Genomic DNA, 72,089 nt, shown 5'->3' on the forward strand with positions numbered 1-72,089 from the left:
ACACCCTACATATCTGTAGTACTCTACAGGAACCTTCTCTGTGTCATTGTGATTGTGTTTGCTGCTAATGATTGGGAAAGTTTCTCCTTTGTGTTAGGAGAAGGAATTGATTTGATTTGAAAAGACGGACAGATAGACAGACTGACTATTTTTGGTATTTTATTAGCTCGCTGAGATTCCTTGTGAACCTCATGCCTACATATCCCTAGTGGAAGTCAGAGCTTAATGTAGTTCGGGGAACTAACTAGGGAAATTAATGTTTTTGGTGCCTTGCTTGAAGCTCAAGGTTGAAGCTTGGAATTAAATCTCTGTTTACAGTAAAGAGACATGAAATTATCTCTACAGAGAGGTATTAATACTATTCTACCACAAACATTTTTGAAAGAGTGACAGAATAACTGGATTCATTTCATTCAAGAGGGGGACCTTACTTGTGTGTGTGCAAGTATGCCAGTCAGATGCCTCTTAAATGAAAGATAGATGCTCGTCCAAATTAGGGAAAGTGTACAAGTCTGGGGATGTGCCAGAGCATGTCTTTCAGAGTCCTAAATGGGAGACTTTGATTGAATTTGAAATTGAAATGTCTGTTTGTTTGAATGTGGTAGAGTAGTAAAAATATCTCTCTATGGAGATAAGCTATGTCTATCTACTGTATGAAAGATTTGACTTTAGCTGGCTTGTATGAGACCCAAGCTTGAGGCTTTTTGATTGATTAGTTAATATTATTGACTTTGGGAGATGACTCCATTGGGGATTAATTACAGGGTATTTTAGTGTTCTGTACAAAGCCCAGAATTGAGGCTGACTCTACTTAGGGAGACTCTATTTGTGTGCCTTGTACAAAGCCCAAGGTTGTGGCTAACTGTTGAGGATAATTGAATTTTTAAGACTATGAATGACTCTATTTTATGTGCCTTGTACAAAGCCCAAGGTTGTGGCTGACTGTTGCTAGGGAAAACATTATTTTCTGCCTTGCACAAAGCCCAAGGTTGTGGCGGACTCTTAAATGAATTAAGTATGGATGACTATATGGGGAAAGATCCTAAGTGTTAGGAATCTTTGACACATGAAAGATATGGTTTATCTGCCTTGTACAAAGCCCAAGGTTGTGGCTACTAAGTGATGAAAGACTCACTGGGGAGACTCTATTATCTGCCTTGTACAATGCCCAAGGTTGAGGCTGACTCTTGACAGGGGAGTTTTATTGTTTGGTGCCTTGTATGAAGCCCAAGGTTGAGGCTAACTGTTTTTGTTGGTTTTAACTCTACTGGAGATTAAAAAGACTGTTTTTCTTTGGAAGCTAACCCTTTCCAGGGATTTTGACTCAGCTGGTGAATTTGTCTGTTAAAAGACTGACTTTATCATGTTTTTTTTTTGAAGGCTGACCCTTTCCAGGGATTTTGACTCTTTGGGGAAATTATCTCCTAAGAGAATGAAATCTTTATTTTTTGACACTTTTATTAATTGACTTTGGAGGCTAACCCTTTCCAGGGGTTTTTATTAAAATGAAGGAATGTGTGGAAGCTAACCCTTTCCAGGGATTTTGACATTTTAGACAGATGTTGGAGGCTAACCCTTTCCAGGGGTTTTTATTAAAATGAAGGAATGTGTGGAAGCTAACCCTTTCCAGGGATTTTGACATTTTAGACAGATGTTGGAGGCTAACCCTTTCCAGGGGTTTTGAAAGAATGATTTGGGTAGCACTCCATTATTTATTAAAGGATGAAAAGATTGGCAGAAAGATTATCTAGTGAGACTTCTTGTTTAAAGCCCAAGATGAAGGCTGACTCAATGCTGAGGATGACCAAACATGGATCCTAGACTCTGCTAAGGAAGATTGATGAAGATAAGGGTGACAGAGACTGTCCATGTCTCTCATTCCAAAAAGTGTACTCAATGTGAAATTGAGACAAACTTAGCTTGTTTAAAGTCTGGTTTAAATTGGAAGAAACTCACCAGGGTAGGCTAAAAGGTGACTAAAGACCTGTTCCTATGTTTATAAGAAACCTGATGGGTCCTTGTATACAAGCTCAAGAGGAAGCTGGAAATGCTTTTAAGAAGCCTGTGGGTCCTTGTACAAAGCCCAAGAGGAGGCTAATCGAGGGTCCTTGTTATAGCACAAGAGAAAGCTATGTAGTTTTGAACTTATTTTGGCTCTAAGCAAATGGGTAAGAGGTTTCACCGGGAATAATTCCTCTTTGGGTGGATGTGTCCTATTATTTTGGATTCTAAGGTTTTTGCCAAGATGTTTCACCGGGAATAATTCATCTTGGGGGTTTGAACTACAGATCTCTAATTAGGAAAGAGCCTTCACCGGGAAGACATTCTCAATCCTAGGCCATATTCCTATAATATATATATAGTTTAACTGTCCTAAGGTTTATACTCAAATGTAGTTCTAAACTAATATATGCACAGTTTATATTTGACAGTAATTTAAATAAAGACTGTAAATTGAAAGCTTGTAAAGCCTAACCTGGATGGAGTGGAGGCCATTGAAGAAGTATGTACAGAGCCTCAACAGTATTTTTGTTGTTTTGTTGATAACAGTTGAATATATATGATAAACAGTTAATGGTTTTTGAAAACAGAAGAAGTGAAGATGGACAAAGGTCACATAGGTATCTGAAGAGTTTCACCGGGAATAATGCCCTTCAAATACCAGAAGAATGTTTTGAAAACAGAAAGAAGATTTTGAAAATACAGTTTTGAAAACAAGCTAAGAAGAGAAGGTTTTTGGGACTTACACTCTATTAGAGGCCCAGTACTTTACAGTACTGGTTATGAGAGCAATTTGAAAATGATTTTGAATGATACAAGGTTTTGTTGTTTGAAAACCTTAATCATCCGTTTAATCGGAGAATGATAACAGCTTTGAAAATTGACAAAAGTCAACTTAATTAAAGTAAAAATAAAGATTTTTACTTAATTAAGACCTAAACAATTAGGGTTTCATCATAGAATTATTTACAAAGTGATTTAATTTAAAACAAAGTGAAAAATATGTATTCAAGTATTTAAGAAAACACCTAAAACATACTATTTTAAACCTAATAAAAATACATGAAATAAATAATATTTTTATGATTTTTTTAGATTATTCACAAAATAGATATGTTAAATAAAAAGTGGTGGAAAATGAAGTGAAAATGATTTATTTTGATAGGTTAAATAAATATGTGAAGTTGTGAAGAGAAATGAAAGAAATTAGTGTTAAAAAAAATAAGTTTTGGCCCTTGGAGGGTTTGAACCCACGCCCTTGAGGTCACCAGTCCAAAACAACACCACTGAGCCAACGCGCGCTCAGTGTTAGTGACTTGCCTCCATTTGGTCATATTTCAAAACAAGTTGTAAATCCTTAAAAAATAAAAGAATCAAAAAGTCTGGGGCGAGGGGGATTCGAACCCCAGACTTGTGGCATGATGATACTAAGGGCGCATGTGTGGCCACTAGGGCAAGTTGTTTAGTCATTAATAAAACGCATACCACTCAAAATAAAATAAACTCTGCCCTGAGATTTGAATTTTGCGCGCCACCACCATCTTCGTCTTCAACCTCAAGCTCTATGAATTTGAATTTCTGAACTCACTCATTTCTCAATCATTTGCCATGATGTAAACACGAAACTTGCTCTAATTTCACTCACGATTCTAAATATGTAACTAACATAAACTAATATTAACTACATCTAACTAATTTACCAGAAATCGTGAAGAACCCTAAAATTTCAAAATCAAATTAAATGACTATACTGAAAGATAAATGGATGATGATAGAGGGTTTTCAATCCTCTGATGATGCTGAACAAGATAGAATCGAGCTATTTCACAAAGAGTACTTAAATTATAGAGGTGAAGTTCAGAAACTTACCTCTGAAAATGGAGGTCGTGAGGATGATTGAGGGCACCTGGGCTTGAATGAATGATCTCAATAGCTTCCCTGAGACTCAATGATGCTAACTGGATGCTTATTGTAGCCTGAATCCTTCTGAATTGTTCTATGGACCTCCCTCGATTTCAGCTTCAAGTGAACATGGAGGTTGTTGAATTTGGAGTTACAGATGAGCTGCAGCCATCTGGTTAGCTTCACTACGACCTGAGGAGTGTGTCTGGATGATTGGCTTGCCTTGAAACCTTCTGAATCACTCCATGGACCTCCAACTGCAAATGCTCCAAAGTGAGAGCAACAATGGTGTTCCTCCACTTACAGAAGTGATCCAGGAGCTTGGATCACCTCAAATGACCTCCCTTGAGATGTTAGAATGCTCACTTCCCAAAGATAAGCTCTGGTTTGAAGAAATCGATTCTTCTTGCCAAAGAACTTTGAAAAATAATGAACAAGAGAAGAGAAAGAGAAAGCAAGTAATATGGTTGCTTTGGTGTGTTTTTGAATGAGGAATGCATCTGTATTTATAGGCAAATGGATCAGTATAGCTGCAGAGGAGTGAGCTTCCTTAGTGAAGTTGATTTGCTTTCTTAGCCATGAAGGAATTCAAAGAATATTCCAAGTGCAATGATGAGTTCTTTGATACCACTCCCTAGCCATCGGTTTTGCTTGATCTTAGGGGACCAAATGGCTGCAGAAATGAGCTCCAATTGGTTGGGAGAAGATTCCTTTGATGAATCACCAATTTGCCATAAATTCAAAAATGCAATCATTACATAATCACATGCCTTTGTTTTTGGGAATCTTCTCTAATCCTTATGCAATGATGGAAATTGATGTATGGTATGGTTTCAGATGCATTAGAGGTCGTGTAGCATCACTTAGTGAAGCAAAATGCACAAAATTGCAAAGTTCCAAAATGATGCATGACTTATAATTTCACTTCATGAGGCCAACTTTGAACAAGCATAACTCCTAGCTCAAATTGAATTTGGAGAAGGTTGAACACAATTTGGAAAGCCCTAAACATCTACTTTAAATCATTAGTTTATGTCTTCTTCAGAATCAATTGGGAAATTTGCGAAAAATGAGCCCAAAGTTGGATGAAAACTAGGTTAAAACACTTAGAAAAATTTCTAAGTGTTTATGACCTAAACTTCAAAATTTCCAAAACTTCATAAATGGTTGATCTTTTGAAAAAAGTTCCCTTGTAAGATGTTGTTTTATTTGGCAAGATCTACAACTTTCATGTTGGAAGTTTTTTGAGTTGTGTAGGTGAAATTTTGAGATCTCACCATGCCCTCAAAAACCCTAATTCCCGACTTTTCGCTCCTTGATGAATTTCTTTGAATTTCTTTGGCCAAATGACTTTGACATCCATATATTGATGATATTGATCTTTGAAAGTCATTTTTTGACCAAAAACCTTAAAAGTCAATGATGATCCTTCACAGTTGACTTTTTCCTGACAAGGTGAATTTTTGGGCTTTTGTGTAGAAACAAGATCTTTTCCTCAAATGAATGATGTAAATGGATTATATTGAGGTAGTAGAGATTCTTGAATCATGTCTTGAGTTTTGGATTCATGCCCTGATTAAAAGTCAACTATCTTGGTGATTTAGGTCAAAACCCTAATTTGTCGACCATGTGAAAATAATGACTGTAGACTTTGAATTGAAGTGTGATGTCCAGTGGATCTTGTAATATGAGATATTTGAAGATGATTGATGTCTTTGAATGATCCCCTGAGGTTTTTTTAGGGTTGCCAAAAGTGATCCCTGATTTTAGTCCTTGATAGGCTCAAAACCCTAGTCTGGTGACCTGAGTAAACCTGTACTTAGATGACTGGATGTCTAATCAATCATAAATGAGAAAAATGAAGTCCTTGAGCCCCATGATTGTATTAGGGACTAATCCTTGTATTGATTGATCCTTTTCCTAAGCTTTCTTGTCTTTAAGCATCCTCGATTAGGTACCAGATGGAGAAATGACTGCTCTGGGAACTTGTCTTGATCTGATGAAAAATCCTGAAGATATGCCATCTCAGGGGGGTCAAAAATTAGGGTATGACACTAAACGTCTGCAATCATCCATCCTAAAATCAATCAACAAATTCCTAGTTCTTTCGAACTACAATCGCTCTGATTCTTCCATTGAAGATATGTAGGCACAAGACTCAAATGTCTTAGCGAGCACACTAATAAAAAACATAATGTAGTTCTTTCGAACTACAATCGCTCTGGTTCTTCCATTGAAGATATGTAGGCACAAGACACAATGTCTTGGCGAGCACACTAATAAAAAAATATAATTTCGTAGCCTCGAACTACGATTGCTCTGACTTTCCCCATTGGGAATACATAGGCACAGGACTCAAACGTCTTGGCGAGCTAAATAATAAAAAACCCAAATCTCGTTTCTTTCTTGTCCATATAATAATTAGAACGCAAGTAGATAATAAGCTAACACTCGATTACGAAACAACTAAATGGGTCCCATCGAGTACGATGGAGGTAAGGGGTGCTAATACCTTCCCCTTGCTTAACTGACTCCCGAACCCAAATTTGGTTACGAAGACCATCTTTGTCCATTTCATTTCATTTGTGGGTTTTATCAATATTTTCCCATTCCCATTGGAATAAATAAAATTTGGTGGCGACTCTGTTTGTTACAATTTCGTGGCGATCATTTTTTGACCCGCGACAGTTTGCCACCTAAGCAACTCCAAGTATGTTGAGTTGGATGACGAATTCATTGAAACTCCCTGCCAATCTTTTGAGGTGGTCTCTCCAGATGTCTCTACTATTAAACATATTTCTGCTACTCCTGCTACAAAGATAACTCCAGCTATGGCTTCTCTCAAAGATGCCAAAGCTGTGATCGAAGAAGGTGGTTGCACAGTATAGGGACAGCTCCTCGATATACCTTACAAGTCCGATAAGCTAGGCTTGGGCTATGCTAATGGAAATTAAAAGAACAATCAAAGTCCTCATTATGGAGGATTAATGTCACATTTCATCAGCCAAGGAGTAAATGCTATTGAAGACGATGGAGTATTCTTGAACCATATTATTCAGCCATATCGAAATGAAGTTCCACCTGTTTCCATGGAAGTTTGGGATACTTTGGGAGAACCAAGCGGCGGGTATGATTTTCTAGTAAAGTATACTGCACCTCAGAGTTCTTTTATTGCTATGGAAGACATTACCCCAACTGGATGGGGTGATCAGTTTGAAGATAGCAAAAGTTTCACAAGTTCCATCACTGAGCAATACCAAGGCCCACCTAGTCCAAAAGAAGTTTGGGATACACTAGGAGAACCAAGTGGCAAGTATGACTTTATGGTGAAATATTCTGCTCCCCTAAGCTCGCATATTGCCATTGAAGACATCACCCCAACTGGATGGGACAACCATTTCGAAGAACATATGACATTCATAAACCCTGACACTCTTGAAGAAGTTGGGGAGACACCAAATAATGAGAGTGATTTCCTGACACAATACCCTTTTCCCCAGAATGCACAAGTCTCTCTTGAAGACATCATTCCAACTGGATGGGACAATCTTATCGGGTATCTCGCTCAACCAACAGAGATATCTCAGCCTGGGCTCTCGTATCCAGCAGAGTATATTACTTATCCCGAAAGATCATCAGCTCATTTCCCCACCGAAGAAATCAATGTTGTGGAAGATGAAGAAGACAACTGCAACTAGAGCAGCTGGATACTCCCTACTCACAACAATGGATTAAACAACTGGGAAGCTGAGGATGTGATCTCCTTTGATCAGGAGTAAATGCAATTTCCTGTTTTCGTTGTTTATATTGTTCAAAGATAAAAATGGTTCCTGTACTATCGAACCATGAACTTGAAAGCCGTGTGCCTTGCCCGAAGCACACTGGTCCTTTTTATAAGGGTTTGTCATATCATGATCATGTTCATTCAATAAAATCATGGGACGTTTGCATATTCAAATTTCGTGATCCTTTTTCTTTCTTTGCTTTATTCATTTTTCAAATAGCTATGTGTTCTCACACACACCCACATAAATAAATGCAGATTCACATTCACTCTGGATCCTGTTGATAACGATTCTGCTATTATTCGTCATGACTTTGAAAATCCGATCTACCAAACTGAGGACGAAAGTGAGGAAGATTGTGAAGTACCAAGGGAATTTGCAAGACTGTTAGAACAAAAAGAAAAGACTATATAGCCGCATGAAGAACCAATTGAGGTTATCAACTTGGGCAGTGACGAAGAAAAGAAAGAAGTCAAGATAGGGGCTGATCTAGAAGACAGTGTCAAGCAAAGACTGATTCAAATGTTGTAAGACTATGTTGAGATATTCGCCTGGCCCTACGAAGATATGCCTGGCCTTGACACAAACATTGTGGTTCATCGCCTGCCAACCAAAAAAGGTAGCACTCCAGTCAAGCAGAAACTGCAAAGAAGTAGGCCCGATATGTCAAAGAAGATCAAAGACGAGGTTGAGAAACAATTCAATGCTGGCTTTCTGAAAGTTGTGAGTTATCCTCCTTGGAAAGCTAACATAGTGCCTGTGCCTAAAAAAGACGGGAAAGTCAGAATGTATGTAGACTACAGAGATCTGAACCGGGCAAGCCCCAAAGATGATTTCCCTTTACCTCACATCGATGTACTGGTTGACAATACTGCACAATGCAAGGTATTCTCCTTCATGGATGGATTCTCAGGGTACAATCAAATCAAGATGGCACCCGAAGACACGGAAAAAACAACCTTCACAACACCCTGGGAACCTTTTGTTACAAAGTAATGCCCTTTGGTTTAAAAAAATGCAGGAGCAACATATCAGCGCGCAATGGTAGCTCTGTTCCATGATATGATTCATTAGGAGATAGAGGTTTATATCGATGATATGATTGCAAAATCAAACACCGAAGAAGAACATCTGGGTCATCTGCACAAGCTGTTTGACAGACTCAAGAAATACAGGTTGCGACTGAATCCGAACAAGTGTACCTTTGGAGTAAGATCCGGCAAACTCTTAGGTTTCATCGTCAGCAGAAAAGGTATTGAGGTTGATCCTGCCAAGTTCAAAGCCATTCAAGAAATGCCTATACCCCGACCGAGAAACAATTCAGAGGATTCTTGGGACGTCTGAATTACATAGCCAGATTTATTGCCCATATGACTACTACTTGTGTGCCGATCTTCAAACTGTTGAAGAAATATCAAGTGGAAAGATGGAATGACAAATGCCAGTTAGCCTTTGATAAGATCAAAGAGTATCTCCAAAAACCGCCAATCTTGTTACCACCAGTGGAAGGAAGACCTCTGATAATGTACCTAACTGTGTTAGAAGATTCAATGGCGTGTGTACTGGGGCAACATGATGAGTCCGGCCGAAAGGAGCGTGCAATCTACTATCTTAGCAAAAAGTTTACCGATTTTGAAACAAGATACTCACTACTCGAGAAAACTTGTTGTGCCTTAGCATGGGCGGCTCGCCGACTAAGACAGTATATGTTAAATCACACCACTTTCCTGATCTCCAAAATGGATCCTATCAAGTATGTATTCGAAAAACCTACTCTCTCTAGAAGAATAGCAAGATGGCAAATGATCTTAACAGAGTATGACATCCAGTACACTTCACAAAAAGCAATCAAAGGAAGTGTGGTAGCTGATCATCTGGCTCATCAAGCAGTGGATGATTATCAAGCAGTGAACTTTGACTTTCCAGATGAAGATATTATGCTGGTCACTGACTTCGAGCAACCAGGACCGGAGCTGTGATCATTTCTCCTGCAGGGGGTTATACACCTTTCACTGCCAGATTATGCTTCAATTGCACTAACAATATAGCCGAGTACGAAGCATGTATTCTAGGTCTCAAAGCTGTAATCGATCTAAGAATCAAGTTCCTGGAGGTCTACGGAGACTCGACGCTGGTAATTTATCAAGTCAAAGAGGAGTGGGACACGAAGCACTCGAATCTAATTCCATACAAAGAATATGTGGTAAGTTTGATTCCTTACTTTGAAGAGATCACTTTTGAGCATATCCCGCGCGAAGAAAATCAACTAGCTGATGCTCTAGCTACCATGTCATCCATGTTCAAGGTCAGGTGGGACAACGAGGCGCCAATGATCACCATTTACAGACAAGGTGAACCAGCCTATTGTAATGAGATCGATGCCGAAGGAACAGAAGACAAACCATGGTTCCATGAAGTAAAAAGATATCTCGAAGCTCAGGAGTACCCTGAAGGGGCATCCATTAACGATAGAAAGTTTCTAAGAAGATTTGCTGCTAAATTCTTTCTAAGTAATAGAATCTTGTACAAACGTAACCATGACTTGACTTTGCTTCGTTGTGTAAACAAGAAGGAAGCGGAATAGATTATGGAAGGCATACACAATGGTGCTTTTGGTACTCATTCAATGGACATACAATGGCTAAAACGATCTTAAGAGCAGGTTATTATTGGTCTACCATAGAGACAGACTGCCATCATCACTCTAGAACTTGTCACAAATTCCAGATATATATCGACAAAGTACATGTACCTCTAGTCCCGTTAAACGTCCTGACGGCTCCTTGGCCTTTTGCAATGTGGGGTATTGATATGATCGGAGAAATCAAGCCTACTGCCTCCAACAGACATCGTTTTATCCTAGTCGCTATTGATTACTTCACAAAATGGGTAGAAGCAGCGTCATTTGCTTCTGTCACCAAGAATGTTGTGGCCAGATTTATCAAGCACAATGTCATTTGTCGGCACGGCATCCCTGAAAGGATCATCACAGACAATGGCACAAATTTAAACAACAGAATGATTACTGAACTCTGCACACAATTCAAGATCAAACATCATAATTCCTCTCCATATCGACCAAAGATGAATGGCACGGTGGAAGCTGCCAACAATAACATCAAGAAAATCATACAAAAGATGACAGTAACCTACAAAGACTAGCATGAGATGTTACCTTTTGCTCTTCATGGTTATCGCACATCAGCGCGTACTTCAACAGGGGCAACTCCATTCTCCTTAGTCTATGGTATGGAGGCAGTTCTTCCAATTGAAATTCAGATTCCTTCCCTAAGAATTATGAAAGAAGCCGATCTAGGCGAAGACGATTGGATTCAGACTCGGTTGGACCAGATAACCTTGATTGATGAGATGAGACTCGCAGCTATTTGTCATGGTCAGTTGTACCAAAAGCGTATGATCAAAGCCTTCAACAAGAAAGTCAAAAGTCAGGCATACCAAACCGGTAGCTTGGTTGTCAAACGCATCATCCTACCACAAGGTGACCCCAGGGGCAAGTGGACTCCCACTTATGAGGGACCATTTGTAATCAAGAAAATATTCTCCGGCGGTGCCATGTTGCTTACCACTATGGATGGCAAGGATTTCCCACACCCTGTAAATGCAGACATAGTCAAAAAATACTTTGCTTAAAGAAAAGCTCGCTAAGTTGAAAACCTAAAAGGGCAACTTAGGCAAAAATGAGTGTCTCGGTGGATTGAAAACCTGAAAGGGCGATCCAGGCAAAAATTAGAGACAAAATAAATATTATCCCGGTAGGCTAAAAACCTGAAAAGGCAGCCTAGGCAAAAGTTAGGGAATAAAGCATACAACTATGTTCCGTTCAGCTGCCTACTCACCTTCAAGGTTCAACACATCAAAGACACCGATCAGTCCAACTACTATCTTCCAACAAGTGAGGGATGAGATGCTCGAAGACAGATTGGCAATAGCAGAATTGAAACTTGACTGGATTATTTTCACCTAGCTATTTCTCTACTTTTCAAAGCTTTATGACAATTTCCTACTACTAGGATTTTTGTCTCCTTGTACTAATCAGCCTATCATGGCTCTTTTTCAAAAATCAATACAGATCAAGCTCAAAAATTAACATTTTCACTTTTTCTGTTTTGAATACGTAAACGTCCCAACGATAATTTTGAATGAACATGTGCATTTGAATATGATTGATGTTTACAAGAAAAACAGGAATAACATTCAGGTAATGTCCCAATCATTTCAACATCATCCCGAAACCAGCATCAGAAGAAAAATCCCCAACAGAAATGCATTTCTCAGCAAATTCCTCAATGAGATTTTTCTCTCCAACAAAGTGATTCGAGAAATCTTATTCCCCAGCAGGGCTGTTCCAGAATGCTATCCCCAGAAAGTGTGGTCTCCACACCAGGAATTGGTCAAATAGTGCATCGGAGGATTATGCATCTTTCTCATTCCCATTCAAAGGGCATCAAAATCAGAACTTTCAAATTATCTTTCATCCCCGAGCGGTAGTCAAAGATCCTTCAACAGAGCACCCTGCTTCTCGAAGAAGGCCCCCAGCCGAGTATACTCAAGCAAGACGACAAAAATCATCAGCAATCACAATGCCTTCATTTTCAAATGGCTAACCGGGATTTATTTTCCCAACCATAAGCTTGATACGCTGAAGACATCATACATCATATATCATACATCATACATCATACAACATACACATATTCATACACAGCATATAACATGCATATTTCTCCTTTAGTTCAAAAATCGCATACATTACATACATCATAAACATTGCATATCACTAACTTGATTTTTTCAGGTGGACGGATATCTTCAGCAAAGATGTTCTCAATCACATGCAGTGTTCCCCTGAATTCTATTTCAGACAAGCAGTCCTCTCAGATATAATCAAGCCAAAGATTCATTCTGAAGAGATCTCTCTTTCCAAATCACCTATCAACTCAAAAACATACCATCAAAGATCTAAAGCTGATACCTCAGACGGTTCCAGAACGATCTACCATCAAAGATCTAAAGCTGATACCTCAGACGGTTCTAGAACGATCTACCATCAAAGATCTAAAGCTGATACCTCAGACGGTTCCAGAACGATCTACCATCAAAGATCTAAAGCTGATACCTCAGACGGTTCCAGAACGATCTACCATCAAAGATCTAAAGCTGATACCTCAGAAGGTTGTAGAACGATCTACCATCAAAGATCTAAAGCTGATACCTCAGACGATTCCACAACGATCAATTTTCAAAATCTACAGCGGAAAAACTTTGGACAGTTCCGTAATGATCAGCCTCCAAGACTTAAAGCGGTAACCTCGGAAGGTTCCGAAACAGTCAATGCAGAGGTTTTCAAATCCTTCATCAAGATATAATCAATGGATTCATTCTGATGAACAAACCATCAACACATTTGCCAGATGGCATCTGAAAGCCCATCTCAGGTAATGTTTCAATCTGCCAACAACATTTCTCAGACAAACATTCAAAGACAAATTCCAACATCTCTTCCGGTGGAGGTAAGTGCAAATTTTCAGGGCATCTAAAATATTCAATTATCTTCTACCTTCAGATTTCAAACAATCTCTTCAGGTTTAAGAAGATTAAATAGGGGCAACTGTTATACCCCAAAATTTGCCCGCATCTTTTTTCAAAAAAAAATAAGGCAACAGACTTCTGTCTAAAAATTGGGAGTTTCATATAATCTTGGATTTTTATTCCATAAATATCCTGATTTGTGAATACTTGGTTTTTAGAATTTTTCTTATACGGTATTTTGGCTCGCTGTTGAATTTATTCTTACACAAACGCCAAGTACAGTTTATTACTTCACACACGCTATTTATTTGAGATTTATTTATAGATAAATAGTACTGACGCAATTGGTACAGAATTAAATCTTTTGCAGGTGCAGAGTCCGGGGACTCAAACTGTACTGGTAACAAGTAAATTATTATTAACTTTTGTTTCCCACTAATTTTTGTACTATATTCTATTATTTTCAAAAATATTTTCCTTTCTTTTCAAATCTCTTTCTTTCAAAATCAAATCCTAACTTTATTCTATACATCTATTTTTTTTTCAAACCCTACCATACACTTTCTTTCAAATCCTACTACCACTCAAATTTTCCTTTTTTTGTACGGAATCACTTCATTCCCCAACGTCTCTATCCTTATTTTCATTCTATAAATACCTCTCATTTTTTCCATAAAATCTCACATCAAATTATAACTCATCTCTCAAATTTCTACTTCATATTCATTCTCTCTTCTTCCCCGGCAAAAATGGCGAAGCGGATGGAAACGTGCTTTCTTATGGTCATCACGGTCGTGGTGGTAATCATGTCCTTCTTCTGTCTGCATAGTCCTGAAAAATGTGGACCTGGGTTGTTTACACTCCCAATCATCTATATGTTATTATTTGTAGCATGGGTTATTAATCGTCATTCTTAAAGTTTGTCGTATCTTTTACTTTTTTTTTAAAATAACATACCGTTTACTCGTCGTACGGTTCATTATAGTATGTAATATTTGTACTGTCATTATTAAATGTCGTACTATCTGTCGTACTGTTGTTTAATTATTAAGATAATATTTTGTGTGTTTTCTGCCAGTTAAATATCTATTTTTCTGTGCATTAAATGTTTTTCAGGGTTATTATCGGTAATTTTGCTCGCATACAGTATATATTATTTATTTATTATGTCTGAGTTTTTCTAACAACTCATGTAAATAAATTTCCACCATTAACACAAATAAAAAAAAACAAGAAGAAAAAATTAACTTTGACTGTTGAAGTTTCACTTTAACTGCTACATTAATACCTGAACAGTCATTTGACAGTCAAATCCGCTGACAGTGCAATTCTCCGTGTTTTGTAACATCAATCAAATCAATCTTTTGCATTTCAAAATTCCAAGATTTTTGTTCTAGAAGTCTTCTGAATATCACATGATTAGCAGAGACTCAGTACTGCACAAAAATCAGGTACGCTTAAGTGTCTCCAACACAAACAGTCCCTAACTAGGGTTTCTTGTTTTTTTCAGGAGAACAAGTTTTTGAGACCTCAAATGGATTTCATGAAACTCCATATATGTAACGCCCCGAATTTAATTAATTGGTTAGTTAAATTATTAAAGGATTTAAATATTGGATTTAGTCGAATTTGGATGGTCTGTATTATTTTAAGAGGCGTATTTGGATTTATTAAGTTAAAGTCGGATTATAGTGGGATAGTAGGAAGAATAATATTAAGAATAATATTATTTATTTATTGAGATGTTTATTGAAATTTTCGCATTTTGGGGCAATTTCGTCGGTATTAGTTCAGGATAGATGATCGACATTTAATCGAAGATTTTAATATTTTTAGTATTAAAAATATTAATGAGTTAATGTTTAGCGTTTTGGGAATTTTCCGAGTAATTAAGATTAGACCGGAAATATGAGGCATTGAGTAATAAGTCGGTATATTAAAATAATCGGATTTTAATATTAGAAAAGATATTGGGCTTAAATAATGATATCTTTAAGTATTAAAGGGTGTATTTTATTAGGCCCATTATGAAATAATGACTAAGTGGTGGTGGTCTTTCTTTTTTATCATTTTGAGAAGTAGTGACATAGAGAGAAGAGAAGAAACCGAGGAAGGAGAAAAAGAAAGGAGAAAAGGGGGCTAGGGTTAAGAAGAGGAGAAGAAGGAGACCTAAAGTAGTGCTCTAAAGTGTTATTTTTCTCCAATTTTTCACTGAATATTCTTACAGCTACACTCAATCCAAGGTAAGGGGAATTCTTACTACTTAAATGGGAATATGATGGATTATATGTGGGTATAGGGTATAGATTAGTCATTGTGTAGTGTTAATTTTATTTTCTGTTTAAAATTACAAACGATTTTCGATAATGTTGATGCTCCTCAATACTGTTTTACCTTGTTGTGTGACGTCAGATAACCCCATGAAACCATATATTTCTTTTGTTCTAGTGCTGCTACCTTGTGCTGTTATCCCTTGCGGTTCGTTTCATAGTTATATGCTTTTTTTTTGTTTCTTTTCTGATTCCATATACTATTACTTTTTAAATAAATATATTGGAGCATAATAGTTATACTATGGATTAGAAGCACACATTTATGGGATGATAATATTTTAGAATAATATAAATAGAATTGGAACATAGTTAGAATGAAAATATATAATTTAATTTTCAAAACTCAGTTCACTTTGAAATTAGTCTCTAACATTGAATATTGTATGGTGTGGGTTTTGTTAGTGATTGAAAATGAATTGAAATCAACACTAACCATATAATATAGAAGTGTGTTTCTGTCATAAAATATGAAGTTCATGAAACAATAACAATTATAGAATAAGGTAATTTAAAACAGTCTCGTTTGATCGAAATAGTCGAATTAAGCGGTATAATTAGTTGTCTGTAATTTGATAAAAATTTATGTGGTAGCTAAGTTTAATTAGTAGATTAACTTGGTGGTGTTATTTTGTTGAAATTGTGATGTTTTACGAATTGACCGAAATTGTGTTTGATTTAAATATTCTTTATAAATAAATGTTGGTTTTGTGATGAGAATTGACACACATTTTAGGAATAAAATATAATGGAATTGAAATTTACATAATATGAATCTTAATTGGTTGATTTAATTAATAGTCGAAGTAATTTCAATGAGTCTATTTAATTGGAAAAATACTTAGACTTGGATAAATTATTCGATTTATCGGTAAATTACGGTATCTTGAGAATTTGATCGTAATCGTGATTTGGTTGAATATTTATGTTGCGAATAATATATTGCTATGCCAATGATGTTGTCTTGATAAATAATATTATGTCTAATTGAATTAGTTTATGATTGAAAGTTGATTTGGTTTACTTGATAAATTAGCATGTTGAGATTATCTTACGAATTTATCGAAAATTGTGGTTTTGATTTGAATGACTTTGTTAATATATGAAATTGAGTAATTGTGCCGATGTGCCGAAACGTGATGATAATGTAATAATCTTGATGATATGCGAATTGTATATTTGTGACGACTTTGTTAATACACGAAGTTGTATGTTTGTTGTGATATGTCAAAGCATGAAGATATATATTTAATGACTTGTTTATATGCAAAGTTGTATAATTGCGATGATGTGTCGAAACATGACGATGTTTTGTGATGATTTGTAATACGTGATGTTGTATATATTTGTGATGATGATTTTGTGACTAAGTGAAGATGAAATATTATGGTGACGTGAATTACCTCGTATAGATGGTAATTGATTGTGATATAGGCTTATGCCTCGTGACGATATGTGGTTGTGATGAGTATGTTGTATTGTCTTGTTTGTCGAGTCACATCTCATATGCATACTCTGTGACAGCGTGGGCTGGCAAACTAGTGACGAAGGCTTATGCCTTGTGCCTCTGAATTGGGCAATTGGTGACGGGGGCTGAAGCTCTGATTGGTACCACATGCATATGCACAGTTGAGTCGCATTTGAGTCGTTGTCCGTTGTTGTTGGTTGAAGTTGTTGATTATGCATTGCGATGCTTATATGACGATATAGATGCTTGTATGTTGACTTGTTGAAAATGCCTAAATATCGATAATGACGCTTATATGTTGACTTGTTAACGATGCTTATATGTTGACTGGTTGAGTATGTTTATATGTTGATATCATGACTATTCATTGATGATGTTCTTTTTGTTGTTTATGTTGATGTTGTGTGAGGCGGTGATTCATTTATATCCTTAACCTAATATATGATTTATCATGATCCTATTTATATAGTTTGATATCTCACCCTTGCTGCTGATGTTTCCCCTACCATGGGAAATGGGCAGGTACTCAAGTACAACTGTGGAAGTTTGTTGCTTCATCGAGTCCAGTTGGTGTGTGCTCTGATACGTAGCACTCGGGGGGTTGCTTATATTGTTATTTCTAGGTTGTTGATGTTTTAGTTGTTGTTATTATAATCGTTGATTCAAAGTTGAATAATATGAAGTACTTATTATACTTCAAAGTAGTTTGAGTTGAGATAAGCTGATAGTTGACTGTTAATTCGAATGCTATGTATCATTGTTGAATGAAATACAAGTTGAAGTTTTAAGTTGATATGTGATACTCCAATGTGTTGCTTGAAATTTTTAAATACTCTGATATTTTCCGTATTATAATTTTCGGGTAGAATTTGGGGTGTTACATTAGTGGTATCAGGGCAGGTCGGTCCTTTCGGCCAAGTTGTCGAGTCAATTGAGTTGTGTGATAGTTGAATGCTGTCAGTGTTTTATTCCTTAGTATACGACATGTGTGTGAAACACTGTTGGTACTTATTTGTTTTGTTGTAGGAAGTAGTTTGAGCGAAGTGGGGGAGAAGTTGTGCTTCTTGGATATGTTTCACTCGTAAGTTGTTGGTGCAATGTACTGCTTAAGGAGACAGTGCAAATATTCTTTGAGCGTGTTGACATGAATTCAAGGTTTTGGTTGTTTAACAAGCTTGGAGCGTCTGTAGAAGGAGAATGATCAAGAATTGTTGATGTTTACTCTTCGAAGGATGAGGAACAATGTAGCAGTTGTTGATTTGTAAGTATGGTGCAAACTCATGATCTTTCGGGAGGTGACCGTTAAGTACCAAGAATAAATCCTGGAAGATGGAATTTAGAAAGTTGTTGTGTTCAGCATTGTGGATGAACTGTGAAGTTGCCAGTGCGATTAGCCTTTGTGAAAGGTACCGGTGTTGGAAAAGTGATAGGGTGATGAAGTTGCGGTGGACTTATTGTTGGACTCGCATAAGTGATTGTCGGATATCTAATTTGAAGCTTCGGAAGGATAACAAGGTGAATTTTAATGCAAGAATGGATGCCGCAACTATAATTAGATTTATTCGTGATAAGATGGTGTTGGAAAGAGGTGAGGTTAGAGGTTACGCTTGTCCTTGGAAAACGAACTTGTGTGTTGGTATCGTGCAAGACGTCGGCGTCAGAGATGATTGAATTGAAGAAGCAATTCGAAGGTTTGTTAAGGAGAAATTTTAAGATCAAGTGTGTCATTTGAAGAGTTTGAGAGATATCGTAAGGATTATCATAGCATGACGTTGATGTTTGTATTTCTGATAACGTCGGAGAATTGTATCTTGAGCTTCGAGTGTCGGATCGACGTACCGTTTGAGCCTACAAAGAGGTGATCCTTTACTCTACCTTATAGGAGTGTTATGGATATAGTAGAAGTGAAGCCTGTTGAATATAAACGATTATTGCCGCAATTGTCTAAAACAAAGTTAAGTCGAGCATGTTGTTGTGTAAGTAGTCCTGTGTAAGCTATTGACGAAGGAAAACAATTAAGTGAAGAATTGTCGTAGACCTTGCTCTTGGATTATCGGTAAGTGATTGAAACTGTGTTAGAAGTTGTTGAAGTTGTTGAAACGTTATGGATCGCGAGTAAGAGTTGGAAATATGAAGAGCTGAATATGATTTCAATGATAAGAAGTGTTGATATTGGTGTGAAAAAAAATTGTTCTAATGTATCGTCAGAGGTGTTTCAGTAAGTAGCTGCAAGACGTCAGTGTTAGCAGGTTCAGATAGTTTTGCAAGTTGTTGAAGTATGGTATTTTGGTGACGTAAGTTCAATTTCTAAAGGAACACTGTTATAGTTGGTAATGATGGTTATACTCCATTATGATTGTCGGCTGTCTATTGACAAATTGAGGACTTGATCACCTTTAATCTCTTGTCGATAGTAGACGGGATTGTATTGGACATTATAGATTTATCTTACTGTCTTAATGGTGGGTGGATTGATGGATGCTAAAAAGAGATTGAAACTTGGTTGAAGCTTGTGAATCGTATAAGTCGATAGAAACCCTAATAAAGGACGGTGAATTAAGATGGATGACCAGAGTTGCGCAGCTGAAGCATGTTGTGCCAGATGTATTGTGTTTTATTGTGAATGGTGCCGATTGAATTAGGATGTTCTTGTAAGCTGTTGGTCGATGATAAGTTGTGTGGTTATCAGTCGAGTTATGTTATCGGGTTGGTATTATAATAAGTTTGTCGTAGTTGCAGTAATGTTGTTGTTGGTGCTTCGTTAGTGAATGACACATGAGTATGGAAAATAAGAATCGTATATGTGTATCGGTGTTGAGTATGTTGTTGCGATGATGGAATAATGTTGTATCGCCAAATATGAGCTAGTGTAGATTGCTGTTACGTCATAAGATGTTATTTCGAGATATTGCTGAAATGGTTGGCAAGCTAGTAACGGTTATATTGCAAGAATAATTGGGAGACTTACGTATGAGTTTTGGATTCAAGTCGTGTTGAGATACAGATATATCGGAAAAGTAATAGTTGAAGTGTTGCCAAGCGCAACTTGAGAATAAGAAAGTTGGATGAGGACACGATGTTAGGGATGGTTGTGTAGGGCAAATTTTCGAGGACGAAAATATTCTAAGTGGCGGAGAGTTGTAACGCCCCGAATTTAATTAATTGGTTAATTAAATTATTAAAGGATTTAAATATTGGATTTAGTCGAACTTGGATGGTCTGTATTATTTTAAGAGGCGTATTTGGATTTATTAAGTTAAAGTCGGATTATAGTGGGATAGTCGGAAGAATAATATTAAGAATAATATTATTTATTTATTGAGATGTTTATTGAAATTTTCGCATTTTGGGGCGATTTAGTCGGTATTAGTTCAGGATAGAGGATCGACATTTAATCGAAGATTTTAATATTTTTAGTATTGAAAATATTAATGAGTTAATGTTTAGCGTTTTGGGAATTTTCCGAGTAATTAAGATTAGACCGGAAATATGAGGCATTGAGTAATAAGTCGGTATATTAAAATAATCGGATTTTATTTTAATAGAATTTAAGTGGAAGTGTTATTTTTATATTAAGTGTAGAAAAGATATTGGGCTTAAATAATGATATCTTTAAGTATTAAAGGGTGTATTTTATTAGGCCCATTATGAAATAATGACTAAGTGGTGGTGGTCTTTCTTTTTTATCATTTTGAGAAGTAGTGACATAGAGAGAAGAGAAGAAACCGAGGAAGGAGAAAAAGAAAAGAGAAAAGGGGACTAGGGTTAAGAAGAGGATAAGAAGAAGACCTAAAGTGTTGCTCTAAAGTGTTATTTTTCTCCAATTTTTCATTTAATATTCTTAGAGTTGTACTCAATCCAAGGTAAGGGGAATTCTTACTACTTAAATGGGAATATGATGGATTATATGTGGGTTTAGGGTATAGATTAGTCATTGTGTAGTGTTAATTTTATTTTCTGTTTAAAATTACAAACGATTTTCGATAATGTTGATGCTCCTCAATACTGTTTTACCTTGTTGTGTGACGTCAGATAACCCCATGAAACCATATATTTCTTTTGTTCTAGTGCTGTTATCCCTTGCGGTTCGTTTCATAGTTATATGCTTTTTTTTGTTTCTTTTCTGATTCCATATACTATTACTTTTTAAATAAATATAATGGAGCATAATAGTTATACTATGGATTAGAAGCACACATTTATGGGATGATAATATTTTAGAATAATATAAATAGAATTGGAACATAGTTAGAATGAAAATATATAATTTAATTTTCAAAACTCAGTTCACTTTGAAATTAGTGTGTAACATTGAATATTGTATGGTGTGGGTTTTGTTAGTGATTGAAATTGAATTGAAATAAACACTAACCATATACTATAGAAGTGTGTTTCTGTCATAAAATATGAAGTTCATGAAACAATAGCAATTATAGAATAAGGTAATTTAAAACAGTCTTGTTTGATCGAAATAGTCGAATTAAGCGGTATAATTAGTTGTCTGTAATTTGATAAAAATTTATGTGGTAGCTAAGTTTAATTAGTAGATTAACATGGTGGTGTTATTTTGTTGAAATTGTGATGTTTTACGAATTGACCGAAATTGTGTTTGATTTAAATATTCTTTATAAATAAATGTTGGTTTTGTGATGAGAATTGACACACATTTTAGGAATATAATATAATGGAATTGAAATTTACATAATATGAATCTTAATTGGTTGATTTAATTAATAGTCGAAGTAATTTCAATGAGTCTATTTAATTGGAAAAATACTTAGACTTGGATAAATTATTCGATTTATCGATAAATTACGGTATCTTGAGAATTTGACCGTAATCGTGATTTGGTTGAATATTTATGTTGAGAATAATATATTGCTATGCCAATGATGTTGTCTTGATAAATAATATTATGTCTAATTGAATTAGTTGATGATTGAAAGTTGATTCGGTTTACTTGATAAATTAGCATGTTCAGATTATCTTACGAATTGATCGAAAATTGTGGTTTTGATTTGAATGACTTTGTTAATATATGAAATTGAGTAATTGTGCCGATGTGCCGAAACGTGATGATAATGTAATAATCTTGATGATATGCGAATTGTATATTTGTGACGATTTTGTTAATACACAAAGTTGTATGTTTGTTGTGATATGCCAAAGCATGAGGATATATATTTAATGACTTGTTTATATGCAAAGTTGTATAATTGCGATGACGTGTCGAAACATGACGATGTTTTGTGATGATTTGTAATCCGTGATGTTGTATATATTTGTGATGATGATTTTGTGACTAAGTGAAGATGAAATATTATGGTGACGTGAATTACCTCGTATAGATGGTAATTGATTGTGATATAGGCTTATGCCTCGTGACGATATGTGGTTGTGATGAGTATGTTGTATTGTCTTGTTTGTCGAGTCACATCTCATATGCATACTCTGTGACGGCCTAGACTGGCAAACTAGTGACGAAGGCTTATGCCTTGTGCCTCTGAATTGGGCAATTGGTGACGGGGGCTGAAGCTCTGATTGGTACCACATGCATATGCACAGTTGAGTCGCATTTGAGTCGTTGTCCGTTGTTGTTGGTTGAAGTTGTTGATTATGCATTGCGATGCTTATATGACGATATAGATGCTTGTATGTTGACTTGTTGAAAATGCTTAAATATCGATAATGACGCTTATATGTTGACTTGTTAACGATGCTTATATGATGACTGGTTGAGTATGTTTATATGTTGATATCATGACTATTCATTGATGATGTTCTTTGTGTTGTTTATGTTGATGTTGTGTGAGGCGGTGATTCATTTATATCCTTGACCTAATATATGATTTATCATGATCCTATTTATATAGTTTGATATCTCACCCTTCCTGCTGATGTTTCCCCTACCATGGGAAATGGGCAGGTACTCAAGTACAACTGTGGAAGTTTGTTGCTTCATGGAGTCCAGTTGGTGTGTCGCTCTAATACGTAGCACTCGGGGGGGTTGCTTATATTGTTATTTCTAGGTTGTTGATGTTTTAGTTGTTGTTATTATAATCGTTGATTCAAAGTTGAATAATATGAAGTACTTATTATACTTCAAAGTAGTTTGAGTTGAGATAAGCTGATAGTTGACTGTTAATTCGAATGCTATGTATCATTGTTGAATGAAATACAAGTTGAAGTTTTAAGTTGATATGTGATACTCCAATGTGTTGCTTGAAATTTTTAAATACTCTGATATTTTCCGTATTATAATTTTCGGGTAGAATTTGGGGTGTTACAATATATCTCAAAGTACCACCATACAAATTTTCAAACTTCAATTCGCTCTGACGCACAGTCAGCAGCTCAAACAGTCAACAGACGACCCGTTTGACCAAAAAAGTCAACACACAGTCAAAAATGAAATTTTTTGTCAACATCCATATTTTGTCAAAAGATTCATCACTTGATCATTGGATGATCATAATTCATCAAGGAAAGATCAAAAATCAACAAAACCCTAAGTTTCAAAATTAGGGTTTTCTCCTAAAAAGTCAACTGAACTTTGACTGGTCATAACTCTCTCATCCTTCATCCAAAAAATTCAAACCAAAGCTCATTTTGAAGGAAATTCAATTATCTTTCAAATGCAATTGGTCCCATGGTCATTAGACTCATCATTTGAAAAATATGAACCAAGACATTACAGGTCATTTTCAAAGTCAAACAAAGTGGTTTTTTGTCAATGGCCATAACATGAAGATAACTTCACCAAATGAAAAAAAGGTTCCAAAGTGGCTTGTAGAGGACATCTTGAGGTTTCTAAATAGTACAAGATCTCCTTCATATGATAAAAATTGAGGGATTTATGCCTTGTTGAAGTTGGCTATTTTTTGGGAAAATGCATGAAATCAACATTGATCAAAAATGTTTTTTTTCAAAAGGGGCCAAGTTTTCATGATCCAAACATGTTCCCCATAATGTGAAGGGCCTCCCACGACCAAGCCAAGGCCCATAGCATTTTATTTCTTTTTTTTGGTTTAATTTTATTACATTTAGGATTAAATTGAAAAGAGAAATGGAAGGATAATATGTAGCTTGAATCTTAAGCATGAGTCATCAAGAAGCATTCAAAACTCTGCCACAAGAAGCTGGTACAGCAGAAGAGAGTGGAAAAATCAAGCTATGGTTGCTTGAATTCAAAGCTACATATATTATAATACTCAAGAATTCAACAAAGACATCAATGCTTCCTAGCTTAGTTCTTAAGCACTTTCTCTGCCTATAAATGAAGTATAACACTTCATCAATAAAAAGAAACAAATTTAGAACCAGACACTTGCTTGTAACACTCTTGAATCCAATTGAAATTTTCAAAGAAACTTGAAATTCGAATCTTTAGTTTAAGTTGTTTTTAATCCAAACTAAACACTCAAACATCACCTCTGAGCATCATCGAACCTTTTCCAATCAATTTCAAGCTTTGAAACTCCAAGAATCGAGCACTATAGCTCACAGTTTGCTCGAACTAATACTTGCAAAAATCTCATCATACATGCATGTTCAACAAGATGTAGACATATATTTTAATTTAGTTTGATGCTCTGATCATTTCTGGAAGTTTAATTGAGGTTTGGGGGCTTGTACACGAAACTACCATTCTAGGGTTCTTCATCTCAAAATTAGGGCTTTCCAAATTAGGCAAAATTACAGGTTCAAACATGTCCCATTGAATTCGTATGGACCAGACGAATTAAACCATGGCATCGCGCCAAATTTATATCATGTTTTGCTCGTATTCGCTATTTTTTGCAGGTGTAATAGGTTGGAGTTTTTACACCACCTGCAAATGAAAGGTGTAAAAGGGTGGTTCTGATGAAGAAGATGATGCGTAGCTCCTTCCCATTGGCTGGAGGGCGCGCGCGTGTTTTTTTAAAATAACCTTTGATTCAGTGCTTTGCAGGTTGTGTACATGCCATGTTCCTCAAATTCTGAACCATCAGATCATGCCAGCTACACATCTAACGCATCAAAACGCGCCACTATATCATAAACCTCATTTAATTACCACACAGGATTACTATTAATCTATTTTTTTCTATTTTTATTTAATTTTCTTTCAATAATTAATTAAAAATAGTTTAAAAAATCTAAAAAATATAACAAAAATATTTTTAGGTTTATAATTTAATCTATTATTTTTTGACATAAAAATATTTTATTTTTCTTAATAATTAAAATATTTTGCTTAATTAATTAGTATATATTTATATATTTGCTTTTTAATTATTTCAACCAATCAAAAAATCACAAAAAATTTGTTCTTTTTATTAAATTTAGTTTATATATTATAGACTAATTTTGTACATATTTAGAATATTTTTCTCCTTAAGTTTTAATTATTTATGTAATTATTTGCATAATTATATATTAATTAACTTAATAATTTCAAAAACAACTTCAAAAATTCCAAAAAAAATTAGTTTTGTTTTAAAATTAATTAACAAGCATTTTGAACATATTTTAAACTTAATTTTTAGGTTTAAATTTTATTTCTACCTTTTTCCTCATTTTAATTAAATTAATCATGCATTAATTCTAATTAAAATCAATCATCAAAAAAATCCAAAAATATTTCTTTTATTTTCTTGCAGTTTAAATTCTTAGATCAAGTGTATAGATTGTCAAATTCATGTAAATGGCGTAGTTTACATTTTCTCGCACAATCGATGTAATAGCGTAGATTTACTTTCCGTATTTTACATTTCCGCATTTTAATTTCTGTACATATAAAACTGCGTGTATGTCAAAGATAAAAAATTAAAGCGTTAGGTCACTAACTTCAAAAGATAACATATCTGAAATTAAAACACAATCACACTTGCACCTCTTAGGGTAATCCCTCTTTTACTCTTTTCAAAAACAAAATCAAATTCTACTGTTTCAAATACAAAATCGAACTTTCGTTTACATCCGGTGAAAGGAGAATTTTCTAAAGGAAATAGGAAAAGACCTTATAACTTAGGGTAGACCTCCTAATTGCTTGCTCAAATCAAACAAACAAATGTCTCATATACTATTGTTTTTCAAAATAAAACTTTCAAAAAAAGACAATACTTGGTATATATCCAAATAAGGATCATTACGAAGTTAACGTTCTTTCTTTCAAAACATCTTTCGAAAGATAAAACATTTTGTATACATCCGCACAAGGATCATTACAAAGTCAATTTACAAAAGTATTTGAAACCACATACAAGCATTTCAAGGCAAGAGAAAAATGATACAAAATAAGTGAGCTAAGCAAACTAAGAGCCCATGGATAACCATGGATACAAAGGGTGCTAATACCTTCCCTTTGTATAACCTACCCCCTTACCCAGAATTTCTTAAAGGTCTTTTTTCTGTTTCTTTTATAAACCTTTCCTTAATTGGATAAAATAAAAGTCGGTGGCGACTCTCTAATTTTCCAAAACACTAAAGCAAAAAGAGAAGAGTCAGTTCGTATATCTCTCACACGAGAGGTACGGTAAAAAACCAAGGGCGACAATGTGATATGTGTGCAATGTGTTGAGAGACTGATTCTCTCGCATATCTAGATATTTGGGTTATACTAAATGTAACAGGTTCAACATTCCGGCTTTAGATTGCAATATAGAAATCCGGGTATGATGAAGGCTAGTATCCTGTCCCACCCAAATATCACAGGTATGAAGTCTAGGCATGGGCAGGTGGTCCCTAATGGTCACCAGGGTTAACGATTCCCATGGGGTACAATGTATTTGAGGCACAAACGTGCCAGACACAATGTTCCATGAAAGAACCTCGCCTGGTCGTGGTACCCCATGTTAAACTCGATCGTATCAAATGCTACGGGAGTTGACATGGGCATCCACACTAATCCTAAGTATCACTGGCCTGAGTAGTGGGCCTTTTACCTCACACAAACCCCCCACCTACAAAACAACTCAAGAAAAATATGTGCAAATAGGAAATAGATATGATATGCAAACATAAAATAAATGAATGCAACACATAAGCAATATATAGCGCACCCAATAAACAAATAAACAAACAAAGGCTAGGATCGACTCGCGAGGAATGGACCAGCACAAGTCTATCACAGTCCCCAGCAGAGTCGCCAATTGTCACTACCGCGAAAAATGGAATCAGAGTCGCCACTAATATATTCATCCCATCGCGGGAAAGGAATATCAGAAACCTAACTCGAAACAAGAACAAGGTCTTTCGACCAGAGAACAGGGCACGGGAGTCAGTTACGCAAGGGGAAGGTGCTAGCACCCCTCACGCCCATCGTACTCGATGGTATCCAACTATGTTCGTTTCTATCTAAAGGGTGTATCTATCACTAATGCAATGCATGATTAAACCTAAAGTTTTTTAATAATTATTGTGCTCGCTAGAGTTGTCTCCATGCCTACGTATCCTCTTAAGAAGAATCAGAGCGCCGTAGTTCTGCTCAAGATTTTCTATGTTTTTTAGGATTTGTTGGTGTTTTTTAGTGAACAATTACAACACACTCCGCCGCTCAACCTTGAGAGACTCACGCTGGGATTGGTGTGGAAGTAACATGCTCTTAAAAGCACAAGAGAAAAGTATGTCCAGCGTTTCGAGTGAACCTTAATCAAGGAAGACTCAATCAACTCTGGGTTTGTGTTTTTTAAGTTTAGGAATCTCCACTCAAGTGATCCCCTTAAACAAGAGGGACGAGAGCTTCCATTCTTTTTTATTAACTTTCAACCTTTATTAATGTTTTATTGTGTTTTATGGATTTTTGTTTGTTATGCAAAAGGGGAACATACATTTCTAACCTAATGCTAACATATAAGAATGGCCCTAAGGTCAAGGATAAGGGATCTCTACCTATGTTATCATGCATAGATTACAACCTGAGTTGTTCTATGTGACTCATCTTAATGAAGATTGAAGTCACCGCCCTAAGGGAACATGGTAAGCATATAATAAGAGATACGCGAAATCAACAAGCAAGGTAGGTGACTTAATGAAGTCCCTAACCAAGTCTACTCCTAAGAGAGACTACACATAATGAATCCCAAAAGAAAACAATCCACAAAAGGTGGAGGAAGAACAAACAATCGTCGCCTCTTAAACTAACAACAATCAAAGTGTGAAAAAAGAGGCAAAGCATGAAAAAGAGGGAGGGAATCCCTAGGGCAGTATCAAAATAAAGAAATTAGTGTCCTAAATCAAACACAAAAGCATCATGGCATCACACAAAAATATTCACAAAAAGTTACCAAAACATCGCATGAATCGTTACTTAACAATTAGCGAACAAACATCAATTAATCAAAACAAAAAGCAAATGAACACATGAAATAAGTTGAGGTCAGTAGAATATTAATTCATTTATAGGTCTAATACCTTATACCAATCTATGTTAGTCGATTAACTTGAAGCAACACAAAGCTCTAACAAAAACTAGACAAAACTAGGTCAAAACTAGTTAGTAGAATTCAAATGGTGAATGAAGTTAGAAACATGTAATCAAATGATGGAAGTCAGTAGATAATAACCTCTAATAGGTGTCTAAACAATCATGAAATCATGTCAAGGGGTTTCATACAAAATTATAGGTCATTTGTACAAGTTATGATGCAATCGTTAGCTAAAAGCAAGTTATTTACATGTGAGAAAGAAAAATCAAGTAAAATAAGAAGACACGATTTAAAAATTTCAACTCCAAGTCTTAGGACCTCTACACATCCCTAGTTAAAAATTTCAACTCCAAGTCAATTGCAAAAGTTCATGGCACGTTATGAGCAAAAATCAACACAAACGTCAATTAGAAACACATGTTAATCGGGTCTAAAACCCTAAGCAAAAACTTAACCAAAACAAGGAATTGAAACTTCATTTTTATACACATTTTGATATGTGAGTCTACTGATTCCACAAAAAAGATGGCAATTGAATTCTATTCCTAAAGCATCTAATCAAATCAATTTGCAAAATCTAGCAAAACATGAAGGCATATGTACACTTTGAGGAAAAAGATTTATTAAAAATAGTAAACTAAATTCTAAAAATCTACAAAAAAATACTAAAAATATCCTAAGAGATTAAAGTATCAGAAACGTATTTTTCTTCATTTTTTATTCCACTTAAAACTGAATTTTGAATTAAAAGTTAGATGAGAAACAAATTGAGATGTAAGAAAGTTCATAGCAAGCAGGGGTGTATTAGCAGGATTGGGATAAACTGGCCTCTACTACAACTTACGTTTGGGCCCAAGTACAGGGGTGTGAAGAGTATTTCGCTGGGCCCAATCCATTATTACCAATTCCATTTTTATTTCATTATCATTACTATCACATTATGTCACTATGGTTCTTTTTATTTGCCAAAAACGTGACATGAAAATATGAAGGTCTTGCATCAATTGGTCACTAAGATATTAAGTATAATAGGACAAAAGAGAGCTTCATCCACTCACGCCCTGCCACCTCATGAATCAATCATATGGATGAAACAAAATAACCAAAAGAATTGGGAATAGGGCCCAGACGCCGGAACATTGTTCCGGTCGTCTTCCCCAACCGTTCCGCTGCCGGAGCTCGAGCGAAACGCCCAGAATTTTAAAAAGGCACCACCTTCCGACTCGGTTTTTCGCGCTGATCATGGATTTGCGATTATTTTCTTGTTTTGAAACCTCTAACCTCCTAACCGAACGCGACAACAAAATCCTAACTTTTACAACCTTCTTTAAAAATAATTCTAAGCTTATCAATGTACTCACAATCGATCATAGGATTAAAAATCGTGATTCAAGCATTCGAATGATCATTATCATGGGGAAAACGAAATTGAGTACAATGGATTCATGAATCTCATACAAATGCAGCAAACACTTGCAAACATGGTGGTTCTAATTGTCCTAACCCAAGTCCCTGATGATGGGAGCTCCAGACTTATACATGCGTCTAATGTAAGGGAAAGGGATCACTTACTTGTTTGATCTTGAATCAAAGAAAGATAGAAAAATCTACGTGCTTCTTCCTTGAATGTTGGATGCGAAGACGAACGCCTACTGAACAGCTTAGGCTCCTTGAGAAATAAACTCAGAGAGTACCTTCTTCTTGAAGCTTGAAACTTGAGGGAGTGAGAGGGATGTAAGCTACGGCGATGGTGATGATGTGAGGAACGAGAGTGAAGAAGATGATGATTAGTATTGAAGGTTGAAGTTTGGATGGTGGTTAAAAGTTTATTGAAAGTTTGTTATGGAGGTTATGATGGAGAGAAAGAGAGAAGAGAAAGCGAGAGAGGAGAAAAATGATGCGAATGAGAGAGTGAGGTGGAAACTATGAAAAGAAAAAATGGAGCGTCTTTGTGTGTTGTGATGAAGTTTTAACTCACAGCGGATCCTTCCACTTTCTTTCTCACAACTTAAGGTGCAAGTTGTTCCTTTTGTAGTAAGACTTTTTGCCACTTTATGCATGCAGAGTTTGTTTGCGTGATATTTGGGATATGGTGATGATAGGCCTCATGTATGTACTATGCTGCAACGAATTTAAGCTGGCGCCTTTAGTATCAAGTCCAATTCATAACTCTAGTCTTACCCACCCGCAACTTCTTCCTTACTTCATCGTTTACCTCGAATGCAATATTGAGATAAAGAGGAGGTAGAGGAGAATAAGACTGGTGTTGAAAGCGTTTTGAAATGATGATGGTATGTATAAGAGAAATGGAATTGAAGTTGAGTGATTGCACCTGAACATGGGCAGCAACAGAACTGGCTCGGCTTCCAATTTATGATTTCAAACGATGAGCTTTGTGATCGTATAACTTGTCACTAAGTTTCTCAAATGATCACCTCTTGTATTCATGTTAACAAGCATTCATCATAGAGCATACTTCGTGAGGAGCATCCCTCAAGAAATCGCCTGTAATGCATTTAAAATCTCCTTGAAACATAATGCCTCGTGGCTGCCATGTATGCACACAAATCTTAACCCAGTGCCGGTCTCGTGTCAGCTCCCAGATTCTACACTTTACAGCGTTGTAACTTAATATCCAAATACCCGTATAACACAACCTTAACATCAATTAAAAGAGGAGATGGGATAGAACAATTTTTCGTGTTAACCTCGTGCTGGAATGACAATCGGAACATCTTTGAAAATAGCTAGCAAGAGGTGAGGTCACAACTGACCATGACAATGGAAATTTCTGCCAGCTACTTGGAATTCCTCAACCTTGACTTTGCACCTATGAAACTCTTTCCACTAATCATCACATGGCTTGAAATTGACATTGTTGTAAAGAGATGATATGATGGACTAACATTGTTGTTGGGAGGCGTCTAGAATGCTGATGATACATGCATAAAAATCGGCCTCGAAGAGATTGGCTCATCACTGCAAGTTGTCAGCGTGTGCATGGTTCAAGCTTTGACCCGACGCTTTGCCAAACACGAACTCTCAGAACATGACTTTAGGCTCTTGTAATTTGTTTATCATATAACCTAATGTCATGATTCTTTGACCCTTAGAAAGAGGACATAGAGGAGAAGAGCTTGAGGTTGGTATGGAGTCCATAATATTCTTATACTTCCCCAAAATCAACCTTGAATTCTGCCTACCACGTGTTTGATAAATTGCACATGCATGCCCTGGAATTCTGCCTGGCCAGATGCCTAATTTTGATCAGTGTGAGAGTATCACTTTGGAGACTCATAAGTGATCCAATATTTACCTAAATGACTTGATTTTTGGTTCATTGTGCAGAGGTCATGGAGGAGGAAAGAATGATACCAAGATTGCACTTTACGGACACTTGTGACGATCTTAGATTAACGTCCAATATGGCGCACCAAGTGTTCGAGCTAATGCTTGCGCGTGCCCAGAAAATATTCCCAGCAACATGACTTGGATAACTTGGAATCTTCAAACTTTTCACTTTTGTAGCTCACTAACCATGCTTCAAATGAAAGAATTTTCAACTACAAAGTTGTTCATCTCCATGAGATAAACAACTTTGATGTTGAACTTGTTTTGAAACAAAGCCTATTTACACGTGTTCAGTAGCCATGAAGTTGACTGGTCAACCAACTCCAAAAACTCCAAATATCTCTCTAAGTGTAGAACTTTCCATTTATGGCCATTTCCCATTTCAACTAACTTTCCAAATTTTGTAACTTTGACATTTTCTTGATTTTATTCTTCTCCATTGACTTTTCTTGATTAATTTCCCACCAAAAATCAACATCTGACAGTTGACCTTGACTTTGCCCAAAAAGTCAACTTTTCCTGATTTTCCCGATTCCAGAAGAATTTCCCGATTAAACCGTTTCTGATTCAACTCTCAATCAGTTTTCAACCAAAGAAACCGCAATGAATGATATTTTTTCAAGGAAACCATACTTCACATCTAGAAGTTATCTTCTGATTAAATTTTGACCACAAAGTCAGCAGGGTCGACTTTGATCAAAACCCTAATTTGGTCATCCTGATGAACCTGAGATCTGTATCTTTTAACCGGAGCTTTGACTTGGAGGGAATGAAACCCTGATCTTAGGAGAACTTCAATGGAAATGAGGCCAGGTAATTATACTCCAAACCTTCTCTTTTGATCCAAGATATCTCCCATGCAGAAGTTCGTTTTCATCAATTTTCTTGAACAGTAACAATGGTATGCATGAATGTATTGAGTGAATGAGCTACGTGAAGTATGCATATGAACATGCCATGAAAGACAATTGGGTATAAATAAATTGGCAAATTTTGGGATGCAACAATGACCAAATGCAACCCACGAATCAAAGACTTCCAATAGATATCATATAAAAACAAGCAAGTTTGGACAATGAGATGAACCAAAGATATCACACAAACCCTAATTCATTATGCATAAGATATATGCTGATAAAGGACCCAATTTTGATTCTAAACTAATGAATAGGTATCAATGCAATCACTCAATCAACTAGTAGGGTGATGGACCATTGGAATCCTAAACCCTAATGCATGAACTTGTCACTATGCAATGCCATGTATGATAGACTGATGTGGGTGATCAAGATCAAGTAGAAAATTGTCAAGTTAAAATTTTGGGTGTGACAACATCATGTATTAATCGATTGGTATATGCAAGGAAGTTCAATTGATATATATATATATATATATATATATATATATATATATATATATATATATATGCAATCTTGGAGTTTTAATAAACTCTCAAAATGTCAACCCGCGTCGTCTTTGGATAGTCGGTCGATTGTACCCTAGAAAAGTGTTATTAAATTGTGTATGATGAAACAACAAATTTATAACATCCATCAACTTTATAAATTTCACAAATATATTTTCTCTTGTTTTTTTAAAAATACTCTTATTTTGAATAAAATTTTAAATTTAAAAATTTCATATTCTGATATTTTATAACATATTTAATCACTAAATTTATTATTTTTAAAATAATTGAATTATATGTTTTTGTCAAACCGTGCAACACAAAAATAATTTATCTAAATATAACTTACATTTATTAGGTTTATATGGAGAACTTGGAGGCAACATTATATATCCAAAATTAATAAGATATGAAAAATTATATTATACTAATTTTTATTATCTTTTTCATTTTATTGTTGATATTTTAGAGAATAAAGTCATAATTTCGAAGTATATAAAAATAAAATTCTTGGTTGGAGGCATAAATATTAAATGGAAACTTACGAAATATTCAACCATAAGATAATATTATTCATACTTTTTTTAGATATATGTTTCTTCCTTATAACGCAATAATGAAATAACAGTTTTTCATAAAGCACATGACTCGAGCATCAAACGTCTCCCCGATATACACCTTTTCACAATCTTCCTCTGTTTCACATGGAACTGTAATGAAAAATAGAATAACAATGTTAATAAAATATGATAAAAGATTATGTATGAACTATAAAATAAAAAATAAAATTTTTAAGGAAAAACAATGATTTACAGCTGGCCACTGAAAGAAAGAATATGGACAAAAACAAAACTATAGCATAAAGAAATTTGTGAATTTTAGCCATATGTTTTTATCTTTTAATTTTACAAATGAATAGAGATATATTCGGTGTATATTAATGCAATGCTAAAACCATTTACATATTTATAGTACTAAAATACATAATAAAATGGAATATAATTTATTGCCCCTTTTGCACACTTAATAAATGTCTCTTAAGCATATCTAGAAAAGAGGTAACAAAAATACTTTATAATCTTTAAATTTAATTTTTAAGAACCTTTTCATCTGTTGGTGATTAGAAAAGTAGACATGTGTTTTTAGAAAATTTGTTGTGAAAAATGTTACCAAGAACAAAGTATAATGGGGAGTAAGGGAAGAATAACAAGGATTGGTTATAACTGATATTCTTTACTTTCTCTTTGAAACAAGATTACAAGTGTTATAAGAATAAAAAATAACCCTCTCACCCTAAATTAGTATTTGCAGTATGCAATGATGAGAGACTAGTATGCTATTTATAGTAAACCTAACATAATAAACTAATGGACTTTTTTCACAAATACCCATTACAAGCTAACTTAGGGTACAAGCTAACTTAAACAATTGGACATAATACTCAAGCCCAATTAGAAACACTAACAACCCTAGTATTTCAACACCTCCATACTCGAACACACTTCGACTATAGTATGTAGGTCTTCGACACCAGCATGTGAACATACTTTGACACATGTATAAATCCTGTCGAACCCGAAGCTACTCTTTGACCCACTAGACTTCGATCCAATTCTCATAAATTTCCACCTTGGAATAAACTCTATAACATCAAAGAACAAACTAAATTTCTTCATGCAACTGTATACATTGAAAAAACTTGCAGCTTGGCAATGTTTTGGTGATCATATCAGCGAAATATGATCTTTCGAAACCATCAGCACTTGGACTTCTCCACGCTCGAGTACTCCTCTGACGAAATCCAACCTCACATCGATGTGTTTGGTTCGCTCATGATATGATGAGTTATTCGACAGGTGTAAAGCTCTTTGACTATCCCATTTAACATTGATACCTTGACCTTGATGTTTCAGCTTGCACACATATTCTTCCTCCCGTTTTTCAACATACCCTTCACGTTTCCTCATCAAGAGTATTTCATCTGCATCACTGTAGCAAGCTGCCCTAAAAAGTTAGACTTTTAGAGTCGCCACCTATACTACCATGGCGAATAGGAAACCCTACGAAGTTTTAGAGAATTCTGGGTAAGTTATTATATTCAGGTCAATGGAAGGTGTTAGGCACCCTTAACCCTTTCCTAAGATTTTAAGTTTAACGCAAAGGTTTGTGGCTAAAAATTTTAATGTTTAAGGTTTAAAGTTAACGAAATGAATAGGGTGAAAAGTGAGATTTTGGGGAAGGGGACTCGCCTTGGTTATTTAAGTGCCTACGTACCTCCTTATGGAGGATCAGAGTCTACGTAGCTTGGGGCAGGGTTGTATGCCATAAATTTAGTATGAGGATGTTTGAAGGTATATTGAATTACCTTATCGTAGTTTTGAATTTCGCAGTTTGCAAGGTATTTTGAATTACCTTATCGCAGTTTTGAAAATCAGTAGTTTTGTGAAAGAAATTGTGTTTTGAATGGCGTACAACCCTGATTATAATATGTTCTATTAATCGCGATGATCAATAGTTTTAATCACAATAATTAACAGATTTAATAAAGCATTATTAATTATTCTAATTGATTGATTCGATTATCACCGTTAGCAATTTGATGTGTTTTAATTATTTTAATTATCATTACTCCTTGCGATCAATAGATTTGATCAAAATAAATAACGAATTGATAAAAATATGCTAATCATCGTAACCAATAGAATATGTTAAAACCCTTTAGCAAAATAAGCCTTATTTGAATTTATTATTTAATTAATTAAATAATCGACCATTACCCTTCGCGACTAATTAATTTAGTCCAAACGAATAATAAATAAAATCTCAATATTAATTATATTATTAATTAAATTTTAAAATTAAATTTATATACATAATAAAAAATAATTAAGATTAATTACCTAATTGTATATATAATATAAAACAAATAAATAGAAGAATAATAAAGGAACCTGGGCGTGATCCTGTATGGTGAAGCTCTGGACAACCATGGTGGTCCTGCAAGTTCTAGGGCGTTAGATCTGGTCTTGTGTTGAATCCAATGGCTAAGAAGTGAGGTGTATCATAGGAAACGTATAGGAGAAAGCGTGGGATCTGGTGGTGATTTAAACTAAAGAATTGATAAAAAAATACATTTCGCCTTCAGCTGGATTCGAACCCAGGTTTTGGGATAACCTGAAAAAACCCTGTACCACCTGCACTGCACTATAATGTTGTCAGTAAATTAAAACAAACCATTATAATTAATAAGTAAAACTTAATGGCAATTTCCAAACAAAACTAAAAGTGGGCCCCTCTGATTGCACGCCAGGCCAATCACACGTGGAGAGAGAGAATCGGAATGGTTGAACCACTAATGGCAACGCACGAAAGTGCCACGAACGCGTTGACTTGCCCCTGTAATCGTCAAACCACCACTTGCGGTGGCTGCCACCATCGTCTCCGATCACCCCTTTTTTCTAAAACCTGTGAATCGAACCAAACAAAATGCAAAAACTGCTCAGGCCCACAAAATGCCATACTACAAATCCGATGGTGATGGTTTCAAGACCTGAAACGGCCTGTAGCGCTAAAACCCAACCTCCACGAGCTTGATTCCCTAGAAATGGCATCTCATGTTTTATGCGTTACAAATCTCATGCGATGGTTCTAAGTTGTTCTATAGCATCTCAGGAAAGCATTAGAGTCATTAGATTCAATCAAAACATCACAGAAAATAAAATATGATTTCCAAAAAAAACAAGCAATCAGATTTTCGTGATGTGCACAATTAAGGGTGTTATGCCCATGGATACAAACCTATACCTCACCTTGAAGGTCTCAGGAACAAGAACGTACGCGTGAGATTACCTGAAAGTGGCTGCAAGCCTTCTCACGAAGTGTCCTAATCCACTTGAGTTTTTGCAACTTCAAACCCTAGCCCTTGCAGCCATTTTTTCTTCCCCCTTTTTTCTCAGTGTTGTTGTGCATATATATGAGAGTTTATTTAGGGTTCTTATGGGCTTGGACGCTTTGTGCTTTGAGAGAAAGAAATTTGATTAAAATCACATGATTTCCTTTCTATTTTTGTCCAATATTCTATCATCAAACAAACGAATTTCAATGATATTGTGATCATGATTTGATTAAAAAATAATCCTTGTGCATCCCTTGGAATATCTCCATTATTTACTTAAGTTAGGTTGAATTTAATTGAATAAAATTCAATATAAAAGAAATAAAAATAATAAGAAATAAAAATAATAAGAAATAAAATAATGGACTTAGAGACCTTGATAGAGCCTATAATCATGTTTAGAAACTTCAAACTTAGGCCCATTGGTCAAAAGAATGCAATTTCCATCACTTAGGGTTTCAAGCTTTCCTCAAAGATTATCCAACTTCCACCAATCATATCTCTCTCAATTTTTGTCCTATGAGGGTGTTTTTGAACATTTTAGAAAGCTTAGAGTGTACTCTAAATGTCCCCTTTGGTTTCATTTCAATTGAAGTTTCCATGCTCATGTTATGGGCTTTTGAAGAAGATGACCTTTTATTGACCTTTTTGGAGGACCAGTTGTCGCACGCTCGCGAAAATGATGAACAGAGTCGCCACCAATATATTTATCCCAAAGAGGGAAAGGAATATCAGAAAACCTAGGATGAATAAGAACGAGGTCTTTCGACCAGAGATAAGGTACGGGAGTCGGTTACGCGAGGGGAAGGTGCTAGCACCCCTCACGCCCATCGTACTCGATGGTATCCACCTATGTTTGTTGCTATCTAGAGGGTGTATAAATCTAAAGCTTAATTACTAAGGGAATGCATGCAAATGAAAGAAAAGAAACACGGGAAAATAAGGTTTATAAATAGTTGTGCTCGCTTAGGCCCCGCGACCTAATGCCTACGTATCCTTTTCAGGAATCAGAGCGCCGTAGTTCGGCTCTTTAGTTTTTGTTTGTTTTTTGTGTTTTTTAGTTGAACAGTTACATTCGCACTCCGCTGCTCGACCTCTGGAGTCTTAAGCTGGGAATGAAGCGGAAATAACGTGTCCGATTAAGAGAAAGAATGCCCTGAAGGCAAGAGAAAGAATGCCTCTGAGGCGAGAGAGAGAAGAGAGATGATTGGTTTGTATTTTTTAGGTGTAATTCCATGATGGACGAGAACCCACTACAAGGCCTCGCATCATTTCCTTACATTTGTTTAGCTCTGAGCCTTTATTAAGATATTTTGAGATGTTTTTGGTTAAGTGTTTTTTAAGGGAAATTAATTTGTGACTTGAATCATGCCATAAAAGAGAGTTTTTTTTGAATATTTAGAGAATGCACATCGAGGCCTACGCCACAATCGTTTCTCTAAATGAAATACAGTTTTTTGAATAATTAGAGAATGCACATCGAGGCCTACGCCACAATCGTTTCTCTAAATGAAATACAATTTTTGAATATTTAGAGAATGCACATCGAGGCCTACGCCACAATCGTTTCTCTAAATAACGGTTAAGAAATACACCGAGGCCTACGCCTCAATCATTTCTCTTCCGCTAAGTGGGAAAGAACATACATCGGGGCCTACGCCCCAATCATTTCTTTCACACTAAAAAAAGGCATTAGCATGATTCGCGTCGTCCTTTGTTAATGTTTTAAAGTTGAAAAGAAAAAGGAGAAGAAAACTAGCCTAAAATGAATAACTAGCTTAATGTTATGAATTATAGGTCCTAAAATTCTAAAGGAACACACAAGTGAAACCACTATTACAAGTAAAAGTTACAAGTAAACAATGGTACAAAATTAGTACAAAAGCATGACTTGAAAATATAGCACCAAACATGAAAACAAATGATTCACAATATGGTACAAAATGAATTAAAAGATACTATTTATTATGAGAATTTTACATGAGAAAAAGAATACAAAACTAAGCAAAAGAGAAATAAAATAATTAGCCTAAACTAATATTTTTTATGAACATTTTTTGTGTCGAAAATTGGTATTGAGGTCTAAAAATTATGGTAGAAAAATTAGCATTTAATCACTAAAAAGAAGTGGCAAAAATCTAATTACCTAAATCTAAAAAGATGAAAACAGGGGGTGTAGTCTGAATTACATGGTGTGCAAATAGTTAGGGCGCTGGCCTATGGGAAATAGCCCAATGCAGTTTTTGTTACAGATTTTATATCATGCCAAAAAAGGAGGCGTGGGCCTCAGGGGGGTATGCAAGTAGTAATTTTGTGAGGAGGCCCGAGATTGGAGAATCACATTCACAGATTATTGTTATTATTAAATAAAATTCTGGTTAGTGTTCAATTAGCCCTAATTAATTGTAATTAAATTGGTTAATAACAAAATTAATTGAAAATGTAATAAAAGAGGAATTAGCGTTTTAGGGTTTTCCACTTGTGACCATTCAACTTAATCGTGAAACTCAGTTCTCACTCTCTTACACTCGGACGGCGCCGGAGTGAGCCTCTCTCCTCCGTCATGATACCGCCTCCGGCCACCACCAACCCAAAACAGAAATATCATCTTCCTCACCTCTCTAATCCTCACTGATAAGACCTAAAACCTAAATTTTCAGAATCGAATTGAGCGTGATATGCGAAGTTTCAGAGAACAATTCGTTGGGGTTTTGAATCTACACACCTTAGGCTATATTATAGTATCGAGAAATTGGAAAACGATGAAGGGGAAAGAGGTATTGAAAGCTTACCTGAAACGCAAAATAGCGAAGATCGTTGAAAGAAACCGGAGAGGGGATTCTGATTTTGGTACGTGCGAAATAAACGCAACGGATGAATGAGTTCTTCAGGTAATTCAATTCAACGCTTTAACTTTATCTTGCTTCTTCTTCTTCTTCGCTTCTTTTTCTATGTGGTTTCTGCGTATTGAATCTTTTGCGTGTTCTTGCTGCGTGTTGTTATTGTTGTTGAAGATGACGATGCCCCTGGAGCGTGTCGAAGATTGAAGCTAGGGTGAATACGTGTTTTGTGGATTCGTGATTGAGGTGCAGAGTTGAGCGAAGATGATGATTGAACGAGATTGATTGAAGGTCACGAAGTGATGGAGGTGGATGATGGTTGCAGGTGAGGTTGGAGAAGGGTGATTGAGAGTGTGAAGAGATGAAGATGATGATGAATGAAAGTGAGAAATGGTGGAGAATCTGTGAAAATGGTGGAGAGACTTGAAGCTGAGTGAAAGTCCAGTTATATAGAGTTTCCAGGTTAGTTACTCTTCTCAATTTTTCTGTTATGATTCAGTTAGAATTCTGTTAGGAATCTGTTATTCTGTTAAAAGTTTGTTATGTGACAGTTAGAGGTTAGAAGGAGTTAGTTATGATGTTAGTTGGGATAGGTGGCAATTCTGTTAGGGACTGTTAGGTAGTTAGTTAGAAGACTGAAAATGTTAATTAAAGTTGGTTATTCAATTAGTTTGCTGCTGTCTGATTTTTGGTTGTTGTGAATAAGTTATGTAGGTGAGTGAGCTGCTGTTTTTTCCTTGTTTATGCCGGCTTTGATAGGTTTGATGTTGTGGCAGGAATATTGAGAGCAAGACTTCATCATATGCCACATCCACTCTGCGATAACTCAGGGAGAAATTTTATGACAGTGCTGTTTTGATATGAATGTGAATAACTGAATGTTGTGCTTTCCTGGACTCTGGCTTTTCTTTTGTGGAATGACTGTTTTGGAATATGTATATGTGTATGCAGCTTCGTATCGGTTCGAAATTCTGATGTAGCTGTTCTTCTTTTTGAATGTACTAACCATCCATGATAAACTAGATCTCTGTTAACATCCATAGTTAAATTATGCCAATTGGAAAGTGAGCTTCAACGAGTCTTATTTTGATTGGTCATGAATATACAGGGCTGCAGTAGGATATTATTAGCATTCGTAATTGTTGCGAAATTGGTGATGCTTAGAACTGATATGGAACTTTTGTATGTTGCAGGTTTTGGTTGGATAGAGATCGTGGCAGAGCAATAAGCTTGGAAAGTTTAATACTTAGAGATGGATAATTAGGCTTAGAATTTACGTGTAATTCTTTGTAATTTGATGCGAACTTCCGGATATACTTTGAATCTTGATGTAACTTTGACTTTTTTGGCAATAGATTTGCATGAGTAATGAACCTTGTAACCCATGGATATGTATTGATCTTGCAATATTCTAATCATAAATATCTCAAAATGCCCATGGCCTTGGCAAAGTGATAATGAAAGGATATATAACAAGCTTGAACATCTGAAATACCCATTCTGCATAAGTTTCCAAAGATTGATAACTTCTTAATGATATATTTCAAGTATGCTTCGAATTTGCCATATTGGCCAAGATTATTATTTCAATTTATTTTCCATTGAAATTTCATTGATCCCAATTAGTAACTTGAATCCAATAGCATGGGATAAAATGTGAATTAATAAGAAAATCCATGGATGACTTTGGCTAGAAAGTCAACTCCTCAAGGTTGACATTGATCAAGGTCAAAATTCTCGCACATTTGTTTAATGAGAATCCATGATGATCCAATGCCCATAAATTAAATGGACTAATTAAATTGTCCAAGTACCAAGCTTTATTTTCCCTTCGGTGAAACCTCAATTCGATCCTTGGTCCTTGATCCCACATTTTAGCTTAGTTTTTTTTTTTTATTTATTTAATGAATGAATGCATGAAGTTAGATGACCTAAGATGTAAATGAATGAGATATGTAAGCCGATTAAGAATAATTAGATGAGCAAATTTTAGGGTGCAACAGCTGCCCCTATTTAATCGTCTTAAACCTGAAGGTGAGATTGGCGCTAGCCTTTCGAGCATTCAAGGTAAAAGAAGATTAAATATCAAGAGAACCTGAAAATTTGCTTGATGAGAGATAGGATCCACTGGGGAAAAATGATGTCAACTCCACTGAGGAAGAAAGTATCAATTCTGGATTGATCGAATTAACTCTGGGTTAGAAATGAAATAAACATCAACTCTGGGTTGAAAAAGAAAAAGTGGGTCAACTCTGGGTCGAAGACTAAAGGGAAGTCAACTCGGGGTCGAGAAAGAAAGAAAGGAAATCAACTCTGGGTTGAGAGAAAGTAATTGGATAAAGACTATGGGTTGAAAGTGGAAAGATGAACAATTAGAAATAACCGTCAACTCTGGGTTGAGTGGGAAAATGATATCAATAAGACATATTCGTCAACTCTGGGTTGAGTGGGAAAGACAAAAGATAACCGTCAACTCTGGGTTGAATGGGAAAAAGGACAATGATCAACTCTGGGTTGAATAAAAGATAACTGTCAACTCTGGGTTGAGTAAAAGATAACCGTCAACTCTGGGTTGAGTGGGAAAAGGAATGATCAATTCTGGATTGAATAGAGGATGACCGTCAACTCTGGGTTGAGTGGGAAAGAAATAAGATAACCGTCAACTCTGGGTTGAGTGGGAAAAGACAAAAGATAACCGTCAACTCTGGGTTGAGTGGGAAAAAGGATAAAGGATAACCGTCAACTCTGGGTTGAGTGGGAAGGAAGAATAAAAGATAACCGTCAACTCTGGGTTGAGTGGGGAGAAGGATAAAGGATAACCGTCAACTCTGGGTTGAGTGGGAAAAGACAAAAGATAACCGTCAACTCTGGGTTGAGTGGGAAAAGACAAAAGACAACCGTCTACTCTGGGTTGAGTGGGAAAGAGAAATCAATTCTGGATTGAATGAGGGACAACCGTCAACTCTGGGTTGAGTGGGAAGCGGTAATTAACTCGGGGTTAAAAGATGAAAGTAAAGTCGACTCTGGGTCGAACACAAAAGCATCAACTCTGGGTTGAAAAAGGGATAACCGTCAACTCTGGGTCGAGTGGGAAAGAAAGACAGGGGTCAACTCTGGGTCGAATAAAAGATAACCGTCAACTTTGGGTTGAGTGGGAATAAGGAGAAGTCAATTCTGGATTGAATGAGGGACAACCGTCAACTCTGGGTTGAGTGGGAAGCGGTAATTAACTCGGGGTTAAAAGATGAAAGTAAAGTCGACTCTGGGTCGAACACAAAAGCATCAACTCTGGGTTGAAAAAGGGATAACCGTCAACTCTGGGTCGAGTGGGAAAGAAAGACAGGGGTCAACTCTGGGTCGAATAAAAGATAACCGTCAACTTTGGGTTGAGTGGGAATAAGGAGAAGTCAATTCTGGATTGAATAAAAGATAACCGTCAACTCTGGGTTGAGTGGGAAAGAAAGACAAGGATCAACTCTGGGTCGAATAAAAGATAACCGTCAACTCTGGGTTGAGTGGGAGAGACAAAAGATGACCGTCAACTCTGGGTTGAGTGGGAAAAGAAGAAATCAATTCTGGATTGAATAAAGGATGACCGTCAACTCTGGGTTGAGAGGGGAAGAGAAATCAATTCTGGATTGAATAAGGGATAACCATCAACTCTGGGTTGAGAGGGGAAAAGGATAAAGAATAACCACCAACTCTGGGTTGAGTGGGAAAAGACAAGGGATCAACTCTGGGTTGAATAAAAGATAAGCGTCAACCCTGGGTTGAGCGGGAAAAGAAAAGAGATAACCGTCAACTCTGGGTTGAGTGGGAAAAGAAAAGAGATAACCGTCAACTCTGGGTTGAGTGGGAAGAGACAATTAACTCGGGGCTAAAATATGGAGGGAAAATCAACTCTGGGTTGAACTCAAAAACATCAACTCTGGGTTGAAGAAAGATGAACAAGATTGACTTTGGGAGATGACACCACAATGGTAACTCTGAGTGATCCAGTGGACTATCAATTGAATGCTTGTAGGGACCTCATCTGACGAGTAACTTAGCTTATGCTTCATATGCAATGTTTGATTTGTTTTATGCACTTCTGGAGATGCAATGCAATGAATTCTATATGCAGTGTACTGATTGATTGATCGAGGTTTCTGCTTTGTATGGAATAGATTAGATGGAATTCTGAAACTCTGCTTGAGAATCAAGGTAGGGTGGATGCCCCTGCTTTATTGATGATTGGATTATGTGGGAGAAATGATAATGAAAATGCAATGATATGTATGATGCATGTATGATTATGAATGGAATGATGGTTTCCAAGATACCAGGACTAGATGGAGGATGCCCTTGCGGAAAGGTTGTTGCTTGAAGGGTAGAACTTGTGAAGGTGAGGTGTTTGGCTTGACTCCTCGACACTTGTCTCAATATCTGACACTTGCTTGAAGATGAAGAAATGAATTGCTACTAGCTTGCCCCAGCTTGTGGGCTCTTGAGATAGAACTTTGATGATGCTTGAATCATGGAGGTTGCAATGGTCTGCCCCAGTGTTGATCGTGGGATGAATGCCCTAGATTGAAAGGAAATCTTCCACCAAATGGATTCTTTAGGTATTTGCTTAGTGGATGACCAACCTTCCCTTTTGTAAGATTGCTCGATGGAATTTCAATGTTGAACTTTCCTTGGTATCAAGTACTTACTTTCAAGTTAGAGACAATTCTGTTTTGAAAAGGATAATGAGAATGCAATGCACATGTTAATCTCAAAGAAAAGTTTTATTTGTCAAAATGTTGTACTGATACTAACACAAGTGACACAGCAACATTAGGAGTCAGTTGGACATGATTTTACAGTTTGTATGCTTTCGGAACGAACCCTGCTTCAATTAGGACTTTTGAGGGTTGTAACGTGGTCGGGTTCACGGTTTAAGAAACAAAGGATAAAGGCTCAAGTTCTACTTAACCCACCCCTTCTTCGTGATGTTCTCCAGTCCTACGTTCAGCTAGCTTGACACGAGTGTTCACCTTTCAGGAAGGGTTGTAATGAATGAGGATCCTTTATGGCTTTGATGGAGGTGGCAGCCACCCTTTGATGCTTTTGTTGATGGTCACAACAACTTGTCCCTTGGAGGATTTCTTTCTTGTGCTTTGCCTTTTGCTTTCCCTAACTTTTGCCTGGACAGAAAGTTTCTTTTGATATTGGTGTTCGTTGTCCAGCGGGATATGCCCTAATTTTTGCCTAAGTCATTTGCTTCAAAGCTTTGTTGTTGTTTTTTTTGACTTAGCGGGCTATTGCTTCTTTCTTTTTTTTTTTGATCATGGTTCATAACTTTCTTTTTTCATTCTTTTTGTCTCGTTCGGGAACAAGTTGTATGACTTTGATGATTGACTTGTTGAAAAAGTTGTGACTGCCTTTTTCTCAATGAATGAGAGACATCCATTGTGGATTGTGCTCTTCTTCTTTTGTTGTGAGAGATGGAATATGGTGGATCCTCGGATGGAATACCTGCAAGTTGAGCGCTCAGTCGCACTAGCTGAAGACTACCCTGCCCCTGGTTAAAATTGAGGGTTTTGTATTTTTTGAAAAGAAACTACTACTCCTTAGGCTCAAAGGGGTTGACGAAGGTTTCACTCCCTTATAACTCCGGTGTTTAGGAATTGAAACAATGCCTGTACATCGTCAGCAGGACCTTTGTTCCAAAAGCATACAGTTAGTAGTTCATGTATTTTTTTATTTTTCATCATTCTCCTTTTTTGTTTGCTTAAGACAAATGAGTGAAGTATCAATGAACATAATGACAAGATGAAATGATTTGAGAAAAACATGTATATTACATTATTTTTATTTATTCAAACAGAATGAATTTCTTACAATGAGAAGTACTCGATAACAACAAAAGTAATACAATTGAAAATACTAAAGAAATCTATACAATGGCAAGCTTGGCCTTATTCTAATGCAAATGAAATGTTCTCTGACAAACATAAAGTCTTCATGGTCCACTGGTGGAAGCTCCATTGTGAGGTGGCATGGGATTGTTGACCACATTAGGTGCCGCAGGTGTGAATGTAATCTCCTTTGCATCAAGCAGATCCTGAACCTTGTCTTTGAGAACTCTGCACTCTTCAGTGGTGTGACCAGATCCTCCAGAGTGGAATTCACACTTGGCATTAATCTTGTAATTTGGAGGGAGAGGATCAGGAGGAGGCCTCGCTTCAGCTAATTGAATCAGTTTTTGATCAAGCAAGGCGGCGAGAAGTTGGCTATAGGTCATTGGTACACGATCATACACCCTTTTAGGCCTATTCTGCCTCTGTTGACCTTGTCTCTGTTGATAACCTTGTTGTTGGAAACCTTGTTGTTGTTGTTGAACATATTGCTGATACGGAACCCAAGGTTGTTGACCAACAGGTGCCACATAAGCTTGAGGAGCGGTGGCGTTCACTTGATAGTAGGGAGCTTGATCTTGAGCAGAAGCAGCACTAGTCTCACCTTCTTTCTTTTTGATGAAATTACCTTGAGGTTTTTTGTACCCATATGGATTAGCAGCAGTAGCATTGGCGGGATTCTGAATCTTACCAATTTTCAAGCCATTCTCAATTCTTTCACCAATCCTAACTAGATCGGAGAAGCCAGAAGAAACACTACCCACCATCCTTTCATAGTAATGTCCTTGAAGAGTGTTCATGAACATATCAACCAGCTCGGATTCAGAAAGTGGTGGATTAACTTGAGCAGCCATTTCTCTCCACCTTTGGGCATATTCTTTGAATGTCTCATTGGTCTTTTGTGCTTGATTCTGAAGTTGCAACCTAATCGGTGCCATGTCGATGTTGTATTGGTATTGCTTGAGAAAGGCATCATACAAATCCTTCCAAGATCGGATCCTATTACGCTCCAGATTCATATACCAGTTCAGAGATGCCCCAGACAAGCTATCTTGAAAGCAATGGATGAGCAATGGTTCATTGTGAATGTGAGAAGCCATCTTACGACAGTACATGATAATGTGGCTCTTCGGACAGCTTAAACCCTTGTACTTCTGAAAGTCGGGAGTCTTGAACTTGGGAGGAACAACCAGATTAGGAACCAAGCACATTTCTTCAGCGTTCATCCCATAGGCACTAAAACCTTCGATAGCTCGGATCCTTTCCTCAAGAATCCTATACTTCTCAGCAGATCTCTCAACAGGTTGAGCTCTTTCAGCAGTTGGTATTGGATGCATTTCTGGATTAGCAAACTGAGGACCACAAAAAGCAGGATGAGGAACTTCTGAATGAGGAGGTGGAGTAGGAAATGGGAAAACAGGCCCATTCATAGTTGGCACTCCAGAGGTTAAGGGCATGGACCCTCCTTGGTTTGAAGCTCCAAGAGTATCAGCAGTCATGAAGCTAAATGGCATCCCAAGAGTAGCATTAGTCCTTGGTTGGAACTCAGGTGGATTAGTAGAAGGTGGAATGACATCAGGTTGACTAGCAGCAGCTTGATTAGCATCAACAGGAATCTCTTGTGCAACAGGAATCCTTTCATTCCTCAAAGCTTGGAGGGCTTCCAAAATAGCATCAACCTTGCCCTTCATTTGGTCCATCTCTTCTCTAATGGCAGCTTGATCTTGTTCATAGTTCTCCATGATTCTTCTTCTGTGAGCTCTTGTCAGATATCGGTGTGGAGGAATCGTCTTGACTGATCTGATGGAGAGGAAGAGTGGTAAGAGTCTTGGTAACCATGGATGCATATGCATGAATGCAAAGTGTTAATGATGATGCAAATGTAGCATAAATCAGGATCAAGGATCAAGGCCTCTTGGATAACAACTTCTCATGGTCAATTAGATATGGTCGAATCCTCCAGATTCAGAGGTTCGACGTTGCTTTCTGGATAAATAGCTTGTACATAAGTCAAAGATGGTCGAACCCTCCAGATTCAGAGGTTCGACGTTGATTTTGATAGATAACTGATGTAGAACTTCTGTATAAGTCAAATGTTCCAGGATCAAAGGTTCGACGTCTTTTTAAATACCAGGAGAACCCATAGTCACCAACAGAACATGAATAGTCACCAACAAAACCGAGTCACCAACGGTACCTGTCATGTATATCCCTCCCCACTCACGGGTGTAGTCTAGGTCAGGGTAGGTCAAAATGGCAACCAGCGTTATCAGTTCTCCTGAGATACCACCATTGTTGCATCTACATGCCAACGATGATACCCCATTTGAACCTCGACTGGGCGTGGGTCTCATGATCGCACTAGACAAGACCTGACATCTCATCGGCGTCATGACTATCCACTCTATCCTAGGTATCCTGTGTGTCTCTCTGGCCTGGGTATTGGGCCTTTTACCTCAAATCAGTAACATCCCAACCCAACAGAACATCATAATAATAATCCACAGTATAGGAAAATAAAATGCGGTGCATAAAGAAAATAAAGCAATAAAGCAATAAAGTAATAAAGCAATAAAGCAATAAATGAACACCCAAAGAAAAGAAAACAAACGCAAGCTAGGATCGACTTGCTAAGAATGGACCAGCACAGGTCTATCTTCCCCAGCAGAGTCGCCAGCTGTCGCACGCTCGCGAAAATGATGAACAGAGTCGCCACCAATATATTTATCCCAAAGAGGGAAAGGAATATCAGAAAACCTAGGATGAATAAGAACGAGGTCTTTCGACCAGAGATAAGGTACGGGAGTCGGTTACGCGAGGGGAAGGTGCTAGCACCCCTCACGCCCATCGTACTCGATGGTATCCACCTATGTTTGTTGCTATCTAGAGGGTGTATAAATCTAAAGCTTAATTACTAAGGGAATGCATGCAAATGAAAGAAAAGAAACACGGGAAAATAAGGTTTATAAATAGTTGTGCTCGCTTAGGCCCCGCGACCTAATGCCTACGTATCCTTTTCAGGAATCAGAGCGCCGTAGTTCGGCTCTTTAGTTTTTGTTTGTTTTTTGTGTTTTTTAGTTGAACAGTTACATTCGCACTCCGCTGCTCGACCTCTGGAGTCTTAAGCTGGGAATGAAGCGGAAATAACGTGTCCGATTAAGAGAAAGAATGCCCTGAAGGCAAGAGAAAGAATGCCTCTGAGGCGAGAGAGAGAAGAGAGATGATTGGTTTGTATTTTTTAGGTGTAATTCCATGATGGACGAGAACCCACTACAAGGCCTCGCATCATTTCCTTACATTTGTTTAGCTCTGAGCCTTTATTAAGATATTTTGAGATGTTTTTGGTTAAGTGTTTTTTAAGGGAAATTAATTTGTGACTTGAATCATGCCATAAAAGAGAGTTTTTTTTTGAATATTTAGAGAATGCACATCGAGGCCTACGCCACAATCGTTTCTCTAAATGAAATACAGTTTTTTGAATAATTAGAGAATGCACATCGAGGCCTACGCCACAATCGTTTCTCTAAATGAAATACAATTTTTGAATATTTAGAGAATGCACATCGAGGCCTACGCCACAATCGTTTCTCTAAATAACGGTTAAGAAATACACCGAGGCCTACGCCTCAATCATTTCTCTTCCGCTAAGTGGGAAAGAACATACATCGGGGCCTACGCCCCAATCATTTCTTTCACACTAAAAAAAGGCATTAGCATGATTCGCGTCGTCCTTTGTTAATGTTTTAAAGTTGAAAAGAAAAAGGAGAAGAAAACTAGCCTAAAATGAATAACTAGCTTAATGTTTTGAATTATAGGTCCTAAAATTCTAAAGGAACACACAAGTGAAACCACTATTACAAGTAAAAGTTACAAGTAAACAATGGTACAAAATTAGTACAAAAGCATGACTTGAAAATATAGCACCAAACATGAAAACAAATGATTCACAATATGGTACAAAATGAATTAAAAGATACTATTTATTATGAGAATTTTACATGAGAAAAAGAATACAAAACTAAGCAAAAGAGAAATAAAATAATTAGCCTAAACTAATATTTTTTATGAACATTTTTTGTGTCGAAAATTGGTATTGAGGTCTAAAAATTATGGTAGAAAAATTAGCATTTAATCACTAAAAAGAAGTGGCAAAAATCTAATTACCTAAATCTAAAAAGATGAAAACAGGGGGTGTAGTCTGAATTACATGGTGTGCAAATAGTTAGGGCGCTGGCCTATGGGAAATAGCCCAATGCAGTTTTTGTTACAGATTTTATATCATGCCAAAAAAGGAGGCGTGGGCCTCAGGGGGGTATGCAAGTAGTAATTTTGTGAGGAGGCCCGAGATTGGAGAATCACATTCACAGATTATTGTTATTATTAAATAAAATTCTGGTTAGTGTTCAATTAGCCCTAATTAATTGTAATTAAATTGGTTAATAACAAAATTAATTGAAAATGTAATAAAAGAGGAATTAGCGTTTTAGGGTTTTCCACTTGTGACCATTCAACTTAATCGTGAAACTCAGTTCTCACTCTCTTACACTCGGACGGCGCCGGAGTGAGCCTCTCTCCTCCGTCATGATACCGCCTCCGGCCACCACCAACCCAAAACAGAAATATCATCTTCCTCACCTCTCTAATCCTCACTGATAAGACCTAAAACCTAAATTTTCAGAATCGAATTGAGCGTGATATGCGAAGTTTCAGAGAACAATTCGTTGGGGTTTTGAATCTACACACCTTAGGCTATATTATAGTATCGAGAAATTGGAAAACGATGAAGGGGAAAGAGGTATTGAAAGCTTACCTGAAACGCAAAATAGCGAAGATCGTTGAAAGAAACCGGAGAGGGGATTCTGATTTTGGTACGTGCGAAATAAACGCAACGGATGAATGAGTTCTTCAGGTAATTCAATTCAACGCTTTAACTTTATCTTGCTTCTTCTTCTTCTTCGCTTCTTTTTCTATGTGGTTTCTGCGTATTGAATCTTTTGCGTGTTCTTGCTGCGTGTTGTTATTGTTGTTGAAGATGACGATGCCCCTGGAGCGTGTCGAAGATTGAAGCTAGGGTGAATACGTGTTTTGTGGATTCGTGATTGAGGTGCAGAGTTGAGCGAAGATGATGATTGAACGAGATTGATTGAAGGTCACGAAGTGATGGAGGTGGATGATGGTTGCAGGTGAGGTTGGAGAAGGGTGATTGAGAGTGTGAAGAGATGAAGATGATGATGAATGAAAGTGAGAAATGGTGGAGAATCTGTGAAAATGGTGGAGAGACTTGAAGCTGAGTGAAAGTCCAGTTATATAGAGTTTCCAGGTTAGTTACTCTTCTCAATTTTTCTGTTATGATTCAGTTAGAATTCTGTTAGGAATCTGTTATTCTGTTAAAAGTTTGTTATGTGACAGTTAGAGGTTAGAAGGAGTTAGTTATGATGTTAGTTGGGATAGGTGGCAATTCTGTTAGGGACTGTTAGGTAGTTAGTTAGAAGACTGAAAATGTTAATTAAAGTTGGTTATTCAATTAGTTTGCTGCTGTCTGATTTTTGGTTGTTGTGAATAAGTTATGTAGGTGAGTGAGCTGCTGTTTTTTCCTTGTTTATGTCGGCTTTGATAGGTTTGATGTTGTGGCAGGAATATTGAGAGCAAGACTTCATCATATGCCACATCCACTCTGCGATAACTCAGGGAGAAATTTTATGACAGTGCTGTTTTGATATGAATGTGAATAACTGAATGTTGTGCTTTCCTGGACTCTGGCTTTTCTTTTGTGGAATGACTGTTTTGGAATATGTATATGTGTATGCAGCTTCGTATCGGTTCGAAATTCTGATGTAGCTGTTCTTCTTTTTGAATGTACTAACCATCCATGATAAACTAGATCTCTGTTAACATCCATAGTTAAATTATGCCAATTGGAAAGTGAGCTTCAACGAGTCTTATTTTGATTGGTCATGAATATACAGGGCTGCAGTAGGATATTATTAGCATTCGTAATTGTTGCGAAATTGGTGATGCTTAGAACTGATATGGAACTTTTGTATGTTGCAGGTTTTGGTTGGATAGAGATCGTGGCAGAGCAATAAGCTTGGAAAGTTTAATACTTAGAGATGGATAATTAGGCTTAGAATTTACGTGTAATTCTTTGTAATTTGATGCGAACTTCCGGATATACTTTGAATCTTGATGTAACTTTGACTTTTTTGGCAATAGATTTGCATGAGTAATGAACCTTGTAACCCATGGATATGTATTGATCTTGCAATATTCTAATCATAAATATCTCAAAATGCCCATGGCCTTGGCAAAGTGATAATGAAAGGATATATAACAAGCTTGAACATCTGAAATACCCATTCTGCATAAGTTTCCAAAGATTGATAACTTCTTAATGATATATTTCAAGTATGCTTCGAATTTGCCATATTGGCCAAGATTATTATTTCAATTTATTTTCCATTGAAATTTCATTGATCCCAATTAGTAACTTGAATCCAATAGCATGGGATAAAATGTGAATTAATAAGAAAATCCATGGATGACTTTGGCTAGAAAGTCAACTCCTCAAGGTTGACATTGATCAAGGTCAAAATTCTCGCACATTTGTTTAATGAGAATCCATGATGATCCAATGCCCATAAATTAAATGGACTAATTAAATTGTCCAAGTACCAAGCTTTATTTTCCCTTCGGTGAAACCTCAATTCGATCCTTGGTCCTTGATCCCACATTTTAGCTTAGTTTTTTTTTTTTATTTATTTAATGAATGAATGCATGAAGTTAGATGACCTAAGATGTAAATGAATGAGATATGTAAGCCGATTAAGAATAATTAGATGAGCAAATTTTAGGGTGCAACACCAGTAACGTATTGGACCATATCTCTTGAATAAAGCATTTCTAGCCTTGGCATGTAAGAGACAAAGTTGTAGATAATCCATTTTCCTTCAGAATAGGCTTTGGTTGGGAAATTTTTTATAATCCATGTGAAAGTTATGGCCAATCAAAGTTTAGTTGACTTTCCTCCTAGAAACCCTAATTTAGCAACCTTGAGATTTGTTGTTTTTGAAGCTTCCCTTGATAGATCATGATCAACCCTTGATCAAATGATGAATAATATTTCAAGAGGTTGATGTTGACAAAAAATCAGGAGTTTTGACTGTAATTTGACCATAGTTGACTTTTAGGTCAAACTAGTCGACTGTGGACCATCTGAGCATTTGAATGAGCAATCCTTGGAATTGAAGCTTGAATTTTGACATGGAGATACCTTGAACCCTAATAAACCATATGAAATCCCTTGGAACCATTGATACATCTTTTCTTAGAAAATCCAAAACCCTAATTTGAAAACCCTTTGATGAGGAGAGAGTGACTTGAGTTTAACCATTGAACCTTGAACCCTTGAAGATGAAATGAGATGGGCAAATTTTGGGGTATGAAAATCACCATACAAGAACGCAGTCTTCACATCCATCTGTTCCAGTTCAAGATTGAATTGTACCACAATGACAAACAACATTCAAATGGACCTATGCTTCACAACACGAGAAAACACAACATTGAAGTCAACACCTTCTTTCTGAGTGAAACCCCTTGAGACAAACCTTGCTTTGTATATTTTCGATGCCATTCCTTTGATTCCTCCTTAAATTTGAAAATCTACTTATAGTTGACTGACCTGGCCCATTTAGGTTTCTCGATCATCTTATCATTCATGGCCTTAAGCCATTCTGTCTTATTTCAACTCCTCATAACTTCCTTATAATCTCTAGGTTCTTCATCTAGAACCTCACTTGTAGATATTATAGCATAAGCTATGAGATATGCATACCCAAGTCTCTAAGATGGCTTGATGACTCTTATTAACCTATGTATTGCCAATAAGTATTCATCGATAGTTTCCTCAACTTCCTCAACTTCCTCAGATCTTATGCTTCTTCTTCGACTTCCTCTAGGATATGTAATTCAACATCAACATGCTCTACCTTAACGAGAATCTCTACCTTTCAGCTCTTCATCAGGTATTTTTGCACTTCGACCAACATGATTAGTTTTCTTGAAAACCATTTAAACTTCTTTGAAAACTACATCTCGACTGGTAATACTCCTTTTGTGACATGGCTCTAGGCACCATAACCTATAAGCTTTGACTCATTCGGGGCATCCCATTAACATGCATTTCAGAGCTCTTGGTTTGACTTTGTCTTTCCTAATGTGAGCATAGGCTAGACTGCCAAATACTCTAAGTTTATCGAGATTAGGTGGATGTCCCGACCAAACTTCTTCAGGTGTCTTCATATCTAATGCAGTCGAAGGACATCTATTTATCATATATGTTACTGTCAAAACAGCCTCAGTCCAAAACACCTTCTTTAACCCAACACTAATTAACATGCATCTAACTCTCTCCAAAATAGTTTTATTAAACCTTTCAGCCAAACCATTTTGTTGTGGAGTACCTTTAGTAATTTTGTGCCTTGAAATACCAGAGGCAGTAAAAATACTGTCGAAAACCTCATTGCAAAGTTCAAGGCCATTATTCGTTCTCAAACTCTTGACCTTTCTGCTAGTTTGATTTTCGACTAAAGTCTCCTAACTTTTGAAATTCTTTAAAGTTTCACCCCTAGTCTTCTGGATGAATACCCATAATTTCCTAGAATAATCATCAACTATGGATAGAAAATATTTTGACCTGAATGTGATGGATACCTCGCAAGTCCCCAAAGATCATCATGGATGTAATTAAGGGATCCATGTGTTCTTTCTTTGCCTTTATCGAACTTCATTCTACAATATTTTTCAAGTACACATAGTTCATAAAACTTCAGCTTTTCGACTTTGTATCCACCAAGCATATTTTGTTTCCCCAATTCAACCAGACCCCTTTCACTGACACGGAGGAATCTCGTATGTCAAATTTTTGTCTTCGACAAAGGTTTTGTGGAGGGACATTTTTCTAACCACTTACAACTTCAGCCTCCAGGGTATAAAAGCCCTTTTTCTTCACGTCTCTCAAGACTTCCTTCGACCCATTCATGACTCTTAGGATACTTTTTACTCCTTCGAAAACATATCCTTTCCATAATCCACTCCTTGCTCGAGTCACTGCTTTAAACCACAAGAACATCTGATGATTTGAAATCATCTTAAACAATGGCTGCGTTGCCATTATCCTTACCTCCATGATCTTTCAAACGTTTAAGGCACACCTTTCTTGTGTGACCCTTCTTCTTACAATGATAGATTCGAATACTCGATGTTTTGCCACTGTAAGACTTTTGCTGACCTTTTCCCCTCTTCTTGTCAAATTTACCATACTATCGCAAGAAGTTTCCCTTAACGGTAAAACCTTCACCAACAGTGGAAGGTTTATGCTCCTTTCGTTTGTTCAAGTCCTTCGAATACAGGGGTGATTTAACTTCTTCAAAGGTCAGGGACTCCTTTCCATACAAGAGATTTTCTTTGAAGTGAGCATGTGTTCGAGGTAAAGTGCACAACAACAACAACGCTTGATCATCATCATTGATCTTCACATCAATATTCTCAAGATCAAGAATCAGCTTGTTGAACATATCCAACTGCTTAGCCAATACTTTATCTTCAATTATCTTTAACGTATACAAACTTGCTTCAGGTAGAGTCGATTTACCAGCGATTTGGTCATGTAAAAACTTTCAAGTTTCATCCATAACCCTGATGTCGTTGTCTCCTATGATACCCGTCGAAGAACCTTATCACTAAGGATCAACAGGATTGCGCAGTGGGCTTTCTCTATCATCGTCGTCTTTTCTTTTTCCGTTATCAAAATGTACATCATTTCCTCTCCCTTCAACTCTTCCAAACAACCCTGCTGGACCAGTAGGACTTTCATCTTCAAGCACCACAGACCGAAATCATTCACTCCGGGGAACTTTTCAATTTCATACTTTGTTGAAGGCATTCTTCTCCATGCTCACCACACCAATTTGTTGTGAAACAAGTTGCCAAAAACAAAGTATAATGGGGTGTAAGGGAAGAATAACAAGGATTGGTTATAACTGCTATTCTTTATTTTCTCTTTGAAACAAGATCTCAAGTGTTACAAGAGTAACAAATAACCCTCTCACCCTAAATAATTATTTGCAGTATGCAATGATGAGAGACTAGTATGCTATTTATAATAAACCTAACATTCTAAACTATTAGGCTTTTCACAAATACCCATTATAAACTAACTTAGGGTACAAGCTAACTTAAACAATTGGACATAATACACATGCCCAATTCGAAATACTAAGAGCCCTAGTATTTTGGCAACCCCCATACTCGAACACATTTCAACTACACTATGTAGGTCTTTGACACCAGGATGTGAACATACTTCGACGCATGCATAAATCCTGTCGAACCAGAAGCTACTCTTCGACCCACTATAATTCGATTAAATTCTCATAGCGATGTATTCAGTGTATATTAATGCAATGCTAAAAATATTTACATATTTGTAGTACTAAAATACATAATATATTTTAATATAATTTATTGCCCCTTTTGCATACTTAATAAATGTCTCTTAAGCATATTTAGAAAAGATGTAATAAAAATACGTTATAATCTTTAAATCTATTTTTTAAGAACCTTTTCATCCGTTGGTGATAGAAAGTAGACATGTGTTTTTAGAAAATTTGTTAATTTGTGAGTTATCTATATGAATAATGTAGAGTTATGAAGACAACATTTTTATGTATATGGTAAATATAAGTATTAGGGATGATAATTGGTATTCACGGAGGTGTGCTACTTTTTTATTATCCGTTTTATTAGATAAATATGACATTTGTATTCACTTTTTACCCGTGCGGATTTTAGTTAGACGGATATTTATGAATTCTAAAATATTTACATATTCTCATGAATACCATTTTTTTAAATGTGAAAAATTAAAGTTTAATAATTATCCTTATATAATGTAAATAGAAAATAACAAAGTTTTTGTTAGCAGCTAGGGTTTAATAATATGATGTAAATTACTAAGTTTATGTAATTTTCTTTATATGATAATGTAAATGAAAAAATTGCAATTTTATAATAGTTAGTGAGTAGAATTTACTAAGTTAATGTAAGTGATTAGGATTTTTGTGAAATAAATTTACTAAATTTAATAATTTAAAAAATATTTGAATATTTTGATAATTATTAACGCATACGAATATTTGTGGATATGAATACCATTAAATCTGTGTCTATATCCATAAGAAAACAGTTAATTAAATATTTATTTACCTATAGATAACCATCAAACTATTCAATTTGTGTTCGTGATGGGGTTTACCTTTAGATAACACAAATACAGTTTTTTGCCATCTTTTATTTTAATAAAATCACTTGATCATAAGAAATGAGAATCATATTTTGTATTATTGTGTGATTTCTGATACAATATTTAATTCTACATTCCTATTTTGATTCTTCCAAAAAAATAAGTATATTATTTAAAAAATTAAGGTGCTTACGATAGAGGAAACTGTAGAGATTGGTCTCTCAGAAGAAAAGATCTCGGAGTTCAGTGTTGAGCATAGGTGTACTATCCTGACAATAGAGGAAACTGGATGAAATCAGCAAATGGTGATGAAGAATGACGTCACTCCAGATGTCATGACATTGTCATGTTACATCTCTAGTACTTACAAGGTTCCTAATCATCTCAACAGAGATACCAAGGGAATAAAGACTATGATTCTGGAGCATGATGATAAGGAAGTAATGCCTACCACAACTTCTTTGAAAGACTTAAATGATACTAATCTCAAGAATGATCTTGGGATAGGTATTCATGAAGAGGACATAAAGCTCTTTAAGAGCCACTAATGGAAGGGTTGGAGACAATGGAGCTTCTACTATGGCTGCTAATGCATGATTTTATTTGTGCTTTGTTTCTTTGTTATTTATGTAAGGGTGAAAAGGGGGAGTAGGAGTTAAGATTATACAGGATGTACTACTGAGGTGCTTGTACTGAGGGAGAGAAATATGTTTTTGCTGCTGAACTATTTTTAAGGGGGAGCTGATCTGAAATGCTCTCTTATATAATATTTTGTCGCTGCTGCTATTTTCTCTAACAGGTTAATTGGTTGTTTTAGCCAAAATGTTCCAAAGGGGGAGATTGAAGGTTCTCTGATTTTTGGCATGCATTTTGCTAAAACATAGTGAGGAAGATCATGTTGGAAGAGATGCTAGATGCCTTAGCATTCAGACATCAACATTTTGAACAAGATGTCATGACATCCTGGCATGACATCCTAATTGCAGAAGTTGATCTGGCAAGTGGATTAATCAGTTTTATTTGCTACATAAATCTTTATTTCAGCTCGAAATATTCGAAGAAATCAATCAAGCTGATATTTTTTCCAAGATAGTTTCAATAAGAAGATTTCCAGGCTGTCTATTATTAGAGACATTATAGGAAAGAATGGATTGATGACCTAATTTCTTGGAGAAAAAGTAGCAGATTTTTGGCAGCCCCATTGCTGCTATTTGAAGTCCAGTCCAGAAAAAAAGACTTATCTATAAATAGAAGGGTTGTAACCTAGTTTAGGTGTGGAACTGATATTATTGGTTTTAGGGTTTAGGAATCCTTATTTTTCTGTGAGTTCCATGTGTGTACATTCTCAAACCTTTAGGTGTTGAATGTTGGTTTGATCTCTGAAGCTTTTAAGCAAGGAGAGTATTTGCATCCTCGTAAGCTTTTAAGCAAGGAGAGTATTTGCATCCTCGTAAGCTTTTAATCATCAAGGAGTAGTTAGTTCTTGAAGATTATCTTCTAGTTATTTTTTTCTTTGGTCTTTATTTTGCCACAGGGGATTGTGATTGGAAGGGATTTGAGGAAGGCCTCATACCTAGGTGAGTCTTAGGTAGAAGTCATAGGAAGGATAGTGACTAAGTGAGAAGAGTAGACTGAGACTATTTAACTTCGAATTGATACTATCGGATACTGATTTCATCTTGCCTTGGTACCCCCATAGTAGGAAGGATTGTTCAGAACTGGGTTAACATATCACTGTGTTATTTACTTTCATGCACGTTTATTGTTGTTGTTATTATTCTTGTTCATAACTCAGATATCGCGTCGTGACATCTCATTCGACATCTCATATATGATACCAAATTTTCACCTATGATTAAAGCGGTCATGATCCAATGCAACCAGCAATAAACACAAATTAAAATGCAAAAAGCAATTAAAATGCATGAAAACGATATTTAAATTGATTTTATAATTAAGATAAAGGGAAAATAACAAAGTAATATCAAACTATCAAATAAATGGCAAATAAAAATATAGAAAAATCAGAAATGACTTAAAATAGTGTATCCTTGTTTGAGATATCGATTAAAGGCCCGTCTTCCTAAAATTTTAGTTGAAATTCTTCTATTTGTTATATTACATGTATTTCTGATGAATGTCATGAGTTTTCCGGTTGAAATTCAACCAGAATCTGGGTTTTATATCCGGTTCTTACTCTATATTTTTTTGACGAATGTATCGGGCGTAGCATTTTGAATGTTGTGCCCGTCATTTCTTTCTTCGGAATGTTTGCTCTTCGAGTAAGGGTATGGGCCGAGGAGATTGCGTCCTTGGTCCAGATTACACCCTTTCGCTTGATCATCAGTGGAAGGGTGGATTTGATATGAATTACAAATTCACTTGTTTCCTATGCTAATTAGGAATAATGGTCGAGCCTGTTGAAGATGTTACCCTCAGCTCTACTTCGTCTTCTTTTCGGCTACCCCTCTTGTAGATCAGGAACCCCCAGCCAAGGACTGGGCGGCCGGTGAAGTACTCAACATTGAGTCTTACTTCTGCATAGATCTCTCGGATATACACACTATGGTAGGAGGTCATGTGGGCGCCGTGACAACCGAAAATGACTGGGTGGTATATGTTCCACATGAAGATGAGCGAGTTTGTGATAAGTTTGAGCTAGATCGTATCCCTATGTACGATCATCTATATCTATCTTCAATCATATATATTTGTCGCCGAGTGAACTTCATCCTAACTCAATGGCCTTCTTGCGGGGTTATGAGTTTCCTTGTGACTATCTCCAAATCGTGAAGACGACGTCACTATTATTTTGTTGCTTTCATGTTCAGCGCAAGGTTACAAGATTTGGTCGGTCTGGGTCTCCCTTAAGCAGACCAAGAAACTCTTCAAGTCGTTCTCGGTTTTCCATCAGGTGTCTGTATTGGACATGCATGACCGTCCAATTCTAAATGATATAGAGGATCCGAGGATGCGTTTAAAGGGTAAATATAGGTTCCATTGATGGATTCGTCATTTTAAGTTTGGTACCAACCAATTCATCACTCGTCCACAAGAGTTAATTGTCGATGATAGGGTCAGTTTTGCAAAGTTATCTGCCTTCGTGTCCAAATTCTCCCCTATACATAAGGTAGATAAGGAACGTAAACCTCTCTATACTCTGTAGGGTGAAGCGGACGTGGAGGTGCGATACATCAGTGTTCGGGAGTTGGTGACCTACACCACCACTGAGGAGGCTATGTCTCTCTTTGGTATTTGTCTTGTTTTTGATCATTTTGTTGTATTGTCACTTTTGTTTACTTGTTCGTCCTGATGGGAATTTGCTATGTTTTGTAGGGAAAATGGAGAGCAGACAAGAAAGGATGTTGAAGGAAATTGCTACTAAAGTGAAAGGGAAGAAAGCGCGCAAGAGCCGCTTGGCTGAGGTCGTCCCTTTTCCTGGTATAGGATCGGGAGCATCCTATTCGTCCCCGGCTGGTGCTCAGTCTCCTTCTCATGTGGTTGATCAACATAATCCTTCTGTTCTTGTGCTCGTTCAGTTCTCTTCTCTAGTTTTTAATGCGGACACTGATGCTCTTGTTTCTCGAAAGCGTTCCCGAGTGACTCTAGTGGACAGCGTGGACCTCACCAAGGATAATTCTCCCGAGCAGTATGTTCTGCCTACATGCTTCCTCAAGAAGAATTTTTTCGTTGGGGGGGACATCCTTGTCTCTGTATCGGACGGAGTCTCTTCACCTTGATGGGTTAGAGGTTCCTGACAAGACGACGAGCTTGGCTCTAAATGCTTCCTCTATGATCCGAATTTTGAAGATGGAGGTCATGTATTATGGGATTCCTGCCAATTCATGCGAGATGCTCAAGACGATTGCTCATAATTAAAAGGCCAAGGTCAACACTTTAAGGGAAGAGCATCAGAAGGAGCTGTCCAAAAAGGACGAGGAGCTGCAGGGAAGAGATGCCCAATTGTTATTGAAGGTCAAAGTACTTGAGAAAGCTCACTCTACTCGGGTGGACGCAGGTTTCTAGTATGTTCTTCAGGTAAAGACTCTGCGCGATGTTCTAGTATGTCCAAGAGTCAGCTCTTTTGTGTCGTCTTGCTCTGGCCGAGGATGAAACAGATGACAAGAAGGCTCTCCTGACCGGGCTGATATGATCAGGCAAATAAGGGTGATTGAGGATGACTGTCTGGAAACCGCTAAAGAGACCTATAATTCAACCATCTCTCAGTTGAAGATTATAGCGGTGAAATTGGATAGACTTAGCTCATATGATTTAAGCAGAGTCGCCACCGCGCTTTATTGTTTCAAAAGGAAATGGGAGAAAGAGCGAATAAAACCCACAGAAGTTTTTCAAAATCAAAACTAATAAAATAAACACAGATTTTGGTACGGATGGTGTTTTATGCAAGGGGAAGGTTTTAAGCACCCCTTACATCGATGATATTCCATAGGAACGTCTTTGAAAATATTGTTATTTTTGTTAATATTATTTTGGAAAATACATATATGATTTTTGTTTAAATAGAGTGTGGGGATGGGGAAAGAAGTTTTTGAAAGTGAGCTCGATAAGACATCGCATCTTAAGCCTACATACCCCTTTAACAATAGGGAAGTTAGAGCTTTTGTAGTTCCTCTAAAAAGGGAGAAAAAAAGGCCAAAATGGCCAAAAGCTTTTTGGGTGTTGGGCTTTAACATTACTCAACGGGTTTTTAAAATGTTAAGCTTTAACAATACTTAACAAGTTTTATAAAAGAAGGACAAAACTTTAACAATACAAGGTCAATGGACTAAGAGTAGTTTCACCAGGAATAATTCTCCTCTTAGTACCAAGGTTTAAAAAAAAGGGGTTTGGTTGAGCTTTAACGATACAAAACCAAGGGATGAGTTTAAAAAGGTTGAACTTTAACAATACAAAACCATTTTTAAAACAAGGGCAAAGCTTTAACAATACCAAGCACATAGTAAAAGAGATTCGGAAAAGAGATTGAGTACCTTGACAATTTCAGTCAATACCATTCCCATTCCTTTGGATTTTTCAACAACAACTTTAAGTAATCAATCAATGGATACCTCAAGTGTGTGTGTGTGTGTGTGTGTGTGTGATAACATGTGTCACAAAAGACAAACAGGTGAGTATGACAATCACACCATGCCGTACAACAGCTTTTACAGCACTTTTTTTGGGCTTTTAGAGCACTTAAAAGCGCTACCATAGCCAGCGGTGCTGTAGGTAAAGACAACGCTTTTTGGTACGCCAAAAGCGCTCTCGTAGCATCCCTATAGCAGCGCTTTTTCTAGAAAAGCGCTCTCGTATCATCCCCAATAGCAGCGCTTTTTCTAGAAAAGCGCTTTCGTAGCATCCCCAATAGCAGCGCTTTTTCTAGAAAAGCGCTCTCGTAGCATCCCCTATAGCAGCGCTTTTTCCAAAAAAGCATTCTCGTAGCATCCCCTATAGCAGCGCTTTTTCCAGAAAGTGTTTTCGTAGGTAGCGTTTTTTTATCTTTTATGCTTTTTTTATTATCTTAGGAAGCGCTTTCGAAGGTAGGCCTTTAAGATCGTTTTTGAAAGCGCTTTCGTTGCTAAACGCAGTATTTTAAAGTGCAACTTGTAATTTAAGCCTCCCAGTTCGACCTGTAATTTATATTTATTTTCAACCTGTAATATTTTTTAAAATAATCACTAAACATGTAATTCAAGCCTTATATATATATATATATATATATATATATATATATATATATATATATATATATATATATATATATATATACCATTATTTCAACAAAAACCCGCGGGTAGGACATTATATGCCATTATATACCAATATAATCTAAAATAAAATATATACACCATTATAGTTAAAATCACATGTTTACAACAAATACATATAACTAAATCATCTCTAACAATAACTAAATCAGAATATAAGCCCGAAAATCTCAAAATTCGACGAGCGCACGGTCCTGGTCCTGCAAAGTATGAACAGAACAACACAGTCATTATCAAAATCCTACTAACATTACTCAAACACAATTAAAGGCTCCAACACAAAGTCATTACAAAAATCCATCACACAATAACGAGCAAGCAACACAAAACGCTTCTACAAGGATGTGTCTGAGTTGCTTGGAGAACTTGGAGGCAACTATATGCATCCAAGATTAAGAGAAAATGAAAAGAAAATAATTATAATAATATTTTCTACCTTTTTATATTTCATTTTTAAAATTTTAGAGAACAAAGTCATAATTTGAAGGAATACATTATTACAAAACGAAAAATTATATGAATAATACAAGTATTGGTTGTAAGAATAAATCTTAAATGACCACTCATGCAACATTCTACCATAAAGTATATTATATATGTCTTTGATATTTCCCTTGCAACTATGGTCTTTGCGATAACCCGTGAAACAGGATACACCTTTTATCAATACACTTATAAAAGATGTAACATCCCAATTTTTATTTATATTTTTATTAATTATATTAGCAATTATATTATTTGGTGTTTTTAATAATTGCTTATTTATTTAGTTATTATGTGATATAATAATTATTTGAAATATTTAATTGTATGTGTGTTTGTCTTATTTGGGTTGATTAAGTTGTATGAGAGATATAGCTAAATGGGCCTAAGTGATAGATTGGTGGGTTAAGCCCAATTTACATAAGTGAGATAGTAAGAGAAGGTTAGGGTTTTAGAAGTTACTATTTTCATTTGAGGGAAAAGATAGGAAGAACAGAAAAGAGGCAAAAGGGAAGAGAACAATGGTTGGAAGAGAAAAGTTAGAAGAAACCCCATTTTCGCAGCTATGTTTCAGCAAAGAGTCACCTTAGCAAAACGGACGTATCTCTCAATCCAACCGTTGGATCGTTGCGGTATTTGGACACAACGTTCCTGACCCATAGAGGTAAGTTATGACCGGAGTGATTTTGATTTTGAGGATTTTAAATTTGTCTGATAAGCTGATTCCCGAACTGGTTTTTAGGTGTGTCTCCAAATGATGTTAGAGAGGATTTCTTTTGGAGAAAAGCTTAGAGCTATGGTGAGAGAGTCCATATTTACCAAGGTAAGGGTGGGGTTCTTTCATGCTAAAGGGTTGTATGATAGTATGTTATGGTGGGTTTGATTCTATACTTTGATATCCATGTTCTTTTATGTTGCAATTTTGGGTATTTGATGATTTGTTGGAATGTGATGATATAAATGTGATAAGTTGTGTGCAATTGATAATCTATGTGTATTAGATTGTTGTGTTTGTTGTGGGTAAACCATTGATAGTGAAATAATGGGTTTTGTTGTAGAATTGGAAAATAATGGAATAGAAATATAATAGTTGAATTGAAATTAATATAGTTTGATTATTAATTGGATAATTAAATTATTAGTTGAATTGATTCCAATAAGTCTATGTGATTGGAATATACTTGGACTTGGATCAATTATTCAGTTTATCGGTAAATTACGGTATTTTTTTAGAAATTGACCGTAATCGTCTTTTGGTTGAATATTCAAGTTGAGAATAATATATTGTTATGCCAATGATGTTATTTTGATAATTAACATTATTTCTAATTGATTTAGTTGATGATTGAAAGTCGATTTGATTTACTTGATATATTGGCATATTAAGATTATTTTGAGAATTGACCAAAAATTGTGATTTCAGTTTGGATGCCTATGTTGCGAATAATGTTGTGATTGTCAATATGATTATTATTGTGCACTGCTATGCGATTAACTTTATGGTATGAATCCTAGCTAATTGTCGTTAGTTTAGTGGATTATGATGATAATTGCGATGACTGTGTTAATATGTGAAATTGAGTAATTGTGTCGATGTGCCGAAACATGATGATAATTGTAATGATCTTGATGATATACGAGTTGTATATTTGTGACGATTTTGTGAATACGTGATGTTGTATATATTTGTGAGGATGATTTTGTGACTAAGTGAAGATGAAATATTATGGTGACGTGAATTACCTCATATAAATGGTAATTGATTGTGATATAGGCTTATGCCTCGTGACGATATGTGATTGTGATGAGTATGTTGTGTTGTCTTATTTGTCGAGTCACATTTCTTATGCATACTCTGTGACGGCCTGGATTGGCAAACTAGTGACGAAGGCTTAAGCCTTGTGCCTCTGAATTGGGCAATTGGTGACGGGGGCTGAAGCTCCGATTGGTACCACATGCATATGCACAGCTGAGTCGCATATGGAGTCGCATTTTGAATTATTGTGTTTATGAAGTGAATGCTATGATGTGTGAATGCATAATTTGCGAAATTGAATTCATTTGATATGAATTATTGATGCGTGTAGATGTGATATATGTAAATGAAACATATATGATGAGAATGCGAATATATATGTATTAATGATATATGTATATATGTGGAATATATGAACCATGTTTTGCCATTGTTGATAGTTGTATTAATTTACGTTCTGATTATGAAGTGTATGTTATTAGGTGGTTGAATAACATACTTGTAAACTTGAATACATTGTTATAGTTGATAGTTAACATTATTGTTGTGATGCAAATTGCTTATATTGAGAAGTGGTGAATTGTGTATGATTTTACCTTTGCTATATGTATTAACATACTTTCCTTTATAATCTTTGATATCTCACCCCGTCTGCTGATGTTTCCCCTACCATGGGAAATGGGTAGGTACTCAAGTATAGCTATGGAAGTTTGTAGCTTCATCGTGTCCGGTTGGTGTGTCGCTCTGATACGTAGCACTCGGGGGTTGTCTATATTGTTGTTTCTATGTTGTTCATGTTTTAGTTGTTGAGTTCCAAATTGGATAATGAGAAGTACTATGATGTTTGAAGTTGTTTCTGATTAAATAAGATGATTTGTTTATAAAGCCGAATATTATGATTCCGCTGCATATTAAAATGAAGTTGGTTTGTCTAAGAGCTGTTATAAGTTGTTTTGTGCTTCTCTGAGATTAAAGTGTTATGTATCTGTTTATGAATTGTTTATATGAAGTAAATGTGATATGCCAAATGCTTGTTGATAGTTTTTAAAATACTCTGATTTCTCGCATGATATTTTGGGGTAGAATTTGGGGTGTTACATTAGTGGTATCAGAGCAGGTCGGTCCGTTCGGCCAAGTTGTCGAGTCAGTTGAGTTGTATGACAGTTGAATGCTGTTAGTGTTTTATTCCTTAGTACGCGACATGTGTGTGAAACACTGTGGTACTTGTTCGTCTTGTTGTCGGGTTAGTTTGAGCGAAGTGGGGGAGAAGCTGTGTTTCTTGGATATGTTTCGGTTGTAAGTTGTTGGTGCAATATATTGCTTAAGGAGACAGAGCGAGCAATGTAGAAGTTTGTTGGTTTTTGAATTTGAAGGTAACATGGATTTAAGATTTTGGTTTTTTAACAAGTCGGAACGTCTTGGAATAAGGATAATTGTTATACGATGAAATTTAGGAAGTTGCCATATTCAGCATTATTGGTGGACTGTGAAGTTATCAGTTTAAGTAACCGTTGCGTAGTATGTTGAAGTAAGAATAATAATTAAGTGACGGATTGCGGTAGAACTTGTCAAGGGGTCCTTGGCAATAGATTGGAAAAGTTGTCGAAGTTGTTGGAACGTTCAAGTCGGAGTTAGAAATGCGAAGGGACAAGTATGATTCCAAGAATAAAAAGTGTTGATAATGGTGTAAAGGAATTCTGTTCTAATGTTATCACAAGTTGTTTGTTAGCATGTTCAGATGATTTTGGGAGTTATTGAAGTATGGTACTTTTGGTGACGTAAAGGATTCTATTGCAGTTGAGTAACAATGGTTTACGCTACCCTTATGGTTGTCGGCTATCTATTAACAAATTGAGGAACTGATCACCCTTAATATCTTGTTGATAGTAGATGGGATCATATTGGAATAGGATAGACTTGTCTTACCAGCTTTATAATATTGGAAGGGAATGAGTCTTTGCAAGATGGTGCAATGTTGTTTAGTTTGTTTGCGACTTTGGATGTTCATGAGGAAAGAACGATTGAGGAATTGTCGATAGTTGGCGCATTTGCATAAGTGTTTCCTGAAGATGTAAGTGATTTACCGCCAGAAAGAAAAGTTGAGTTTTTGATCGATTTGGTTCCTGGAACTAGTCCTGTATCGATGGCTCCATATAGGATGTCTGCTTCTGATGTTGAAAGAGTTGAAGATTCAACTTAAAATTTTTTTTGAGGAGAGGTTGATTCGTTCGAGTGTGTCTCCGTGAGGTGCATCTGTTTTTGTTGTTTAAGAAGAAGGAAGGTTTTGCAAGGCTTTGTGTTGAAGCAAAAAGGACAAGTTGTAGCTTATGCTTTAAGGCAACTTAAGATTTATGAGAGGAATTATCTGACGCAAGATTTTGAGTTGGCCGCCGTTGTTTTTGTTTTAAAACTTTGAAAGCATTACTTATTTGGATCGAGATTCGATGTGTATAGTGACTACAAGAGTTTGAAGTATTTGCTTGATCAGGAAGAGTTGAATATGAGACATAGAAGATGGTTGGAATTCTTGAAGGACTAGGATTTTGGTTTGAATTACCATATAAGAGAAGCGAACGTTGTAGCCAATGCATTGAGTAGGAAATAATTGCATATGTCTATGTTGATGATTCAGGAATTGGAATTAATGGAATAATTTCGAGATTTGAGTTTGGTATGTTGAAGCTTACTTGTGGTATTCCTGATGAGATTAGAGAAGGTCAGAAATCGGATTTGAAATTGGTTGACAAGATAACATTGATTGATCGAGGATAAGGTGATAATTTTCAGATTGATGAGAACGGTGTCATGAGATGTCGTGATTGAATTTGTATTCCTGATGTTTTCGGATTTGAAAAAGAGAATTTTTTGGATGAAGGGCATCGAAGTGGTTGAGTAATTATCCTGGTGCTACTAAGATGTATCAAGACTTGAGAAAGTTATTTTGGGGGCGAGGTATAAAGAAGGATATTGCAGAATTTGTGTATTCGTGTTTGACTTGTCAGAAGTCAAAGATTGAACATCAGAAACTGTCTGGTTTGATGCAACCGTTGTCCATTCCTGAGTGGAAATGGGGTAACATTTCTATGGATTTTGTTTTGGGTTTGTCGAGGACATCAAGTAATTGGGAGGCAATTTGGGTCATTGTAGATGGATTGACGAATTTTGCTCACTCTATTCCGATAAGCATGGATTATCCTATGGAGAGACTTGCAAAGTTGTATTTTGAAAAGATTGTGAGTTGGCATGGTATTCCGTCGAGTGTTGTTTTTGATAGAGATCCGAAGTTTACTTCTAGATATTGGAAAGTTTTGCAGAGTGCTTTGATTATTAAGTTGTGTTTGAGTTTTGTTTATCATCCGCAAGCTGATGGCCAAACGGAGAAGACAATTCAGTAGCTTGAGGATCTTTTGAGAGCTTGTATTTTGAAGCTTTGTATGGTCGAAGCTGTGGAACGCCTTTGTGTTCGTGTGAGTGTGGAGAGAGTAAGTGTAGTTTTGGCGATGAGATGGTTGTGTCGATTGTATTTTCGAGGACGAAAATATTCTAAGTGGGGGAGAGTTGTAACATCCCAATTTTTATTAATATTTTTATTAATTATATTAGTAATTATATTATTTGGTGTTTTTAATAATTGCTTATTTATTTATTTATTATGTGATATAATAATTATTTGAAATATTTAATTGTATGTGTGTTTGTCTTATTTAGGTTGATTAAGTTGTATGAGAGATATAGCTAAATGGGCCTAAGTGATAGATTGGTGAGAAGCCCAATTTACATAAGTGAGATAGTAAGAGAAGGTTAGGGTTTTAGAGGTTACTATTTTCATTTGGGGGAAAAGATAGGAAGAACAGAAAAGAGGCAAAAGGGAAGAGAACAATGGTGGAAGAGAAAATTTCTTACCGGAGGTAAGTTCCTGACCCATAGAGGTAAGTTCTGACCGGAGCGATTTTGATTTTGAGGATTTTAAGTTTGTCTGATAAGCTGATTCCCGAACTGGTTTTTAGGTGTGTCTCCAAATGATGTTAGAGAGGATTTCTTTTGGAGAAAAGCTTAGAGCTATGATGAGAGAGTCCATATTTACCAAGGTAAGGGTGGGGTTCTTTCATGCTAAAGGGTTGTATGATAGTATGTTATGGTGGGTTTGATTCTATACTTTGATATCCATGTTCTTTTATGTTGTAATTTTGGGTATTTGATGATTTGTTGGAATGTGATAATATAAATGTGATAAGTTGTGTGCAATTGATAATCTATGTGTATTAGATTGTTGTGTTTGTTGTGGGTAAACCATTGATAGTGAAATAATGGGTTTTGTTGTAGAATTGGAAAATAATGGAATAGAAATATAATAGTTGAATTGAAATTAATATAGTTTGATTATTAATTGGATAATTAAATTATTAGTTGAATTGATTCCAATAAGTCTATGTGATTGGAATATACTTGGACTTGGATCAATTATTCGGTTTATCGGTAAATTACGGTATTTTTTAGAAATTGACCGTAATTGTCTTTTGGTTGAATATTCAAGTTGAGAATAATATTTGTGAGGATGATTTTGTGACGATTTTGTGAATACATGATGTTGTATATATTTGTGAGGATGATTTTGTGACTAAGTGAAGATGAAATATTATGGTGACGTGAATTACCTCGTATAAATGGTAATTGATTTTGATATAGGCTTATGCCTCGTGACGATATGTGATTGTGATGAGTATGTTGTGTTGTCTTGTTTGTCGAGTCACATTTCATATGCATACTCTGTCACGGCCTGGATTGGCAAACTAGTGACGAAGGCTTATGCCTTGTGCCTTTGAATTGGGCAATTGGTGACGGGGGCTGAAGCTCCGATGGGTACCACATGCATATGCACAGTTGAGTCGCATATGGAGTCGCATTTTGAATTATTGTGTTTATGAAGTGAATGCTATGATGTGTGAATGCATAATTTGCAAAGTTGAATTCATTTGATATGAATTATTGATGTGTGTAGATGTGATATATGTAAATGAAACATATATGATGAGAATGCGAATATATATGTATTAATGATATATGTATATATGTGGAATACATGAACCATGTTTTGCCATTGTTGATAGTTGTATTAATTTACGTTCTGATTATGAAGTGTATGTTATTAGGTGCTTGAATAACATACTTGTAAAATTGAATACATTGTTATAGTTGATAGTTAACATTATTGTTGTGATGCAAATTGCTTATATTGAGAAGTGGTGAATTGTGTATGATTTTACCTTTGCTATATGTATTATCATACTTTCCTTTATAATCTTTGATATCTCACCCCTTCTGCTGATGTTTCCCCTACCATGGGAAATGGGTAGGTACTCAAGTATAGCTATGGAAGTTTGTAGCTTCATCGTGTCCGGTTGGTGTGTCGCTCTGATACGTAGCACTCGGGGGTTATCTATATTGTTGTTTCTATGTTGTTCATGTTTTAGTTGTTGAGTTCCAAATTGGATAATGAGAAGTACTATGATGTTTGAAGTTGTTTCTGATTAAATAAGATGATTTGTTTATAAAGCCGAATGTTATGATTCCGCTGCATATTAAAATGAAGTTGGTTTGTCTAAGAGCTGTTATAAGTTGTTTTGTGCTTCTCTGAGATTAAAGTGCTATGTATCTGTTTATGAATTGTTTATATGAAGTAAATGTGATATGCCAAATGCTTGTTGATAGTTATTAAAATACTCTGATTTCTCGCATGATATTTTCGGGTAGAATTTGGGGTGTTACATTAGTGGTATCAGAGCAGGTCGGTCCGTTCGGCCAAGTTGTCGAGTCAGTTGAGTTGTATGACAGTTAAATGTTGTTAGTGTTTTATTCCTTAGTACGCACATGTGTGTGAAACACTGTGATAGAAAAACATTTAGAAAGGGGGGGGTTTGAATAAGTGTAGTCTAAAAACTTGAACGATAAAAACAAATTGCACAGTTATTTTTATCCTGGTTCGTTGTTAACTAAACTACTCCAGTCCACCCCCACGGAGTGATTTACCTCACCTGAGGATTTAATCTACTAATCGCAACAGATTACAATGGTTTTCCACTTAGCCCACGACTAAGTCTTCTAGAGTATCCTGATCACAACCTGATCACTCTAGGAACAAATGCTTAGACACAAGCTAAGACTTTCTTAGAGTATCCTGACCACCACGTGATCACTCTAATTATAACTGCTTAGACACAAGCTAAGACTTCCTAGTGTATCCTGATCAACACTTGATCACTCTAGTTACTTACAAATGAATGTAATCAATTCTAAGAGTATTACAATGCTTCTGAAAAGCTATAATCACAACAATGATATTTCTCTTAAAGTTTAAGCTTAATCTCACTAATATATTACAACAGCAATGTAGTGAGCTTTGATGAAGATGAAGTTTCTGAGCTTTGATTTGAACAGCGTTTGAGCAAGTTAATATTCACAGAAATCTTCAACCTTTCTTCTCATCAGAACTTCATACTTATAGGCACTTGAGAAGATGACCGTTGGGAGCATTTAATGCTTTGCGTATTCCGTACAGCATTGCATTTAATGTTTCACGCTTTTGTCAACTACCTCGAGCCTTGTTCACGCTTTGTCTACTGACGTTGCCTTTAATAGCTTCTAACGTTCCTTTTGTCAGTCAGCGTAGCCTGCCACTTGTACTTGCTTCAGATCTGATGTTTGTGTATACAACGTTTGAATATCATCAGAGTCAAACAGCTTGGTGCAGAGCATCTTCTTGTCTTCTGACCTTGAAGTGCTTCTGAGCGTGATACCATGAGAACCTCAGTGCTTCTACTTCTGAACTCAAGTTCTTCTGATGCTCCCATAGACCCATGTTCCGATTCTACTTCGACCATCTTCTGATGTCTTGCCAGACCATGTTCTGATGTTGCATGCTGAACCTTCCGAGTCAAAGTTTCTGAGCGCTGATTTGTGCAT

The 72,089-nt window shown here is 36.3% G+C and overlaps 1 long non-coding RNA gene across 1 annotated transcript; it reads right to left on the reverse strand.

Annotated features, from left to right (window-relative positions):
- Positions 1-33,730: 33,730 nt before the first annotated feature.
- Positions 33,731-34,169, reverse strand: LOC131657281 (uncharacterized). The gene is made up of 2 exons (XR_009300591.1): positions 34,017-34,169; positions 33,731-33,913 (listed from the first exon to the last, which is right to left on the reverse strand). It is a non-coding gene; the product is annotated as an uncharacterized LOC131657281 (long non-coding RNA).
- Between the last annotated feature and the right edge of the window lie 37,920 nt (positions 34,170-72,089).

Source organism: Vicia villosa, linkage group LG3 (assembly GCF_029867415.1).
Source record: "Vicia villosa cultivar HV-30 ecotype Madison, WI linkage group LG3, Vvil1.0, whole genome shotgun sequence".
Lineage (NCBI taxonomy): Eukaryota > Viridiplantae > Streptophyta > Magnoliopsida > Fabales > Fabaceae > Vicia > Vicia villosa.